This window comes from Castanea sativa, chromosome 1, assembly GCF_040712315.1.
Source record: "Castanea sativa cultivar Marrone di Chiusa Pesio chromosome 1, ASM4071231v1".
NCBI classification, from domain to species: Eukaryota; Viridiplantae; Streptophyta; class Magnoliopsida; order Fagales; family Fagaceae; genus Castanea; species Castanea sativa.
Genome location: NC_134013.1, coordinates 39,326,549 through 39,398,637, shown reverse-complemented (window position 1 = coordinate 39,398,637; position 72,089 = coordinate 39,326,549). Strand labels below are relative to the sequence as shown.

Genomic DNA, 72,089 nt, shown 5'->3' with positions numbered 1-72,089 from the left:
GCAGTTTTGCTGAAGTTCGAATAAAATTGCTGAATGGATTCTCAAAAAAAAAAGAAAAAAGAACAAGTTTCTTTTAGGGCTTGAAGAATTTGGGGTTGAGAAGAATACGAAGGTTTGGAAGCCACAATATCTATTTCCATCTCCACAACCTTATCGCTAGACGGCAACCCAATCCCTAGACTACTCAATCTGACTTTAGTATCTATTCCCCCCCCCCCCCCCCCCCCAAAGACATTTTAGATTTCAATCGAAACCAAGACAAGGATTGGTGAATCAGAGGAAAAAGCTCAATCAAGAATGGCTTGAAAGCATTATTGGAGCAACAAAAAGCCTAACCTTTGGGTGACGACCACCAGACAACTCAAGGAAAGCCCCAAGCCGAGCAAAAAAAAAAAAAAACAACAAAACAGACTTAAAGGCAAGCCTAACTTCAGAATAATCAACCATTAATGAGGGCGAGAAATAAAGAAAAAAGAAGTTGGAAGAAGACCATACTTGAAAAAGAAGCTCTAAAACTAGGAACACAGGAGAAATTTGCAGCAAAGAAACAAGTAAGAAAAAAGAAGAAGAAAGCTTCTTAGAATATCAAGAAAAATGCTTGGGAAACGAAGAGCCGCATTGACACACGAATCCACAATCTGGCAATGAATGATCAAAACGTGTCCACAATTTGTCCGATGACATCATGCTGCATTAATGATGAAAACAACGGAATATCAAAAGCCAAAGTCAGCCAAGAGACAACTTAAACTACTCATATTCCTAGGATCGTCCAATAGTTTATGAACGATCAAGAAATAAGGGGCAATTGATGAGTCAAAAGTTATCTTTGTCCATAACGTCATGGATGAATAAATTAAGAGATGGCTAAAGGGGGCGTATAGGAAGCAACAGAAACAAAGATCGTTGGAGCACGATTAAAGACCCATTTATCATCAAGAAGTAATTCTTAGGTATTTTCGGAGTACAAAAAATGATATTTTTTCTTCTTATATTTATGGTGGAGTCCGTTCATTAAATTTATGGTGAGGTTCACCATAAATGTGAGAGGAGAAAGCACCATTTCATTATACTCCGGAACTACCTAAAAATTTTCCATCATCAAGAAGCATTACAGGCATAATAAAAGCACCCTTAACGGCTAGCAAATCCAAGGGGCTATATAAAACCACTTTTAAGAGAAGGAAAGGTACACACATACTCAGATATAATTTATTCTCATATTATCATCCTCTCTCAAGTATTTGAATTTATCATCGGAAGATCTTTAGCTGGCACCACACCGGTACTATTAGAGGAGGAAACTTCTCATCGTTATTTTGCAGGTAGCAATTGGATTCCATTCCATTGGGATGACCATTTCTACTAACGATCAAGTACATCATCAAGTATGTTAATTACTACTAGTACATAGGCAGACATGCATAGAATACTGTGTACACGGTTCATTAAAAAGAAAAACACTATATACATAAAGTACAATTTTTGCTAGTTCAACTTTGTTGTTTTGATTTCACAAAAAAAAAACTTTTTTGTTTTGGAATAAAGAGGCAAGGCCTTGTCCAATAAAAAAGCCACATATGCCTACCTTTTGTTTTTTGGATAATCACATATGCCTACTTTTTATTTTTTTGGTTAAGAAGAATTTATATTAACAAAACACTAGCTCGTTGGAAGTCGAGTGTCAGTTACAAAAGGGCTGCTACTAGCAACTACACGAGCAATGTCAAAGTTTAAAGCCTCCATAATAGGTAAGGAAGGGGTTACAAAAGAAACAAAACACTCCTCCTGGGCACATCCAATTTTTGCAAGGGAATCCGCTGCTCTATTGGCTTCCCTGTAGCAGTGAAAGAGCTGGACCTGATTGAAAGCTTGGAGAGTGGCCCTGCAATCATTGACCAAAGGTTGGGTTAGCCTATTATAGTTGGATGGGGAAGAAAGAAGGTTAATAGCTTCAACAGAGTCCACATTGATAATAAGATTGTGGATATGAAGATTCTTTGCCATGTGGATGCCATCTCGGATAGCCCAAAGCTCAGCCAAGAGAACAGAGGTGGAGCCAATGTGCCTAGCAAAGCCTTGAACCCACTGCCCTTCGGAGTTGTTTCACAAAGACTTGCCATGGTAAGGAAGAAGGAGGGGAACAAGCATACCTGGAGAACGTAGTACACCGGAGAGTTGTATGCTACGTTCGGGAAGGATGAATTGCTCTCGAAAAGGAATCTATTGATTCTCTCCCAATTGGTTGGACTGTAGGTGCGATGATTTACTTCACGGGCGGGGTCTCTAGTTCAAGTCCAAGATGGCCCAGTTGCGCCAACTAAAAGAATAGAAGAAGCATCTGACTCCTTCATGCATGCTCCACTTGGCTCGAGGGGATCTAGCTTAGTTGGTAGAGCTCCACTCTTGCAATTTGGTTGTTGCGATTATGGGTTGGATGTCTAATTTTCTAGGCGATAATGATAGTATCTTGTACCTGAACCAGTGGCTCACTTATTCTAAGTAATGGGAAAGAGGACCGAAACATGCCACTAAAAGACTCTACTGGACAAAGATGGGCTATCAAGAACATAGAGGAGGTAGGATGGGCAGTTGGTCAGATCTAGTATGGATCATACATGGACAGTAGTTGAAGTCGGTGGCTCTCCTAGGGATCCCATAAGGGATCCCTGGGGAAGAGGATTAAGTTGGCCCATGCAAACAGCTTTATGCACTATCTCCCTTTAACCCTTTGAGCAAAATGCGGTAAAAGGAAGGAAAATCCATAGGTCGATCCCATCGTCTCCACCCCGTAGGAACTACGAGATCACCCCAAGGACGCCTTCGGCATCTAGGGGTCGCAGACCGACCATAGAACCCTGTTCAATAAGTGGAACGCATTAGCTGTCCGTTCTAAGGTTGGGCAGTAAGGGTCGGAGAAGGGCAATTACTCATTCTTAAAACTAGCATTCTTGAGACCAAAGAGCCGGGAGGAAAGGGGGGGGCTTTCCGTTCCTGGTTCTCATGTAGCTGGTTCCTCCGGAACCACAAGAATCCTTAGTTAGAATGGGATTCCAACTCAAAATCCTTTTTTGCGATTTTGAGAAGAGATGCTCTTTGGAGAGCACAATATGATGAAAGTTGTAAGCTGTGTTCGGGGGGGAGTTATTGTCTATCGTTGGCCTCTATGGTAGAATTAGTCGGGGGCCTGAGAGGCAACAGTTTACCCTGTGGCGAATGTCAGCGGTTCGAGTCTGCTTATCTCCAACTCGTAAACTTAGCCGATACAAAGCTATATGATAGCACCCAATCTTTCCGATTCGGCAATTCGATCTATGATTTCTCATTCATGGACGTTGATAAGATCCTTTCATTTAGTAGCACCTTAAGATGGCATAGCCTTAAAGTTAAGGGCAAGGTTCAAACGAGGAAAGGCTTACGGTGGATACCTAGGCACCCAGAGACGAGGAAGGGCGTAGTAAGCGACGAAATGCTTCGGGAGTTGAAAATAAGCGTAGATCCGGAGATTCCCAAATAGGTTAACCTTTTGAACTACTGCTGAATCCATGGGCATGCAAGAGACAACCTGGTGAATTGAAACATCTTAGTAGCTAGAGGAAAATAAAGCAAAAGCGATTCCTATAGTAGTGGCGAACGAAATGGGAGCAGCCTAAACAGTGAAAACGGGGTTGTGGGAGAGCAATACAAGCATCGTGCTGCTAGGCGAAGCGGTGGAGTGCTGCACCCTAGATGGCGAGAGTCCAGTAGCCAAAAGCATCACTAGCTTACGCTCTAACCCGAGTAGCATGAGGCACGTGGAATCCCATGTGAATTAGCAAGGACCACCTTGTAAGGCTAAATACACCTAGGTGACCGATAGTGAAGTAGTACCGTGAGGCAAAGATGAAAAGAACCCCCTTGGGGGAGTGAAATAGAACATGAAATCGTAAGCTCCCAAGTAGTGGGAGGAGCCTGGGACTTTGACCGCGTGCCTGTTGAAGAATGAGTTGGCGACTCATAGGTAGTGGCTTGGTTAAGGGAACTCTCCGGAGCCGTAGTGAAAGGGAGTCTTCATAAGGCAATTATCACTGCTTATGGACCTGAACCTAGGTGATCTATCCATGACCAGGATGAAGCTTGGGCGAAACTAAGTGGAGGTTTGAACTGACTGATGTTGAAGAATCAGCAGATGAGTTGTGGTTAGGGGTGAAATGCCACTCGAACCCAGAGCTACCTGGTTCCGAAATGCGTTGAGGTGCAGTAGTTGACTGGACATCTAGGGGTAAAGCATTGTTTCGGTGCAGGCTGCGAGAGCGGTACCAAATCGAGGCAAACTCTGAATACTAGATATGACCTCAAAATAACAGGGGTCAAGGTCGGCTAGTGAGATGATAAGGAATAAGCTTCATCATCGAGAGGGAAACAACCTGGATCACCAGTGATAAAGGAGGTAGGGGTGCAGAGACAGCCAAGAGGTTTGCTTAGAAGCAGCCACCCTTGAAAGAGTCCATAATAGCTCATTGATCAAGCGCTCTTGCGCCGAAGATGAACGGGGCTAAGCGATCTGCGGAAGTTGTGGGATGTAAAAAGGCATCGATAGGGGAGCATTTCGCCTTAGAGGAAAGCACCCACGAGAGCAGTGGTGGACGAAGCGGAAGCGAGAATGTTAACTTGAGTAATGCAAACATTATTGAAAATCCAATGCCCCGAAAACCTAAGGGTTCCTCTACAAGGTTCGTCCACAGAAGGTGAGTCAGGGCCTAAGATCAGGTCGAAAGGCGTAGTCGATGGACAATAGGTTTATATTCCTGTACTGCCCCTTGTTGGTCCCGAGGGACAGAGGAGGCTAGGTTAGCCGAAAGATGGTTATCGGTTCAAGGACGCAAGGTGCCCCTGCTTTTTCAGGGTAAGAAGGGGTAAAGAAAATGCCTCGAGCCAATGTTCAAGTACCAGGCGCTACGGCGCTGAAGTAACCCATGCCATACTCCCAGGAAAAGCTCGAACGACCTTTAACAAAAGGGTACCTAAACCCGAAACCGACATAGGTGGGTAGGTAGAGAATACCTAAGGGCGCGAGACAACTCTCTCTAAGGAACTTGGCAAAATAGCCCAGTCACTTTAGGAGAAGGGATGCCTCCTCACAAAGGGGGTCGCAGTGACCAGGCCCGGGCAACTGTTTACCAAAAACATAGGTCTCCGCAAAGTCATAAGACCATGTATGGGGGCTGACGCCTGCCCAGTGCTAGAAGGTCAAGGAAGTTAGTGACCTGATGACAAGGGAGCCGGCGACTGAAGACCCAATGAACGGTGGCCGTAACTATAACGGTCCTAAGGTAGCAAAAATCCTTGTCGAGTAAGTTCCAACCCGCACGAAAGGCATAACGATCTGGGCACTGTCTTGGAGAGAGACTCGATGAAATAGACATGTCTGTACAGATGCGGACTACCTGCACCTGGACAAAAAGACCCAATGAAGCTTCACTGTTCCCTAGGATTGGCTTTGGGTCGGGTGTCAGTTACAAAAGGGCTACTACTAGCAACTACATGAGCAATGTCAAAGTTTAAAGCCTCTATAACAGGTAAGGGAGGGGTTACAAAAGAAACAAAACACTCCTCCTGGGCACATCCAATTTTTGCAAGGGAATCCGCTGCTCTATTGGCTTCCCTGTAGTAGTGAAAGAGTTGGACCTGATTGAAAGCTTGGAGAATGGCCCTGCAATCATTGACCAAAGGTTAGGTTAGCCTATTAAAGTTGGATGGGGAAGAAAGAAGCTTAATAGCTTCAACAAAGTCCACATTGATAATAAAATTGTGGATATGAAGATTATTTGCCATGTGGATGCCATCTCGGATAGCCCAAAGCTCAGCCAAGAGAATAGAGGTAGAGCCAATGTGCCTAGCGAAGCCTTGAACCCATTGCCCCTCGGAGTCACGAATAAGGCCTCCACCACCAGCTTTGTGAGTAGTAACAGATGCATCGGTATTAAGTTTGAACCAACCCAAAGGGGGTTTGCTTCGACTATCACTGACCCGAGCTCTAGACGTATGAGCAGATGGCTTGGATGTAAGGAAATGGTACTCAAGAGCTTTGGCAATACAGTCTTTAAATAGGTGCGGGTTAGACTGTTTGAGTTGCATAGCCACCTTCTATTGAGCTAGATGGACCAAAGACCAAAAAGGAAGAGAAGGTACTGAGGGACACGGTGGTGCCGAGAAATGAGCTTGGAGGTGTAGTTGGTGTGAAGCCAATCTGTAATAGGAAGACCGAAAGATTGGATGAGGCTAGAGGGAGGGCCAAGACGATTCCAAAAACTAACAAAGTAAGGGCATTCACGAAGCAAGTGGTTGATGGATTCCAAGCCAGAATTGCAAATAGGACATCTTTGGTCAAGGTTTAACCCCCTTGAACCCAAAACTTCCCTGACAAGAATGCTATTGTATGTACATAGCCATATAAAAATAAGGAATTTCAGAGGCGCTTTTACCTTCCAAATCCAAGTGAAAAGAGAAGTAGGGGGTTCATGGCATTTAGGCCTTTTGCAACAATGTAGGATGATCGGAGAGTGAAATTTCCATCATTGGAGAAAGCCTAAGCTATTGAGTCCCCTTCCGAGGCTCCCACATCGACAGGAACAACGTGGAAGATGTTAAGGATGTGGGCAAGGAGGTCAAAGGAAGACTGAAAGTGCCAGTTGCCATTGTTATCAATCATGTGGCAGACTAGCTGATGCTCTTCACCCAAATTCAGAGGTGTGTGGAGATGGGATCTTAAGGTGCTAACCAAGGACCATTTATCAAGCCAAAAAGAAGTGTTGGAGACAGAGGTAATAACCTTTCGCAGCCCCGCATCAAGGAGAGGTTTAGCTGCTTTACACGCAACCTAAGTACGAGAGCAGGCACCTTTGGATGACCAAGGGTTGCTATTTGGGTTGTTGGTAAGGTATTTTGCTTTTAAGACTTGTGCCTAAGGGGAGGAGTCTTCAGAAAGGAGCCTCCAATTGAGTTTTGTGAGAAGGGCGAGGTTTCTAGGCTTTGATTCATGAAGACCAAGCCCACCATGGTCCTTAGGGAGAGTGACGGCATTCCAATTGGAGCCCTACAAAAAATTCCTATTAGCTCTATCAATCTCAGAGTGAACCTTGGCAGGAAGGAGAGCTTCTTGTATTACATAATCCGGTATGGGGTTAGATGAAGATTGAATAAGAACCCGTCTTCCTGCAAGAGAGAGAATGCTTGCTTGCCAACTAGAGAGCTTTTGTTGAGCTTTATGAATAATAAAATTAAAGTCGTTGGTGCCCCGGTTAGCAAACTTAAGGGGTAAGCCAAGGTATCGATCAAACTTATTAGTTTCCAGGATGCCAAGAGAGTGGCAGACTAACTCACGGTTTACCACAGGAGTGTTCTTGGAAAAGAGAATGTGAGACTTATCCTTGCTTACTTTCTGCCCAGATAGGGCATAAAAGGTGGATAAAGCTTCCTCAATGGCCTGAGCATTCTTACAAGTGGCCTGACTGAAGAGAATCAAGTCGTCTGCAAAGAATAAGTGAGAAAAGGAAGGGCCAGGCCTGAAGGCTTTGATAGGTTTCCAAGTATTGTCTGCAATCTTGTCAGGAATGAGAAGGCCAAGGTATTCAAGGCAAAGGATGAAGATATAGGGCGATAACGGATCCCCTTGGCGGATACCTCGGGTGGGGGTGAAAGGTTCAAGTTTCCCACCATTGAAAAGAATAGAGACCGTGGTAGATGATATGCAGGCCATGATGATATCAATTATGTTTTTGGGAAAATTGAAAAGATCAAGGACTTCACGAACAAAGCTCCACTCAAGTCTGTCAAAGGCTTTCTTGAGATCAATCTTAAGCGCCATGGTCCTAATCCTTCCTTTCTTTTTTTCCATGGTGTGAAGAATCACTTGGGCAATGATCATGTTGTCAAGACCCTTCCTACCCGGAAAAAAGCTGCCTAAAGTGGAGAGATGAGGTGATGCATGTGAGGCCAAATTCTATTGACAATAATTTTTGAGATGACCTTATAGACAGTGGAGCATAGACTTATGGGTCGAAAGTGACTTAGAGTTTCCAGACCCTCCCTCTTTGGAATGAGCACCACCAAAGTTTGATTGAGGTAATTGGGGATGCGTTTGGAGTGGAAAACTGCTTGGATTTCTTCAATGACAGAATGGCCCAAGACAGACCAAAAATGCTAGAAGAACCCAGCATGCAACCCGTCCATACCAGGGGCTTTGTAGGGCTTGAGAGAGAACATGGCTTTATGAATTTCTTGGTCCAAGACATTGGCTGATAGTCTTAAGGAGTCCTCAGCAGTGAAAGAAACAGCCCAGTTTAATTCAAAGTCAGAAGGAGTCACTGAAGAGGTATGTTCAGTGAGGTAGAGGTTTTTGAAGCCATTTAGGATGATATCAATAACTTGATCCTCAAAAACCACCCATTTACCAATATTGTCCTTAAGGTGTCTTATCTTGTTGTGTTTCCTATGGGTGATTGTTTCATTTTGATAAAAAGTAGTGTTTCTATCTCCAAGAATCTGCCAATCGATTCTAAACTTGAGGGCCCAAAAATCTTCTTCTTGGTTAAGGATGGCAGTATATTCAAGAGATAACTCTTTTTCTAGGGAAACCAAGAAGGCTAAAGGTCTGACTGCCAATGCTTTTTGAAGGCCGCCAATTCTTGCAAGACTTTTTCTTTTCTTTGCGAATAAGTTCCCAAATACCTCCTTACTCCAATTGGATGCCAAAGTTTTAAAGGATGAGATGGCTAGATTAAGGCTTCGAGAGCAATCCTAAGCATCCTCTACAACCCAACAGAACCCCAGATGGCTGAGCCACATTTTTTCAAAGTGAAAGGGCCTATGCAGTCTAGACTGAGAGCTGTCAGAAAGCTTAAAGAGTAGTCAAAAAGCTTAAAGAGCAGTGAGTAATGATTCAAACTGATCCTAGGAAGGTGGGTGACACTAGCCTTAGGGAAGAGAAGATTCCAGGCCGGGTTGGCCCAACAACGGTCCAATCTTTGTTGAATTAAGTCAGAAACATCTCTACAATTGGTCCAGGTGAAAATGGGGCCAGAGAATCCCAATTCAATCATATTACAGAAGTTCATACAATTACTATATGCAAAGGTACACCTTAAACTAACACAGTTGCCCCCTTTTTTTTTTTTCAAAACTGTTCAAGACGTCATTAAAATCCCTAACAATGGACCAGGGGAGATTATGGAGAATAGAGACTGAACAGAGATTTTCCCAAAGGACTTTCCTTTCCTCAAACCTAGGACTACCATAGATAGAAGAGAGAAGTCAGGGAGTGGGAGAGTTAAGTACCTTTACAATAGTGTGGATCTCCTATTCAGTGGTTGCAAGAATATCCAGGTCCACCATATCAGTGTGCCAAAGGAGCCAAATCCCCCTAGCGTAGCCAATGGGGTCAGTTGTATGAATACTGTCATAGGGTAGAGTACAGATGATATCACCAGCTCTAGAGCCGCTTATGTGGGTCTTAGTAACCACCACAATACCAGGAGAGTGGAAATTAGTTAGGTCACGAATTGTCCTACGAAAGGAAGGCTTCATTGTGCCTCAACAATTCCAAACTAGAATATTCATTTTGGGAGATAAGGAGTTGGAGAATGACTCACATTCCTAGGCAAATGCCCTCCCGGATGTCATCCAATTCCATCCGACCTGCTTCAGGTCCATCCTATGCATCGCTGGATCTCATGCTAGAGTAATGGCATGATCTAAGAGGTTCATTTGGGTCTAATACGTGACTGTCTCGAGGGTGAAGCTCTCGGTTTCCATTAGAGTTTGGATGAGCTTGAGTTGGGGAAGAATACCTTGAATAAGGAAACCTGTTGTTTCCCCCGTCAAGAACTTCCTTTGACAGATTTCCACCGGTGCCAGAACTTTTTCTAATAGGTCTAGCGATGTTTCGAAGAGGCTCGATTACAAGCGAGTCCTTGAGGTGCGAGATGTCCTTTGCTCTGGAGGAGGGAGCAACGGAGGTCGATAATCTCCACCACGGGTTTGGTGTGTTATGCCAAGTCGGGTGGGTGGAAGGCAACTGTCCCTCTTGCTTACCTTTGTCAACGGGAATATGAAACTCCATGAATTCATTAGAGCTTTTTCTGTCCATCCGTAGATCCTCAACGGATCCCATCTGATATTGTTGATCATGGAGTCGCTCAGCTCTACTACCTTGTTGTTAATCCATATTGCCCACAGCATGGTGAGATAAGGTGGAGAGGGAGGTTGGTGTCGTGAGCTCAAGGGTGTTGAGAAATGACGACCTATTTGAGAAACAAAAAGAGTAGAAGGTTATGGAGGCTTCAGTGGCGTGGATGCATTTAGGTTATCTGCGTGGTTATTTTTGGGCTTGATATTGGGCTCGTAACTAGTAGTTCCGTTGGTGGCCACGCTTTTTGAGTGAGTGGGCCGGTTTTTTCTTTGAGAAGTTAAGTTATTGGGCTTAGAAGGATGAGAGGTCTCAAAGTGAGGTGGTAGGGAGTTTACGTTTCCCTTTGCCTAAAGTTAAGTAGGGGTCAATACTAGTGATTGCATCAGATGGGACGTGAGGTGTGCCCTTGTCGTGTTTAGCAGGAGAAACCCCGGGTTGGAAGGGCGGTTGATGAGACATGCTAGGTGCATGTGGCTCTTTTTTTCCGTTCTGCTTTTTTTGAGAAACCAATAGCCACGGACCAAAAGACTCAGAAGGGTCGGAGTTCTTGGAAGGCGTATCATCACCGAGAGGTACCTGTTCTGAAGAAGAATCAACAAAAACATTTGGGTGCAAAGTGGTTTGGGCTGGTGACTGATTGGTTGGGGCTGTTGTTGGAGCTTTGATGGTATAATGGCATGACTCCTTTCTATGCCCCATTCTGCCACAAGCAAAACACAAGGACTGGATTCCTTCATACATGACTTTTTGCGTGAATTTGCCCAATGAGGACTGTTGTTATAAGAGGCTTATCAATGCGGACTTGAATGCACAGCCTAGTGTAACGACCTTTGCCATTGGCCGCCATGTGACTATCAATGTGTAAAATTGGGCCTATTACCGATCCTATCTTCTTTAGGACCTCCAGTTCATAGAACTCTATAGGCAATCCTGGAAGACGAACCCAGACTGCCACCTGAGAGAGGTTAGCTTCAAACAACGTGAACTCCGGCTCCCATGGTTTAATGGCGAGAAAGTGCTAAAAATGAACCACGGTCCTCCTTTCAGAACATTATCTAGGTCTTCTCTGATCCAGAATCAGGCAAGGAAATAATTGTGAGCCAAGTCAACTAAGTCCATGCTTCCAGAAGACTTCCAAAGTTCTCGGACACATTGAGAGAGATATTGGTAACCTACTACACGACCAAAAGTTTTTATGATGAAAGCATGGGACCATTGGGCAAGAATGCGTACCTTCTCATCTTTAGAAAGAGCAACGGAAGCAACCCCCTTGCAGAGGTCCTCTTCTTCCACATCAGAGTCAGCATCTTCTTGCATGTGGTCAAGGAGGCTAAAAGCCGTTCCATATGTACCAGGGAGCTGCCTAATTAGCTGGATGGGCTCGGGGTGTGCCCATCTTTGATCTTTTTGGTACTTCTTTGTAGGGTGTCTTCTTCTTCACGAGAGTGAGAGGCTTGAGAGCTCATTACACTCGTATGGCTATTGTAGGGTGTCTTACAAAAGTTTCAGCCAATAATTGAGTCACAAACTTATCTGGGCTGGAATCGGTGGGTACCTACCTTTACTACTGTAAAGGATGATGAAGGGTCCAAGAAAAAACAACTTTCTCCTTTCTTGCTATGGTGGAATTTATATCTAAGAGTAGTTTTAGTGTTTTACGGTTTTACCTACCTTCTTCCTTTATTTTCTCTTTTTCAATTGTAAACACATATGCTTGTGTAACTATGTTCCAAAATATAGTGAATTATTTGACTAACTTGAACCTATAGTTTTCTCCCTCTCCAAACATGGAGGGTTTCCACCCAAAAGAATTTGTATTTTTTCCCTTTCTGTTTTCACTTTCTCTGGCTCTATTTTTATAATTATCAAGCACCGACTTTCAGTTGATGTGTAAATATCATAGTAGTAATCCAACACCTTTCTCATCCAAACAATGCTAACTTTAGGCCTAGGCCTAAGATCCCCTTAGGCCTAGAAATTTTTAAAAGGGTCTAAGGCCCTTGATGGAAAAAAAAAAAAAATCCTCAAAGTCTCTCTTAATTGCTCTCGCCCCATGAAGTCTCTCAAAATTTTAGTCCAATAGAGATCCAACTTAAAAAAAAAATCTTTAAATTGTTTCACTAGTTACCATAGGAATATTGTTATGAGTTTGTTGATTAAATGGATTAACTACTATCACATGTAAATTTTTTGTTAATAGAACATAAATATAAAAAACTTAGTGTTTGTTTGGATTTGGCGTTTGCCTTTTCCAAGTCTGCGTTTTTGGCTTTTATATATTTATTTTTTAATTTTTTAATGTCTGTTGCACTGTTCATGGGACATGAATAATGTAATTAGGCATATGAACAGTAACCAAAGTTCAAATAGTAACTTTTTTATTTTTATTTTTTATTTTTTATTGTTTTCAATTTTTCAGTTTTCAGCAAAATAAACGGTATCCAAACGCACACTTAATTAGTAATTTTACATTTCAAAAAGAAGAAAGTTGATTTTTTAAATTATAATATAGAAAATTAGGAAAATATTATTTAATTGATATCTAGGTATTAAAAAAATTAAACTTAAAATTATCTGTTTATGGCTCATGTATCCAAATCTATACCATAGAATTGTGTACATATTACATTGCATATTCACAAAAACTTTCATATTTGACTTTTAATATTTTTTTTATGTTTTATATATATATAATGACAAAACTTAAGTACAGTATTATACACCTTAAATTCTCTTTTTAAAATTTAGCCATATAGCTCCAAATTTAAGGAACAACACTTAAGTACTTTACTTAAGTCTTGTTCTCTATTTAAATATATGTCATTTATAAATATATATATATATATTTTTTAAAATGCTTTTTTTATGTATACCATAGGTGAGTGCCTACTTATTATAATAATTATAATTCACATATTTTCATATCAAAACTAAATTAAGTAGGAATAAAAATAAAATAAAATAAAATATAGAGGTAGCCTAGAAGGAATCTATACCGACCTTACTACCAGTTTAAGAATCCAAGGGCAGCAGCGGAAGGAAAGGAAAAAACTCAAACCGTGCCCAGGCCCAGGCCCAAGCCCAAGCCCAAACCCCTTTCCCAAGACATTATTTTAATTTGTTATTTTTGAACTTCTTACAAATTGTGTGAGAAGGCAACAAATACTTGAAAAATTCCGTAGAAAACGAAAAACAGAAGCAAACCCTAGAGAGAGAGAGAGAGAGAAGCCATGGGTACGCCAGAAACATCAAGAGAGCCGTGTCCAGATCGCATACTAGATGACATCGGCGGCGCGTTCGCCATGGGCGCGGTGGGAGGCTCTGCTTTCCACTTCCTGAAAGGCGTCTACAACTCTCCCTCTGGTGCTCGATTAGTGGGTGGCACGCAAGCCGTGCGTCTCAACGCTCCTCGCGTCGGTGGAAGCTTCGCTGTGTGGGGTGGGCTCTTCTCTGCCTTCGACTGTACCATGGTCTATCTTCGCCAGAAGGAAGACCCTTGGAACTCGATTGTGGCTGGTGCAGCCACCGGTGGCTTCCTCTCCATGCGTCAAGGTCTCGGCGCCTCCGCTCGCTCCGCCGTGTTCGGTGGAGTCCTATTGGCTCTCATCGAAGGAGCTGGAATCATGCTTAACCGTATGCTTAGTGGTCAACAACAGATGCCTGTCATCATCGATGAGCCTCAGCCCAATATTCCTGGTTACATGGGCCAGGTACCGGGCCTGCCCCAAGCCCCAGTTTCAGCCCAAGCCCAACCAGATTCTTCTTCTTCGGACTCTGGTTCGGGTTTGCTTGGAGGCTGGTGGTCGAAGAAGAAAGAGTCGGAATCCACCAGTAGCGGAAGCGAGACGAAGATCTTGGAGAGCTTCGATGCCCCACCGGTTCCCAACTTTGACTACAAGTGAGGATTTTTAAATTTTTAAAAAAAAGGTGGGGTTTTCTTCTCTTTTTTGTTACAGCAATTAAAATTATTTATTTATTTTTGTGTGTCCAATGTTGTATTTTGGATTTTGATTGGGTAGCTAAATTTAATTATGATCATCAATAGTTAATTGTTTATTGATGGGTGTTTGCTCTTGGGCATGAACATAACCATCGGCAATTGGGTCTGGTGTGGGGGTGGGGTTAGTTGCCTGGCTGGAGCCTAGAGGTGAGTCCAAAGGGCTCTTCTTTAGAAAGATTCCCTACCTTACTGCTCTTTCCGGGTAAGAAAGGAAAGGGTATAGAAAATTCCTTTGTTGGGTTGGGGGATGTGGCTTCTAATATTTGAGGCTTTTGTTTTTGCTCAAGTGTTTAAAATAGTGGCTTTATGGAATATGGACGCTAGAAAGGGATGTATTTACAAGGCATCATTGTGACTGTAAATTTAATTTTTGTGATCCTATTTAGCTAAATAAGATTTATTTAGTTATTCTGACCATATAATGTAAAGTTTTGATTTGGGACTACAAACTTTTGAAACATTGTATTAATTAGCATATCCACACTGCTGCCTCTCAGACTCTGCAAATTTTCATCAAGTAATCAAGTTGTGAATGATTGCTTGTTCCTCACGTTGGTTTTGCTTGTTTCATCATATCTCTGTATTAGCTTTCTATTAGATTCTGTCATGCATCTAGTAAGTTTGGAACCCATGGCCTCATCCTGCACCTTGTTCTTACAATGAGAGGAGATGCCATTTGAGCTAGAGTTCATTGGACTTCTTGTTGAAGCCTATATATTTTTTTTTCCCTTCCTGACTGGTAAGGTTTAAAGTCATTTAATAGTGATAATTGAATATGTCAACTTCATGTGGTGTTATATTATCTTTATTAACATCTGTTTTGCGAAATAGCATGTTAATGGCCCTTTATCCCTTAGTTAACCACAAAAATAACACCCTATCCCTTCCAACCCTTCTTTCTTTACGTTCTTTTCTATTGACTTTAATAGGGTTTGGTAAAGTTCAAATAGCTAGTTGCATACCTATCAGGTGGAAAGTCACTACTTTAGCGGCCCTTGTCTATGTTGTAAAATGCAATTCAGTGCCTGTTTTTCTTCCTTGTGGTTTTTGCCTGTTGATAGAAATTAAAACAATCTCTATAATTATGTTATCTTTGTTACAGGATCATGCATCAATCTAATATTTTGCATTATTCAAGAGTTCATTAGCTTGATTTTAGTTTTGATATTTTTATACATTGATGGTTGCTTATTTATATGTTAATGGGTTGTTTTCCTCTGTAGGTGTTTCTTTGGTCTCAATAATTTGCAGGACCCTTGTCGCACTTTCCTTCCAATTGATGAAGTTCATTTTCATGGTTATATCTCTAAATAGATATCTTCCTTGAGAGGGTTGCTCCAGCTATTCCATACTTTTGTACACATGTACCGATTGTTTTGACCGGTAGGCAATATTTTATTTTATTTTTATAGCTTAAAAGTTTTCCAAGAGCGGGACATGTTAGACGATGTAGTTTGCTACCATTATAATGCTGAAATTAGATGCAAACAGCAATAATATCACTGTTTAATTATGAATAGTTTTGTGATGTGTATTCAAATTTATATTTTGATGTGGTATATGATATATGCCAGCTTGCTGACTGAGATGGTAGAATTTCTGACCCGTTCCTGTGATACATTGATCTTTTACATAAATCTGACCTATGAACCAGTTCCATCGTTGGGTTGTAGGTGTGTGGTATGTTAGAATTAAATCTTTAGCTGGGGATTTTTGATGAACTGGTTGGTGAATCAGTATTATCAACAATGCTGGATGCAAGGAATTTTCAGCTGTTTTGGGCTCAGATAAGATTGTCAAGTTAACTTGAGAGATGAGGGATTTAGGTGTTCTTAATTTGTTCCAAAACATGGTTGATTTCAGCAGACCTTAGAAAATCATTTCATATCATCTGATTATAGCAGCTGACTGGGCAAAAGTCCGAAAATCCTTTGCTGGTTTTTCGTTGTCATTATAGGAGCTGACATAAAATTGAGTACAACTGGAGAGTTGATTTCACAAAATAAAAATATTGACAAACTTTGAAGGGGCAAACCAGAATTTGTGTCGCCTCTATTTAGCTTTTAGACCCCAATTTGATAAAATCTAGTTTGTGCCGTATTTTCTGGGTGATGTTTGATATTTGGTTTGTCTTAGGAAAAGGTGTATTGCCATAAATTGTCAAGTATTCCAAGCATAATTTGCACATATAGCTGCTAAACTCTATACCCTGCCCCTGGGTGAAATTATTCACACCTTCTCTAAGTCTCTAACAAGTGTGGGCCCCAATAATTTCTTGCCCCCCTAAGTTCCTGTAGTTAACTTGGCTCCATCGTTCTCTAGTGTTTGTCTATGCATAGATTTTTTTTTTTTTTAATCTATCCACAGGATTGATGTTTTTGTTGGGATCACTATCAAGAGATGCCAGTTGAGCTACGGAGTTATATATACATAGATTTCAAATAACTCAACAAAAGCAGCAAGCAAGGAAAGAAAGAGAAGGCCTAGCTTCTGGCATATCACAATTTAAGAGCCATGTCTCAACAAAAGCAGCAAGCAAGGAAAGAAATGAAACTATTCAAGACAAGTTTAGGAGAGGGCCTAGCTTCTCGCATATCAAATTAAAGAGCCAACGTCGTGGAATAAAAGTGAAAGGGGGAAGGTGGCTGGGAAAGAAAACGAAAGGAAATTGAGTTTCAGTATGCGGGGAAGGTGGCTGGGACGAAAACGAAAGGAAATTGAGGTTTGGGGTGCAAAGCAGCCAGAGTAGGGGTGGCAATTTTTTCCCAAACTCAATAACCTACTCATGACCAACTTAATTTAGGTAAAATCTTGATTGAGCCCAATGGGTAAAGACTTATTGGGTAATCTAGTTAAATGAGTCTTAACTGGTAAACATAGGTGTACTCATTTATTTTATTTTTTCACGTCTAAAATAAAATCTAAATTCTAAAGAAAAGAAAAGATAAAACTCACAGCCATTCCCGTTTCTCTCTTCTTCTATTTTGCTCTGATTGGTTTGCGGCTCCTGCCTCTTTCATCGGTCTGGGTCAACACATCTGTAGACTCGCTAAATGACTGCCTTGTACTTGAAGAGATCAATCGAGCTCCACTTTTGGTTCCTTTGCACAGGATTATGCTGAAAATTTTCCTTTTTGTTTTGTAAAAGCCATGTTTGTTTGCGGAGAAAACTTATAGACTTAGGAAAAGAAAATAGAAGGAACGGTATGGAGGAAGATGTTCTTCACTTTTAGTAGTTTTTCATGATATTTTTCGTTTATTTTATTTTATTTTAATTTATATTTATGCATATTTTAGCAATTTCTAAGATGAAGATTAAAGTGATTTTTTCTCTCCAACTAATTGTCAAATGTATTATTGTATTAGACTTCGATTATTTTCATTTTAGCATGAGGATGAGAAATTTTAACTAGTTGATTTCCTTTAAGTTTTGCTTGGATGTCGAGAAACTAGCAAGATGCTACATGTTCAAGTTTTTGATTTTAAAGTTTAAACAGGTAATCAATGGATTAGGTGGGTTGAGTTCCTGCCCATATTAAATGGGTTTTGTGGGTAATGGGTAATTAATGTAAATTTTTTTTAGAAGAAATAATTGATGTAAATTTTTTTAGAATTAATAATTGATGTAAATTTAAACAGGTAATCAATGGATTAGGTGGGTTGAGTTCCTGCCCATATGACTTGACTCAAAACCTATTTAGCCTGTTCAATTGCCACCCTTAGCTAGGAGATACAAAAACATACCAAAAAGTCTTACCTCAGCTAGGAGATACACAAATACACCAAGAAGTCCTACTCCTTGTTGGATAATATTAAAAACATTAATTGTAGTGATTGTAGGGCGATGTTGGAAATCAGACACTTTCTTAGCCCAGCATGTCGAGATTGGAGCGTGTAATCTACAAATAGCAAGAGATCTTTCAAGTATCTAAAAAACCTAGGCTTTGAACTAGCGATCTTGAATTTTCCTACGTTCCTATAGGAAGGGAATGAAACATGGATTTTAGGTTTTGCATCAATCTTAATGTTTTCCTACCAACAAGGAAATGAAATTGAGATTTTAACTACTCTCTTAATGTTTTACACAGCCAATAAAAGTCAAGCTTTGTTTGGTTTGATGGATTTTATTTATTAATTTATTTTGTATTTGTTTAGTGTTAGACAATAGAAATTGTAAGTTAAAAAATGTTTATATGTAGCCGCAAACAAACAAAACAAAGATCATTTTTTTAGAATGTTATGTGACTCAAAAAACTATCATATTAAATTTCACTAAAATTTTGAATACATTCGCTAAAATTTTTATGAAGTTCATTTTTTTAGTTGCTAATATTTTTTAATCCATAAACCGTTGATAACGATGTAAAAAAAATAATGTTGTAAAAAAGTGATGGTATTTACACCGTAATCCAAATCCATTTCATTTGTTTTGATGTAAAATATATTTTGAACATGGAATATTTTCAATTGAAAATTTTTTTCTTGGGGGAAATTAATTTGTTTTTTAGTGTTTGATTGTATTTTTGAAAAAAGTTTAGAAAATATTTTCAAGCGTTTGGCTTATAAGAGTAGTGACATGACTTGTCCTAACTAAAGGTAAAGAGAAGAATCCTACAGCTTCTTTGTTTTGGTGGGGCAATTTTTATAAAATATTAGTTTTTGGGCTAATTACAATTTATTTACATGTGGTTTAACCTAAATTTAAGTTGCATCCTTGTAATTTGAAATCTGGTTTAAAAAAAAAACATATTTTAATTTGAAAATATAACATAAAATGGATCAAGAAGCTAGGGTTTTATAATTTTTTAAAAGATGGATGAACATTCATAAAAAAACTTCAAACAAATAAAAATTAAATATAAAAACTTCCAATTGTGAAAGCCTTTTGTGACAACCTATCAAAATGAAGAAAACTTCCAATCTTAGCGTAAAAGACAAACAAAAAAGAAAAGAAAAGAAAAGAAAATAGAGCATGAATCTTAGCTTGGTTTTAGAGAGAGAGAGAGAGAGAGAGAGAGAGAGAACTTAAACTACAGATAAGACACAAAAGGTATCAACCCAAATTCAAGACCCATATCAATTTTCTCAATACCATTCTCTTTCTCTTCCTTTTCTTCAAAAATAACCAAAACCCACCAAGAATCATATAAAAGTAAAAAACTAAATGCAAAATCAAGTAAAACCATTAATGTTACCACTTGATTTTTCACTCCCATACTTTGAAGTTGTGAAATCTTGCGAGAATACACATTTAGCCTTGGTGGTGACTCAAAGTGAGTTTTTGTGGGGATTCAAATATGATAACTGGGTAGTTTTTTATGGGAGAGTTGATCTAGTGTGAAAATTTGTCTTCAAACTCTAACCTTTTGATCTGTTTTGTGTAATGTTTTTGTATTAAAATGTTTTTTATTAATACAAAATGTGTTTGAGCTTTGAAAAATGTGTTTTTTAATAGAATATGGAGAGGTAGATTACAAAAGCCTAATGGAGCATAGCTTAGATGAGTTAAATGCCAAATTTCAGTTCATAGGTAAGCAACTTAAATTCAGGACAAACTACAAGTAGGTCAGTTGTAATTAGTCCTTAATTTTTAGTTTTTTTATTTCAAATAAATATTTGAATTATATTGGTTTTTAGTGAGATTATATATATATATATATATATGGTTTATAATAGGATTAACAACATTTATTAGTTGTTTTCATATTATTTGAAAGGATTTTAATAACGTATGAGCTTAGGGCATACCTTAGTAAACTATTTTCATGATTTTTAGACTTGGACGGTTCAAAGATTCGGTAAGGGGAGAGGTTTAAGGTTTTTGAGGTTGGACCGAGATCCAATTGATTCGAGGTCAAACTATGATGATGTCATAATTAATTTAGTAATAAATTAAAATAAAATAATTGTATAAAATTTATAAATATTAGCAAGATTGACTAAAATTATCTATAAAAAATTGAAAAAAAACTTTCTAATAAATTTTCATAATACTATAAGGTTAATAGAAAATAATACAATACAAATAAGCATGAAAATAAACTTGTATAATTATCCTTCAAGTATAAATCATTTTGATTAAATTAAAAAAAATCACTTTTAATTAATTTAGTTAATTCCCGTGCAAATGAGAACTATTATTAAATCACAAGTAAATTTATCAAAGAAAACAAATTTAGTAATATTTAATAAATTGAGAGAGAGGTAACATAAGAAGTAGAGAAATTATAAATCATGTAAGTATAAAATAAATATAATAATAGATTATAGTTAAACACAGGGAGGGCAAGTGATTTGATGGTTACAATGTTGGTCTTTGTTCTCAATTGAGTTTCAGATCTCATGTTCTACACTTCTACTCCCCATGTGTTCAAATACCCAGTTCTCATTCATAAAAAACCGGTTCTATGATCGGTTAACCCGGTTGGGTTTAATTGGCTATGATGACCCTTACTATCCGGTTGGGACATCTAGTTTGGTCATTGTTTGAAAACAATGACTATTTTAAGAAATTTTTTATGGGAAACTGAAAAGGTTGACAATATTTTATTTAGAATGTATTAAATAAGGTTAAGAGTTAAGCATTCACATTAATTTGAGCAAAAATTTCTGTCTATTTTAACATAAAAATTTATTTATTTTTTAAATTTTACTCAACTATTTTTCAAAAACATCCACATTAGATTAACTATTTTAAAAGCTATTTTAATAAAGGGTTAGGTTAAAGTTATACATGGTGTAACTTTAGGTTAAGCAATATTATACCATTCAATATTTTTTAATTAGATTTGAACATAAACAAATCTACTGTTAGATTACATTATCTTCGAATATCCTCTATGATTGCAACATTTCAAGGTAATAAAAAATCAATAGTCACATCATCAATCAATTATTTAAACTCAAATTTTTGTAGTTTAAAATCATGTACAAAAGATGAATTTATAGATTGAATGGTAGATAATATCTGATTGTCATGAAAATTGACACGTTAAGAATATATAAAACATGTAATCCAATGGTAGGATTTCAAAATATGATTCAATAACAAATTATTGTTTAGTGTAACATTACTTATAGTTACAGCAAGAATAACATAAACCCATAATTACTTTTTTTTAAAACCCACGTCACTCACACACACATAACCGAAAAGGTGAATTGAGAAATGAATAAAATATGCTTTTACACATAAAAGGTAGCTGTAGAAATTTACATGGATACGTGGACAAGATATGTATAAGTTTAGACAAACTGATATAGGAGATTTTTTTGGTTTGGGTGGTCAAAATTTTGCATTTATGCCATTTTATATCATATAATGCAAGTTCTCTTAAAAGCATTAGCATTAGGGTGGGGGTAAACTACCCAAATTGCCATTTTACATCCTCAAATTCTAAAATCCTTACTACATCTAGGAAGGTATTCTTAAATTTAGAAGTTACTATAGATGAGTTTAAAACTTATTTTGATTATTTTATTCAACTCTTTCTCTTTTCTTTTTAAATAAAAGCAAACTGATCTCACTTATTTTGGGGTTAGTTTTATATTATTTTAATGTGTTGTATGTTAATATAAAATATGAGATATTAGGTGAGTTGTCGGATGTTATATTAAAATAGATAAAGTAACTTTATACAGTGTAAAATGAGTATTTCTTAAATTTTTTTAGAAGTAATGCTATAATTACAAATTGTTGTTGTGACCAATTTTTATTAATTTTCATCTAGGCCCACTACTAGCATTGTTTTTTCATTTACTAATAACCATTCATCACGTCAGCATTTTGTAAAATAGTTTGTAAATCTAACATTTTCCTTTTTTGTACAATATTAGGATGCTAATGCTCTAATTTTTCCTATTTTTTCTCCCAAAAACTTCCAATTTTTTACAAAAAGGGGGGGGGGGGGGTATTTATAGAGATAGCCAAAAAGTGGGAGGCTCTATGATGGTGTACCAAAACACTATCACATTGCCTCCCATTTTTTACACCTTATCAAGCTATTATGTCTTTTTTCTGGATTCTGGTTCGATCTTCATGTAGTTATTTGGAGGCCTTTCCGAGCTCTATTTTCTTCAACCTGTATATCTTTGGAAAGCTTTGGATGTCCAATTTTCATAGGTTATGACTTTGCAAGATTTGGAGCTACGGTTGTCAAGATGTTGCGTCTGGAAGGGAGGTGACGTAGTGCAGGAAATTCAGTGACGTTTTTCCTTAAAACATTTGTTTCATCCAATTCGTGGCAGAAATCATTCCTTTTTATAAGAGGTAGTTAAGACCTTATGCTTCAAGCTGGTTTAGCCAGATTGCTCTAGTTCTCACCCAATTGATACAATATTTTGCGCGAAGTTGGTCTAAAAACTGCCTATTTTACCTTTAAAAAGTGAAGTATTTAATTAGAGTTTTGGTATTTTGTTGATATCTCATTCGTTTTAACTCTGATTTTGGCCCATGAACTATCGTTTCAAAGGGAAAAATATGTCCCATGAGACGGTCCAACATTCAACTTGATCGGACGGTCGGATCAAAAAGTCAACTTTTTGGCTGGTGGTTAGGGTTTTGGTCTTAATTGCTATCAGAGGGGTTTTGGAATGTTGCAACCCTTTGATCCACTATCCGATCATGTTGCATTTATTTGCAACCCTTTGGCCTTGAAACTTGCATGTTGCACATTTTTTAAAAATTTTTTGGATTTTGGCACTTGTTTTGATGTGCAAATCGGAGTCAGACAAAATATGGTATTGACACCCTAAAAGGGCTTTAATCACCCAAAAGCTTCAATTCTTTACAATATGCCACCGACCCATTTTAATTTTGGCCAATAGACGCCTAATACTAAAACAATCACCAACACTCATAAGTTATGAGTAATGCTAGGACTACAATTTTTATCATAACTTGCTCATGTGGCAAGTTGTGAGTGGTGGAGTTGCGAACCTGTATGGACTCAACACTTTTACTCTACTACTTACAACATACCACGGGAGAAAGTTGTGACAAAAGTTGTGGTCCTACCATTTTTATAAGTTATATCTAGATTTCCATTGACCTACCAAGATTTTCTAAGAAAAAATTTGAAATTTGGAATCAAACAAAACCCAAATTTTTTTCCCTTCTCCAAAACTGCCAAAATCTATAATCAAATTGCTTACCCACTGAAAAATTATCCCAAGAATAATAAGGGCTTTAGAAGGGAAAAAAAACCATTCAAATCAAGCTCTTAAGCAATTAGTTACATCTAAATTCTCATTTAAGCAATTAGGAGTTTCAGAGATGCTGATTCTATTTCCAAGGAGAGAGGGGAGTTTGAAAGGTGGAAGACAAACTGTGAAGGATTTTTTAGATTTATTTTTTCTTTTTCAATAACCTTGTTATCTCTTAGATGGAAAAGTTTGATGTGTCAAACGGTTTAAATTAAAAAAAAAAAAAAATTGCCACATCATTAGCCACCTATCAAACTTAGAAAAAAAAACCCAAATCAAATCTTTGATAGAAGCACGTCAGTTAAAAGAAAAAAAAAAAACTCAAATGAAATATTTTTAGTTTGATAAACAAGGGCAGAACCCATCTAAAACACTTTCTCCCTAAAATCCAAATTCACTACGTGAGGATGGCGGTGCCTTATCCTTCCGACAATACCTTCTTTCTCCTTCCAACAGTGCCTCTATCTTCTAGCAACACCGGATTAGTCTATCTCTCTCTCTCTCTCTCTCTCTCTCTCTCTCTCTCTCTCAATTAGTAAAAATGCCTATGGACTAAATTGAATGGAAACTGTTATAATATTACGACACTTCATATGTTATGACATTTGGGTCTGATTGTTGGAAGTTATTTTTTTCTTAACATGTTTTCAAATATGTTTCTAAAGCTCTTGACATAACTATGCCAAAAGTGAATGAACAGGAAGACAAAAACATAAATTTGCCTAGAACTAGCTACTCTCTCTCTCTCTCTCTCTCTTAATTAGTAAAAATGCCTATGGACTAAACTGAATGGAAACTGTTAGAATATTTTGCCATATTATGACACTTCATATGTTATGATATCTAGGTCTGATTGTTGGAAGTTATTTTTTTCTTAACATGTTTTCAAATATGTTTCTAAAGATCTTGATATAACTACGCCAAAAGTGAACGAACAGGAAACAAAAACATAAATTTGCCTAAAATTACACCCAAAGTCAATACCAGCTCAAATTGAACCCTTCACATTTTGGTCCATTCCAAACAAATAAAAGATAAAATCATGAGAGGAAGATAATACCAAAAGAGAGAGATATTACCAGCAAATTGACGACTCCGTCGGCCCTCGGCTCTAGTCTTCATTGTCAAGCGTCACCTTTGATGTAATCTCTAGCCACTGTAGTGCCTCACCTTTCTCTTTAGAGGACCAAAACGTGAAGAAATATGAAATCGTGACTTAGAGATTTTTTTTTTTTTTTGAGGAAAGGGATTTTCTTTTGTTGATAGATGTGAGTTAGGGATTTTGATCCAAAAGTTACTCTTTCACTTATTGATTGTTGTTGTTGTTTGAGAGATCCTACGTTCACAACATTTTTACAACATTTTCACAACAAATCACAATGAGTTAGTTGTTATTGGTTCAAATTTGAACTTAACACTAAGATTACTTTTTTACCCCAACGATAACAACCAGTAACAACCTGCCACTTAGGATTTGTTGTAAAAATGTTGTAAAAATATTGTCGACATATCATATCTCAATTTAAAATTACGTTGACATTTCATAAAAAAAATTATGTTGACATGTTAATCCAGTTGGCAATTGATGTTGCGATAAATATATATTTTTTATTTAAGCTGTTTGACGTGTTGTACTTTTCAATACAAGAGATAGTAGTAGAGATTATATTGACACAACATTGAAAGGTTAATAACCAAATTAATACTATTGAAAGGTTAATGACTAAATTGGAATATGATTTAAGAGATAAGGACCAAATACTAGTTTACACTAAAATAATTGAGAAATGATATGTTCAGAATATTTTTAAAACAAATCCTAAGTGGTAGATTGTTACTGGTTGTTATGTTGGAAAAAAAAATAATTTTAGTGTTAAGTTTAAATTTGAACCAATAATAACTAATCATTTATAATTTATTATAAAAATTCTATAGACGCAAAATCATTTGCGTATATAGGAGTTTGAAAATATTCTAAATTTGAGAGAATCTTGGTCCACAAATTAAACGAAAATTACGGCTAGTGCACAATCAGAAAATAACCCCACCATATGCATACATACAAAAGAAAAGAGATGCCAGTACCTCTTGTTTTACTCCGCTCACTCCCCACTACCATTCGCTCCGTTCCCTGCCTCACCTTCATCTCTCGCTCCATGGCCAACACCACAGAGCTCATTAGCCCATCCAACACCCGTGTGGGCTGGATCGGAACCGGCGTCATGGGCCGATCCATGTGCTCCCACCTCATCAAAGCCGGCTACACCCTCACCGTCTTCAATCGCACCCTCTCCAAAGCCCAGCCCCTCCTCGACATGGGGGCCCACTTAGCCCAATCCCCTCACCAGCTCGCTTCCCAATCCGACGTCGTCTTCTCAATCGTCGGCTACCCCTCCGACGTCCGCTCCGTCTTACTCGACCCTACCTCCGGTGCCCTCTCCGGCCTCCGTCACGGTGGCATACTCGTCGACATGACCACCTCCGAGCCCTCCCTCGCTGCCGAGATATCCGCCGCCGCTTCCTCCAAAGACTGCTTCTCCATCGACGCACCAGTATCCGGCGGCGATCTAGGGGCTAAAAACGGAAGGTTGGCGATATTCGCCGGAGGGGAAGAGTCGGTGGTGAAACGTTTGAGTCCACTTTTTGCCCTCCTTGGTAAAGTTAATTACATGGGTGCCACTGGAAAAGGTCAATTCGCGAAACTAGCGAATCAGATAACGATTGCTTCCACTATGGTAGGATTGGTGGAAGGAATGGTTTATGCTCACAAGGCTGGTCTTGATGTGGGTTTGTTTCTTGAAGCGATATCGAGTGGTGCGGCTGGGTCAAAGTCGCTGGATTTGTATGGGAATAGGATTTTGAAGAGGGATTTTGAGCCTGGGTTTTATGTAAATCACTTTGTAAAGGATCTGGGGATTTGTTTGAAGGAGTGTCAGAATATGGGTCTGGCTTTGCCCGGCTTGGCTTTAGCTCAGCAGCTTTATCTCTCACTTATGGCTTGTTTGGGAGTTTAGAGAGGGAGGAGAGTAGAGGGGAGTAGAGGGGAGGGGAGTAGTGGAGAGGAGAGTAGAGGAGAATGATTACCCTCCACCTTGTTTGGATGTTTTTATAATTAGTAAGGGAGAAGGGAGTAATTAGCCCTTCCCCTTGTTTTTAACATTGTAATTTTATAAATATAATAAGGGTAAATTAGGTAATTTACTTTATCAATAATTTTATGTGCTCTACTCTCCCTCCAAATCTCTCCAATTTGGGGGAATTAAAAATGAGGGGGTTGGAGGTAGTTGAAACCCCTTCAAACCCCTCCAAACTCCTCCCCCTCCTTCCTTAAAAAACTCCCAAACAAGGTAATTGAATTACTCCCCTTCCCTCTACTCTACTCCCCCTCCTTTTTTAAACATCCAAACAGGCCATTAAGGCTCATGGGGAAGGGAATTTGGGTACACAAGCGCTTATTTTGGCTCTGGAGCGGCTCAATAATGTTTCTCTTCAATCTACAACGGTTACTTCGTCTTAGAGCGGTAAATGTATTTTTGATTATTGATGTTTATGGGCGCTTTGAGTTTGTTATTGGGTGTATGCTTCAACATTTGCTACTAATGAATATAAAGATTTTACATTTTGCAATGTATGGTTGTTTTAAGCCTTGCGTTTGTGCTTGTTTACTAGGGCTAATGTGTGTGATATTTTGACAAGCAATGTATATTTTACATCTTGCAATGTATGGGTGTTTTATGCATGATCTTTTGCACTAACATACTTTTTGCCAGCAATACTTCAATTTCAATACAAATGTGTTTTGTTAAACTGTTTTAGCATGCTAAGTATGAGTTTCAACTTTCAACATTGTGTTTTGAATGATGATTTGCTACATTGTTTGTGAGGAAATTTATCTCATTTAATAACTGAGAAACTTTGCTATGCTTTCATGATGACAAGCTGTTGCTATAGTCATTTACAAGAATTGTGACTTTCTGAGATCCCAAAGTTCTTGGGATTGAATCGAAACTAAGATTAGAGAGTGTGAAAGACCATAGGAATGGATATTCATAAAAGTGACAAGAAAAATCTGGGGATTTGTGTTTGTGTTAGTTTATGGAAATTGTTGAAATTTTTTATGAAACAAGGGTTAGTGGTTCTTTAAATGGCTTGCTTGCTAAGTTGAAAGAGCCTTATTATGCAGAGCCTGATCTATGATCTTTTCATTGGGGCAAAATAAGAAGGTTACTTGTAGAAAGGGATACTTTATTATTGTGGCCTCGGCTCCCCCTACCTTATGGTCAAGTATCTAACCACCAGCAAGCTCTAGGGAAACAAGCAAAGACGTTCTTTTGCGTAATTCGTGAATCATGCATTGAGAAGAAAGTATCATAACTTCCACTATGCAGCACATACATCACATTTCTCATAGACAAAAACCATATGTTCTGATATGTCTAATTAAAAGAAAAATAGTCCAGATATGATTCTTGAAAGCTGCACATTCATGCCATTTGTTTTCCCATATTGTAAGTGTCATCCACTGGATATATACATATAACGTTCTAAAATTTGTTATAAGGAAATTTCATAAAATCTGTTAGTTGAAGGGGGGTCGTACTAGACTTGAGAGACTAAATCAGTATTTTTAAGGATGGCCATACCCATTGGGTAATGGATATCCAACCCTACCCGATCCAAATGTTCCGGGTAATACCCGGTTCTTCATGGGTAGAGCTTAACCAGGTAGGGTATGGATATTATCCGAATTATTCGGGTAGGGTATGGATATTATCCAAACCCGACCTGTAAAAAAAAAACACACCCTAAACCTCTCTCACTCACCGTCACTCACACTCAGACACTCTCCTCAGTCCTCACCGATACATTTATCATAAAGCTCTATATTTATGTTATGTACCTAAATGCATGAGCACCACATGAACCCTACTCCCATAGTGCTTGACAACGCCGCGGCCTTCCATAATCTGCAGCGGCGTGATCATATAGGCTGCAGCAGCGCCATCCATCCGGTCCTAATCGAACACGGGACAATCGGTAGGCATGGCGGAAAGCGCCTGGAGCTGACCATACGAAACATTCTCGAAGACCATCGAATTCTGGCCCTTGCCGTCTCCACTCTCATTGGCACGCTCTAAGGCCGCAATAGTCAGCACGGAGGAGTGAGGGCGATTGACGGCGTGCCTGACGACGGGAGGGAAGTTGGAGATTCGAACGCCGGTGTCGGACAAAACCTCGCTCTCGTTAAGGCTGTTGGGATCAAGCGGAACGACATCGGATTGAGGGTCCTCAGAGTCGTTTTGGGGGTCTAGGTCATCGTCGTGGTTGTCTTCTTCGTCTTCGTCTTCTTCGTCGTGCTTCTACCTCCGGTTGATTTGGGGCTCTCTCTTTCGCTTCTTCCATTTCGTGCGGGTCTATGAGGAAAAAAGAAGCAGATACAAACTAATCCATCAATTTTTTTTTAATTTTTTATTGATTAGTTTTTTCTTTTTTGAGATAAAGCTATTGGTTAGTTTTTAAGTTAAAATGATTTGGATTCAAAAAATAATAATAAATGGGTTTCGGGTAGGGTATGGATATCCATGGATAATAATTCGGGTAAGATTCGGGTATGGATACTAATGGATATTCATATTCGAGTATCCATGGGTAAACTTTTCGGGTAGGGTATGGATCGGGTATACCCATACTTACCCATGGCCATCCCTAAGTATTTTCAGTATGCACTGGCCATTTCAATTTCATGAAACGAATCAAGAGACATCTTGATATGGCTTTAAGGTGATTTTATACACGCTCAAAGTGGAACTTAAGCATATGCAATGTTCCCATCTCTCGTTATGTCAGGGACCATACAAGAATGACTTTGTTGTAAATTACCATTATAAATTTATAGGTGAATTCTTCATCACATAATTGGTTGTGTTTTGCTTTTATTGCAGCCTAGCATGTGACTAGGATATCAAAACAAAAAGAAGAAATACCTTTTATATGTAAAGAGCCCTGTAGCATAATTAACATTTCTTAACATTTCCAACAGAGATATCCATAGTTCAAATCCTTTAACTCTGATGTATCAATAAGAAATACCTTTTACACATCTCACTTGAATGTAGATCAAGCACTATAGCGTAATTTAAGATTCTATGTGGCATTAGATGGTCATTGAAAACCAAACTAGCGTCCTTTTGGTTGGGGAGAAAATGGAGGCGAAAATTGCAAAGAAAATCCAAATTTTGCGTCATTTGGTTTGTGATGGAAAATGGGGTGGTTTATGGTGGAATGGATGTTTTTCACTTGAGCCCACCAAAAATAAATCTCCCCAAATGGGAGAAGAAAAGAGGGAGGATTTTCCACATATTAATCACACTAACTCACTTCTTCTTCTTCTTCTTCCTTTTTTTTTTTTGGTTGATTAATTTGATAGTTGGGAGCGGGGTAATTTGAACCTCAAATGTCTCAATTGAAAAAATTAAGAGATGCCAACTAATTAAGTTACGAGGCTTTTAACAACTCAACTCTTTGTCCTATTCCATTTTTTCCCCTTACCTTCCATAGTCAGGTAGCAAAGAACAATCCACACATCTGTTTATTTTTTTATTTTTTTTTTTAAAATAAAATTTCAGTTTAATCAACTTAATTTATTACATTATTTTTTTTGTTATTTAAAATTAAAAGACAGAGAAAGGAGCTTGTTTGTTTTTTTTTAGTAAATATTTAATTTTAATCAACTTAATTTATCATATTATTTTTTGTTATTTAAAAAATAATAGACAGAAAGAAGCCAAAATAACGTAATAATTGTGATATCACTTTTATAATGTGTCAAATTACCTCATATATACCATATTATAGGGGCATATAGTAAATTTATGCAAATGACTTTTTCATCCTCTCAATTTTTTTTTACCAACTAAACCAAGTAAAATTTATGTTTATTTTCAAAACTCCTACTTTTTGCATTCTCTCGATTAAACATACATGCTGGAAAAATATAATTTTATTTTCACCTATTTTTTATTTATCCTTCCAACATTTTTCACCAACCACTTTCCCATCCCCCAGGCAAAAAAATCCAATCCATCTTGAAGAGACACGAGGTCAAGTCATTGTAAATATGAAGTTGGAATGTGATTTAGAACAAAAAATATAAATGTTCGAATTTCCTCTATCTTAGTATCTAATATCTCTTTAATGGGCATAAAAAGATTCAAAACTGCCGAGAAAGCCTTTGAAAAACACAATTAATTTCTAAGAAAGGGTAACAAGCCCACAATGGGAAGATTAGATAAACAATTGAAGAACAAAGATGGTGGGAGAAAAAACAACTTCCCGAGGTACAAAGTTTTAACCAATGATACAGATTCTAATTCTCTTTTTTCTTTTTCTCTCTCTTGCTTTTCTTTCTTAATTTTTTCTGGATCCCATCCCTTGTTGGTTATCTTCTCCCTTTATCCTCCCCTCCATTCTACTTTCCAGCTGTGCTTCACTTATCTGGATCAAAGGAGATGCTTCTCCCATCAAACACCTCTCCTGCCATCTTTTGATCATGAATGAAGATTTTTGGGGTGTTTCTATTGTTCAGGTTAGTCATTTATCATTTAATGAATCCGACATTAGGTAGGAACACTTAATTAATGCAGAGTTGGATGTTACTTTGGACTCTGTGTTGTCATCTTCGTGTTCCTCAGGAATGGGGATTGAAGTTGCATTCTCGGTAAATTTGTTGATATCTTCTTAGTAGGGTGTTCCTTGAATTACCTTGGTGTCTAGATCAACTATCATCTCTCGGGCTTGGGCTTTTCAATATTGAGATTTAGGCCTAGTTCTTATCACAGGAGTGTCCCTTCATCTGCCAAAAGTCCACAGGGTGGCTATGTTCCAATCCTTCATAATAGCACCCCACAATCTCTTCTTCATTTATGCTGGAGTAGGAATTGTGGCTTGAGATAAGGGACCATCATTAATTGCCATTGATGGTACATGACGCAACTTTGCATTAAATGCCCAAGACACAACCCTTCACCCCTAGCCTTGATGAGCTACACGTGTTAAAATGGGCGGTCAGATTCAATGGGGCATGGAAATCGAAGAGTCATGGCCTTTTTTCTGACTCATCCCACTCCTATATAAAGGGGGAGCCCAAGCCAGTTTCTGGATTTCCATTTCTTCTTCCCTTCTACTCATTTTTGAGAGAGCTCAACCATTTTTGAGAGAGTTCAACTTTCCTAAGGTGCCCAATTTTTCTTTATCTAGGTAAGTTTCCTCTTTGATTTTTTTTATTTTTTATTACATTTTCCAATATGTTCTTGTTTTTCCTCACTCTTTGTAGAAAAAATGGTAAATTTAGGTCCCTAGTTAACACCTCTGAGAGGTTAGCTGCATTTAGGAAGGTTTATGTGATCCTTGATAATGTCGAGGTAAACTTCTGTCATAAGGATGATGTAGATGTTAGGAGGGGGATGAAACCGTAATCATCCCCTATTTTCTTTTGTAGAAGGTGTGGTTAGGATTCCAATGAGTAAACTCCTCACCAACTTGCTTAGACATTTTAAGATATGTCTCAACTAATGTACCCCAAACATACTTAGGGTGGTCAATAGTGTTGCTGAGCTCAGTAGGAGACTCAGGCTTAACCTTACCGAACATGATATCAATTGGATAAAAAATTGTCAAGATAGCGCTACCTTGGGCTTCTATTTCAAGTGTTGCCACAGGGAAGTCAGGTTGATTTCATGCCTCCCGAATTCTGACAAGGAAATAGAGGGAGATTTCCTCGTAATCTGTTAGGATTAGTGCCTTAAAATCCTATTGTATGCTATGTATGACATTATGTTATATGTAATAAAGTTGTTTTATTATTATCTAAAGTAATAGTACCATGAATATTTGGACATTATCATATAGTCATTGAGATGCATACTATGTGTTTAGTCACAGAAGATATAAATCACAAGTTCTTTGTAAACTCAAAATTTTAGTTCGTAGTCAGTGATAAAATTGAGCATTTCATCTGCGAAGACTATAACATGTCAATTAAGATAATTTGTCTTAATCATAAAAGTGTAGACTTCTAATTGATATGTTAATATGTTTTAAGTGTATAAGACATATTGAATTGGGCCGTTGTAAGATTTATTATTCTATTAGCGACTGTCAAATGAATAATAAATCTCATAACTTTCATTTACATAAACTCTTAATTCTGAGGGAATAGTAAACCCGATCATGAAGTGTAGGTTGTTTTAATATATTAAGAGTGAGATCTAAACAAATAGTCAAAACATCAGTATGTTGGACAACCACACATAATGTTGAAAGAACGCATATTCTCAAGATGGAATTCATAGTCTCTTTGTAGAGATATAAAATATTCCCTTGAGATAAGTTTAATGGGTTTGGTTATTCAGAGTGTTAGGCCTAGCCACTTCAGTAAATAGTTACTAAAGTTTATATTTTATGAAATTGGATTTTATAAAATATATATGAATAATTTAAAAGATTAAACCGGGTACTCAAGGATCAAGACGTAATAATTTTCAAAGTGATAGTTACACATTATGACTTTGTATTACTAGTCTTTCCCCCTTTCATTTCAAAATGCATAGCATACCACTTGTATTGGGTTGAACCCGAACCTAATGCTTAAGGCCAATGCTTGACTCGCATACCTTAGATAGCTACTGGATGTCGAATTGTAGGTACTTCTGGGTCCATGGTGAGGATAAGAGTTACTGAAAAAGCCCCCTTGATCCGTTCTATCCCACAACTTTTATAAAAGGAAGGATTGGATGATCGAGGTCCCTCTAGGGATAGGACTGGGAAAACCTTTTGACCATGTCTCATATAGTTGGCTTAGAGTAGTTAGACTTTCCTAGTGAGAATTAGGTAGAGCCAAGCTGCGTGAACATCTAAGCCTAGGATATGATATCCTTGTTAGGATTGTTTTCAAAAGTGAGTTAAAGGGAAAGTGTCTAGTTTTTGTTTGCAGTTTTTGCCTTTTTGCTTGCATTGGAAAGTGGTGCTCTACTCCAAGTTTTTATGTTCTGCTTGCACAACATTTACTTCTAACCCTTAGGGAAAAGCAACCAAGTTGCTTGTGCACTAGATCAAATCCAAACCCTAAGGGTTTCCAACCCTACAAGGGCATGCATGCATACACTAATGGTTCCTCATTTAAATGTGTATAGATAAAAATTGGTGGCAAGTAGCCGGAATTCCGCATTAAGGAGGACATTGCCAAAAGTCCAAGAGCTTTTTCAAGGAAAACCAGGCCATCAAGAATGAAACCTCTACATTTTTTTGTAAAATGGAAATTCTTTGTGTAGACACCCCATTTCATTCCGACTTATATCCAAGCCCCTCTGTCCTAATGACAAGAAATCAAATCACTACCAAAATGATCAACATAGTGTGTGGAACCCAATGAGTATGACAAGCCAAAACATGACCCAACACAGCCCAAGCTTGAGCCCAAATACAAAAAATATGTAGGAAGCCCAAAGCCATTTTTGACCTAATTTGGCCCAGGCTTACAATAAGTGCGTTCGCACCATATCTGTAGCGTACATACTCTCTGGATAGAAAGCCTAAAATCACTTCATTTCCATTTTGATGAGATTCTAGGGCAACCAGCTTGATCAACAGGCTGCCCAAACTTGTCATCAAACCCTAGCTACCCATTTCACCTATAAATACCCGCATTTCCAACATCAAAAGGGTTAGAAAATTAAGCCTTATCAAAACTCTGCCAAAAATCCCAGATAAGACCTAAACCTAGAGTTTTAAAGCTAGAAGGGAAAAAGGGGTTGAGCATTAGATTAATCTTTACATCCTTTTTTATTTGAAGGTAGTCTCTTTCTCACCCATCTTCGAATTCTAGTTTGGTTTAAGCTTACAATCACACTATTTAGGGTCTCTTAGCAAACCTTAATCAAGTTACTCAACTCATCCTCCCACACACATAACCGAGATAGTCAATTTCGCCCGAGAGGCCAGTTAAAACTACATCACTGTAGGTTCTATGAGGAGGAGATGTGGATCTTTTCCATGATCCATATTTTCCTCCTTGATTCTTATTTTTATTATGTTTTTGCTGTTTTTAAGCTTTAATATGTCGTTTTGCATGTATGTTTTTCACATTGTGTCTTTAATTTTGTTCATTTCTACTGTTTGTGTTAAGAACATGTAAGAACCCTAATTTGCCTTGAGATGTGTACGCATAGGATAAGACATGTATACGTCGATATCCTAGTGTACACACTTTTCATGTGGCTAGGGTTCTTGTTCTGGTTGTTTTTTGGAAATCTACTTTGAGTCTCAAGTGTGTACATGCCCTAATTACGGCGTATGCCAATTTGAGCTCAATCAGATTTCTTAGCTTTTTGTTTCATTTTGTCTTTAATGCCATGTTTTATTATCTTTTCTTATCTATTTTTATTTGTCTTTAATGTGTATATTCTGTTTATCTTTGTTTCCTTTCTTGTTTGACGTTAATAGTAAAATACCAAAAACATTTCTTTTTTCTTTCCTTTTCCATCTCTAAACCACAATAGACTTTATTTCTTCTCTCTCATCTAATCTTCAATTCAGATTCAAACTCAATAAAACAGCTAAATTCTTAAAGATAAATAAGAAAAACATTTCAAATATAAAAGTCTTAAATACTTTCTAAACTTAAAGTCAATAGCTACATAGTATTCAATTCATTTGGGTTTAATTAGCTATTCAAATATATGGAAAGTGTTTCAAAGGATACTTTAATACGATTAAGGTAATTGATTTGAACTTAATTGGTAACATTAGAAGTGAAGTTAATCAAACCAATCAATCAAATCCTTCGTAAGCCTTAAAAGTCATAAAGCCTTTAATGTCAAATCAAGACAATTTAAGTATAATAAAGGGAAAACACATATCAAGTAATGAAGATTCCACTTCAATTAATAATCTTTCCTCGTAAGACTTAAACATCCTTTAGAGTAAGACTCGCAACTTTGTTTGGTACCCATATGCATGTACTCATGTACATGCATGATTGGGTATACACATGCAGACACTTGTTTGTCTTATCATGTTGTGCTCCATGCCATGCTTTGCTCCTTTGAGTTCATTGCCATGAATCAGTTTCTTTTCCATGACTATCCCTTCTCTTTCATGCTCACATATCTACATCTCTTTCCATATCTTGTCTCGCATGACTCATAGCCTACACCTAGATGCAAATGCACACTTTTAAACTTCTAGAATAAATCTACCTCTTTTCCAAACCAAGCAACAATATATGAAGGCCAGTTACGGCTGGGTAGGCTTGGGGTGCCTAACCTTTTCCCATCCTTTACCCTAACTCTAGACCTTGTCTAGTAGAAGGACCTTCATGGAGTCATGTTTTGGTTCCTGGACTTATAACTAGGTGGTGACTCCTTTGATTCTTTCTAAGAGGCATCGCGTACTCCCAGGCTCCCCGATATCAGGTCTATCAAGTAGAAGCTCCGTAGTATGAAGCCGCAGTTAATTGCAGGTTTCATCAAACTCGTGCAATAGACACATTGGGTGGCCAATGTGGTTCTAGATCCTAAGAAGGATGGCAAGGTAAGGATATGTGTAGATTTTTGAGATCTAAACAAGGCGTGTCCCAAAGAGATTTTCCTTTATCTCACATCAATGTTCTAGTGGATAACACCATAGGCAGTGCATTGATGTCTTTCATGGATGGATTTTCAGGTTATAACCAGATTAAAATGGCACCAGAGGATACCACCAAGACCACCTTTGTAACCCAGTGGGGCATTTATTGTTAAACCATAATTGTTAGGATGTGTGCCTTTAAATCCTATTGTATGATGCTATGTATGACATTATGTATGACTTAATGTTATTTTTAATAAAGTTGTTTTATTATTATCTAAAATAATGGTAACATGAATATTGGGATATCATCATATAGTCCATGAGATGCATAGTATGTGATTTGTGTGATTTAGTCACAGAAGATATAAGTCATAAGTTTTTTGTAAATTCAGAATTTATAGTTCGTAGTTGGTGATGAAATTAGGTATTTTATCTGTGAAGACTATAACGTATCAACTAAGATGATTTGTCTTGATAATGGAAGTGGAGACTTCTAGTTGATATGTATTAAAAGTTAAGACATATTGAACTGGGCCGCTGTAAATTTATTATTCTCCTAACGACTGTTAAATGAATAATAAATCTCACGACTTTTATTTGCATGAACTCTTAATCCTGAGAGAATAATGGACCTGATCATGACGTGTAGGTTGTTTTGATATATCAGGAGTGAGATCTAAAGTAACGGTCAAAACCTCAGTATGTTGGGCAACCACATTTAGAACTTATATTCTCAAGATGGAATTCATAGTCTCTTGATAGATATATAAAATATTCTCTTGAGATAAGTTTAATGAGTTTGGTTATTCAGAGTGTTAGACCTAACCACTTTAGTAAAGAGTTACTAAAGTATATACTTATGAAATTGAATTTCATAAATATATAATGAATAACTTAAAGGATTAAATTGAGTACTCAAGGATTAAGATGTAGTAATTTTCAAAGTGGCAGTTTATATTTATGACTTTGTATTACTACAAATATTTTATGAAGGGGTTGCATGTATAATAAAGTCTTGAGATATAATTTATTAAAAAGGCCTAGAGTGCAATTATATTTATATAGTGGTATTAAATATAATTAATGGTAACTTTGGACTTGTCAAGAGTTGACGGAAAAGCTCAAGGCCCATTGGAGCTAGTGTCTTATTGGTCCCTTTTGGTCCCACTCCAAGCCACACACTAAAGCCCAATTGGAAAGGCCCAATAGGCCAGCCCAATTAGATAATCAGTTAGTTATAAATTGAGAAACATACAGAAATTTTATTTAGTGATATAAAAAACGGTATGTATGTGAGAGTGAGACACACTTTCATTCTCCCTTTGAAAACTGATTGAGAGACCACACATCTTGGGCGTAAAATGAAATTGGAGTGAAGATTAAAAAGTGTTCCCGAGTACTTCTAATCTTTTGTTTTGAATTTCACCACACCAAGGTACGCTATCTTATTCTTAAATTCTGAAATTTACATAGTGCACGTTATCAATCATGAATGAAATAGATCCTTGTTTGTTGCTTCCGCTGTGTGTTTTGTATGAGATATAAAACTAGTTTTTCCAACAATAATGCCATTCAGACTCAAGAATGTAGGGGCAATGTATCAAAGGATGGCGACTGCCCTGCTGCATGACATGATGCACAAGGAGGTTAAGGTATATGTGGATGATTGTGAAATATGACACTAGGGAAGGACACCCATTCAACTTGCAAAATTTCTTTGAGAAAATGAAGAAGTATGAGTTGAGATTGAACCCACAAAAGTGTACCTTTCTAAGCAATCGAGGTATAGAGGTTGACCTAGGAAAGGTTAAGGCCATTCTAGAGATGCCCTCACTGAGGAACAAAAAGGAGATAAAGAGGATTCCTAGGAAGGCTCCAATAAATTAACCGCTTCATAGCCAAGTTGACCTTAACATGTGAACCCATCTTTAAATTTCTTAAGAAAGGACAACCCAAAGCATGTAATGATAAATGCCAAAAAGCCTTCGAGACCATCAAAGGATACCTAGCTAACCCACCTATTTTGGTTCCCCTATAGCCTGAAAAGCCCCTAATCTTGTATCTGCCAGTTTTGGATGACGCTCTGGGTAGTATGTGGGCACAAGAGGACGAGACCAAGAATGAACACGCAATCTACTATTTGAGCAAAAAGTTGAAAGATTATGAGGTGAGATACACCGACATTGAGAGATTTTGCTACGCCTTAGTCTAGGCTGTTCAAAAGTTGAGATACATCTTATTGGCATATCAGGCCCAAGTGGTGGCGCAAATGGACCCCTTCAAGCATTTATTTGAAAATCCCGTTCTCATTGGAAGGTTATCAAGATGGCTCATACCCTGGGCCAAATTTTATCTCACCTATGTCACCAGTAAGACAGACAAAGGACGAGTTATCGCAAAATTTTGTACTTATCACCCCATTGAAGGAAAGTACTTAAAACGATGACTTCCTAGATGAGGACTTTTTAGCAGTTGACATAGAAGAAGTTTGGAAGATGTACTTTGATGGGTCCTCTAATCAACATGGGTATAAGGTAGGCATCTTGCTTTTGGCCCTTGATGGGCCTCACATCCCTTTATCTATCAAGTTGAGATTCATCACTACCAACAATGTGGCATAGTATAAGGCTTGCATTATTGGAATGGAGGCCTTACTAACCATTGGAGTTAAGAAGGTAGAGGTATATGGAGATTTAGCTCTAGTCATATCTCAAGCACAAGGGGTGTGGAAACTACGGAGGAGCACCTCAAACCATATCAAGCTAACGTTGACCGGTTGACCAGCTAAAAAAGGGGAGTTCTTACTCAGTGCCAAGGTGCCAAATCCAAGAAACATTTTCAGATCCTTTGTAGTAGCTCAACATTATCTAGGTAAGACTGGTTTTGACACATAAAAAGTGTAATTTTTTGCACGCAATTTGGGGGTAGCAAAATGTGGAATCACTTTCTTTTTCCAACACCTCTCATTGCAATCAAGATGTTAGATATAAAAGGTTGACTCTTGGGATCACCCGAAAACCTAATTTTTATTCAACCATCAGAGTGGATTAGAATCGATGCCATTTCGAGTATCATTTGATTCCCTTTCCAATGACTATTCATGGGTCAAAATTGGAGTTAAAATGGTTGAGATATCTTGAAAACCGTACTGAGTGCATCAACTCACTTCTTGAGACCATAACTTTTGATCTAACCATTGGATTTTCAAATTGTCAAGTGTTCTAGAAACTAGACATCCATACATTTCCAAGGATACCAATATCAACTCAATTAGAATTTGGGAGGGCCTTCAAATAAGCAAATAAAAGGCAGAACTAGGAAAGGACAAGATTATTGATGTCACAAAATCATTATAAATACTCCCAGTCCCCCTAGAATTAAAAAAAAAAAAAATTGGGCATTTTGGAGCATTTTTTGGGCAGATTCTCTCTCTCTCTCTCTCTCTCTCTCTCTCTCTCTCTCTAAATTCTCTCCAAAATACACACAAAAATCTTTGATTTCTCACTTTTCCCATCAATCAAGAGGTAATGTTCTTACTCTCATCTCTCTCTTCTAGTCCATTTACCTTGGATTCGAGGTTTAGGGGTGTAGATGTAGGTTTTTAGCTACAATCTGCTCCCATTTAATTTTATGCATTTTTATTGCTTCCTTTTTTTTTTTTCTAGCATGTTTTTACTTTATCTTGCTTCCTAGCATATTTTATTGCTTTCCTAGCATGTCTACTTGCTTTGTTAACATGTTTTATTGCTCTGATGTTGTTGGCCTAGCCTTCTTGGGCTAGAATATGTCTAATTTCTTTTTTGTGCTCTTTGCCATGTTTATGTGCTTAAAGCTTTGTTTGGATGCTATGCCTGTTGTTTTTATAGTTTTATACCATCTTGTTTATGCTTTTTTCTTTTGTTTGGCTTTTGGGTAGGGTGTAGATCTAGATATAGTGGTCTAGCCTACATCCATGCACCTAAGTTTCAATAAAGGGTTTGGATTAGTTCTTTTTTGCATATTTGTGCTTTGTTTGCCTCTTTTCCATGCTTTTGTGTTTGGATCCATGCTTGTATGCTTAGATCTAGGTCTTTGCCATATTCTTGTTTGTCTTCCCTTTAAAGGTTTGTGTGTTTGCACCTTTGATGCCTCTTTGTTTGTTTGGTTGCATCCTTTCCCCTTTGTGGCTTGTTTGGATGTAACCCTATGTGAGAGTACATCTTCGTGATGTTGGCTTGGTTTCTCTCTTTTGTTTAGCTTTGCATGTTAGGGTTTCTCATGTTAGCCTTGTATGTGCCTTATAACATGTTTAGCTCTCCCCTTTGAGTGATAAATGCTTGGCTTCCTTTGTGCTTGCTATGCTTGCTTTATGCCATCTTTTTTGGCTTTCCTTGTTTTTTTTTTTTTTGCATTGTATCTTTGTTTAGGTCTTCATGCTTGTGTCTCTATGTGCTTGTTTGTGTCATCAAGCTTGGTTCCTACCCATGATTTTGGGCAAGTTCACACCCGTCCTTGTACATGAAATCCCGAGTCCCTTTTAGGAACTTTGCTTGATGGCACATGTGTCATCCGTACTCCAATCTAATGGAACTATGGACACCAAATGCAAACCTACATTTGTCCTTCTAGGACACCATTTCTTGCTTGTTGGCCCCTTTGTGTGCTTTCTTTCCTTGTTTGCATGTCTTGTGTGTTTGCCTAGTGCTTTCTTTGTTTCTTTGCTATCTCTTTTGCTTATCTGCTGGCTTTGTGTTTTCTTTGATTGTTGCATGTACACGTTTGGAGTGAGGGCACAACTTCTAAAGTGCAAGCTAAAAAGGGAAAAAATGCAAGCAAAAGGAGCAAACCCAAAATGGGAAATGATTAGTAGATTAGGAGGCTTAGCCTCTCTCTCTCTCTCTCTCTCTTAGCATTTTCTTTAGAACCACGTCTATAGCTTTCTAGAATAGGACTTTCTTTCCTTGTATGTTGCTTGGGCCACATTCTTAGGGTATGGCAATGTTAGATCTTTACATTTCTTGTACCTTACTTGGGCCATACCTTTGGGATGTTGACAATGTTTGATTTATTTTCCTGTACTGTGTGCTTGCATTGGGTATGCACTTTGTATGATGGACTCACGTGGTTAGGAGGGTACCCCCCTTGTGATCGTGGGTGCTCTTGACCTTGGAGTGTGAGTATTCATTCAAGGCGACTGCTATAGATTCGTATTTATATAAAAAAATAAATAAATATATATATATATATATATATATATATATATATATAAAAGCTTGTTTAAAGATGGTCATGCACTTTGTATGATGAACTCACGCGATTAGGAGGGTACCCCTCTCGTGATCGTGTGTGCTCTTAACATTGGAGTGTGGGTATGCATTCAAGGCAAATGTCGTAGAAGCATATTCATGCTACATTGCATGCATGATTGTCACGGTGTGATTACTACGATCCATGTCAGCTAGTGACATTGATTTCCCTGTGTATGCGACACACGTCAATATGTTTAACGCTCTTGTGAGCCTCAGCTTGCCTTAGTATGAACATATTGATGCATGTTATATACATAGGTACAAAACCCTGACGGTGCGCCATAGCGCACAACTTGAAACTTTGCCAAATTTTTGCCGTGAAAATAAGGCATCTTTCTTGCTATATTCTCACAACGAAAACTTGGTGAGAATAGTGTTTTGTGTGTTATGACGCACTTGAGGCGAAATGTTGTCGAATTTTCGCCATGAAAATAAGGCAAAATGCTACTAGATTTTCGTCATGGAAATTTGGAAACAATTCTAAATGGGCTGGCAAAGCTCAATAAAGGCCACATCCTTTTCCAAAATCAAACCTCAAAGCCCAATTACTTTAAAGACCTAAAAGCAAATGCCAATAGCCTATTTTTAATTTCCAATGTCCGAAAATTAAGATTTTACCAAAACAAAGGACTGTCTTCGGACAGACGTTGTGAGGTGCCTAACATCTTCCCTACACATAACCAAACTTTTTGAACTCAAGAATCAAGATTTTTTACCATCCGTATTAGATTAGGAAAAATGACCATTTTTCTTAGCCTAGGACTGGTAATAAAATCAAATAAAGTCAGGTAACCAATTACACCATAAAAAAAACCCAATGACTGGTAGAGACTTTACTTACTTTTGGTAAAAATAGTTTAAATTGACTCAAATCAGTCACACATCGGAGGTCTATCCTTCTTTCACAGCACTTGAGATAAGCTTTTAGTGGGAGCATCGACGTGTAGGGTGGTCAACTGCTGTGAGGCATCAACAAGGCCCATCTTTATCTTGTCTTGGGTTCTAGGCCCATCATTTTTCTTGTTTTGGGCCTTAGGGCTATCCTTGTTTTGTCTAGGGGCATTAAGCTTATCCTTGTCTCGTCTTGGGCCTTAGGCCCATCTTTTTGTCTAGGGGCATTAAGCCCACCTTTGTCTTGTCTAGGGGCCTTAGGTCCATCCTTGCCTTGTCTAGGGGCTGTAGGCCCATCTTTGGTTTTGTCTAAACTTTGAGCTTTCCTTATTTTTGTTTTAAGGCCTTAGGCCTGTGTCGTGTCATATAGGGTTGTTACCTTATCTTGTCCTTTGTCTTGGGCTCTAGGTCCATTCTAGCTTGTCTAGCATTAGACTTATGTCTTGTCAAGGTTTGTCATCTTTTAATGTTTCCATTATTATGTCTTCTAGTCTCATTATTTTGGGTCTTATATTTCTTGGGCCTAGTCTAACTTTTTGATCCCATAGGGGCATGGTTAAGTGGGAATTGATGTAAAATTAATTGTTGGTAATCTTAATGAAATGTCTCTCATAAGGATAAATCTCTTGTAGATGACCCACCACTGCTACTAAAAAGAATCTTGCACAACCCCTTTAGTCTCAAACCTCTGATAATCGCCTCATCAGAATTGAGCTTACTTCTGTTGACCAAATGACATCAAGTGACCAAGATACCTTGAAGCAAGTGAATGAAATTGTTGTAAGGATGACTACTCCTATCGTTGAGAGGTTATGTCATCTTGAGAGTATCCATACCAAGCATGAACAATTAAGGAAAATAGTTCAAGTTCTTATCTTTGACAAATATGATGAAGGGACAAGCATGAACAATTAAGGAAAATAGTTCAAGTTCTTATCTTTGACAAGTATGATGAAGGGAAAAGGAAGTTAATGTACCCAAAGGAATTTAGGACAAGTAGCCCTTGCAAAGGCAAGCCAAATGATGTTACAATTGTTCATGCTCGCAATGGACCAAGAGAGCTAACCTAACTGGGCATGCCTTTGTTGAAGGCATTCAAGGATGTAAGGTTGAATTTAATCAACCATGTGTTGGCTTTATTCCATGCTAAATTTGATTGTAATTCAAAATGTAGAAACCCTGTATTTAGGTGGGAATAATGTAAGGGTTGTGTGTGAGCAAGTGTGAAGAAACTCAAGTTGTGTGCATTCAAGAGGAGTCTCGCGACTGGATCTCGCGATTGACTCGTAATTGGTAAGTCGCCAAAGTGCCACATGTGTGAAGCATGCATGAAGCTGAAGGGTTATGATAGCTGGAGCACTATAAGACGAAAAGTACAGTCTAGCCTGACAATTAACTTGCGACTCAAAAATGACTTTTCACATTCCTCTCATATCTTGCTATAAATACCCTTATACCTACGAAGTGTAATGTGTTGAAAAAGGAGCCTATTAAGAGAAAAACCCTAAGAGAGGTTTCTACAACACACCCACCCTATTAGAGAGAGCTACTCATTCTTAGAGAGAAATCTTTGTAGTCTCTTCTCATTCCCTTTCCCATTGTTATACCCATTGAGAGGAGATTTGTACCCAACACTACCCACACCCATTTAGAGTGTTAAGAGTGTTAAGAGTGTTTTTGGAGCTTGGGAAGCATTGGAAGATGCCAAGGATGGTGGATGCAATATGAAGCTTATTGCGGGATCCAGAAAGCTAGAGAAGACACGGTTAGGCTTAACCAGTTGGCAGCAGGAGTTTGGAGGGCTCAAGTACATTGGGTAGACTAGGCTTGGAGGGTCTTTTGTTATTCATGTACTCCAACTTTATTCTCTAGTGGATCATTTCACCACTTGTAGGGCAGTGGAAAGGTTTTTCGGTTTCCTCTTCGATAACATGTGCCGATGTTATCTTTGTGTTTGCATCTCCCTTGCCTTACTCTTTACCTTTTAATTGCTATTGTGTTTGTGATTAATTATGGTTTAGAGTGTTTTACCAATTTGGGTTTATCTTATATTCATCATTTCGCACATAAATTGTTTGTGTATAAGCTTGTGTTGGTATTTTTGAAATTGGGGATCTAAACGTTCATTGGTATTTTATACGCTAATTGAACTTTCAATTAGTATCAGAGCGGGTACACTTGTTGTGGTTTAAATACCTAAGTGTGATCCTTGACCCCTTGTGTTTATTTGCCATGGATAGTGCTTTTTATGCTTCTATGCATTTTTTGGCTGATGATAAATGTAGTATGCCTCGTGTTTGTGAAAATACCTCTATGAGTGTTTATCCTCTTAATTGTGATGACATGTTACTTGAATCATTGGGTGTTGTTGATATTCCAAACCCCAAACTCTTGAAGAAAGAAGCTAAGAAGTTTCATAAGAATTTGAGCAAGTTCATTGGTGAAAAGGATGATTTGGTTGCTAAGCTCAATGAATCCAATAAATTGGTTGAAAAGCATAAGAAATTGCTGAAAATTCTCTTGAAAAACTAAAGGAGTTTGAATGTTTGAATATGGACTTGGATGCTAAACTTGTTTTGTCTAACAAACTTGTTGATGAGCTAAAATGTGAAAATGAATCTCTTAAGATGCATGCCAAGTGTTTGATTGCTGAACCTATTACTAAAAAGGATGAAAATATATGTTACAATCATGTTATGGTACCCGATTTTGTACCCATTGTGTCTTTTACCTCAAAGGACAAATCGGTGTACCTTCCTCCACACAATAGAAATCAAAAGGTGGAGAGAAATGCTCTTAAGCCAAAGCCTCCATTTGGGTCTCAACCTAAGGTTTTGGATGGATCTAAATTTGTTCCTACTTGCCACCATTGTGGTGTGATTGGTCACATAAGACCTCAATGTCCTAAGTTGAAGAGAGAACAAAAAAGATTTACATGAATCTTCGTTGTTCACATAATTTTGTGTGATTGTTTGTAGTGCATTTTGTGATCACATGTTTCTTTAATGTTAATGTGAGTCTTATGTGTACATTTGCTTTGCTCTTGTGTGATTGTGTGCTCTTTTACTTATGTGAGTTTGTGTGATTGTGTTTTGCATCCTTGCATGCATCTTTAATGTTTGCATGAGTCTTGTGAGTTTCTTCTTACGAATCTTGTGTGATTGTGTGTTTGTATGAGTCATATGTGACTGTTTTTGTTTGGAAGTTAATGCTCATATTTAAGCGGCCCTTTATGCGCAAACATAAATGCTCGGTCGAGTGGTCCCCCCAACTTTAGGTAGATTTTCTTAAAACTCAAAGGTAGAGTCCTTAAAACTCGAAAATATCTCAGATAATTTCTTTTATGTCTCTTATGGTACATTTTTTGTTTGCATGATCACTTACATGTATGTGTGTCATGATCAAGTAGAGGTCCTTAAAACTCAACAGTAGAGTCTTTAAAACTCAAAAACATCCCACATTTTCTTTTGTCTTATGGGGGTTTTTCACACTTCTTGTTGGAAGTGCACTAATCACATTTTTAAGCACACCCTATGTTTTCGTTTGCTTGCATGCTCGTTGTCTATGTGTAGCGTGTGTGTGTGGACTCAAAGTTTATTAACTTGCAAAATGTTTTGCCTCTTTTGGCTTTTAACTATACTTGCAGTGCAAGCACAATTAAAAGAGGGGCAATTGTAGACACCTCATTTTGTACCTGCTAATAACCTTTGGTCTCCGGCACCAATGATGAGCTTGACATATGTCAACCAAGGGTAATTAAAAGTTCACAATAGTTTAGAAGTAATCATAACTCAAAAGTGTTTAATTGCTTTGAAAAAAATGTTGAAAAATGACATTTTCTCAATGTTTTGACCATAACTTTTGATCCACAAGGAATTTTTGAGTGTGTTTGCTTCATTGGAAAGTATAAATCCTGGGTGTCAATTTGAATATAAATTCTGCATGATTTGGATTTAGATTGAGTGAGTTATGGTCATTTGTGATTTGTTAATATGATTATAGTTCAGTTTTATTTGGTTCTTTGTTTAGTAATTAGGGTTTCTAATATGCTTACTTGTTAACACCTTTGTTTGATTTAATACATAAAAATGTGAATTTTACTGTTTTTGTGCTGAGAATGCGTACGCATACTCGAGTATGCATATGCATGTTTTCGAACATGCGCACAAGCTATACCCAACTTAAACTTGTCTAGTAGGAAGACCTTTATGGAGTTATTTTTTTGGTTCTTGGAACTATAACTAGGTGGCGAATCCTTTGCCTCTTTTTAAGTGGCACCACATACTCCTAGGCTTGTGCTGACTTTGAGTCTAAATCGCTTTCAGGGAGATCAAGTATCATGCACCCCACCTTCTCGAGAAGGAACCAACATGCTAATATGTCATCTAAAGGGGGTATGGATCATGAAACCCACACATACTATTCTTACCATTTTTCGGTACAATGTGAAATTATTAGTAGAATTCTTCGATAGCACTTCACTTTCTTTCGAGGAAAAATGACTATTTAGCCTTAATTTTTTAATTGTGTAGCTAAACAGACCCATTTTCAAAATATGTAGCAAAATACCACTTAGCAAAGTTGAGTTTTATATGTATTTTACCACTTAATTTTTTTTGGGTAAGTTTTGTGACGAACTAGACATTAGGACTGTGTATTTTACCTCAAGCATAACTCGACATTAGCAATATCGAATATCAAAACAATGGTATTATCCTACATAGTTTAAAAATGAGCCATTTGACTACAGAGTTCAAAAATTAAGGCAAAATGCCTTAAAAAAAAAAAAAAGAAAGAAGGCAAAATAGCCAATTTACCTTTTAACTTTTAAGCAAGTATATTTTTTTCTTTGATAAGAAAATCTATAAAATTTTAGTTTGCAAATTTTGCGGTAAAAAGAAAAAGAAAAAAGAAAAGAAAAAAAGAGATTAAAACGCTTTCCAAATTCCAATACCAACACGCAATCTTATTTATTTATTTGTTAGTAATTTATTTTGATAGAGTTACGGAGCAGGAGTTCTTTTTTTTGGACGAGATAAGTAGGAGTTCTTGTTTTTTCTTTAACACAACAACCAGCGAAATGATGAAAATGTTTACGGTGGCGATCATCATCGGCGGGGACGAGGCCGTAGTTAACCGTCTGAACCCACTTTCTGGGTAAAACTTAATTACATTTACATGGGTGCTCAGCCTCTGGAAAAGCCCAATTCGTGAAGGTCAAATTAAGATCACGATGTTGGATTGGATTGGTGGTTTACGCTCACAAGGCTAAACTCGATGTGAGTTTGTTTCTGTTGAATGAATCTGCAGCGGCTACTTCGTCTCAAACCGGTACATATTTCTTTTCTTCTTTTTTTTTTTTTTTTTTTTTTTTTTTTTTTTTTGGCATTGGGTGATTTGAGACTTTGCTCGCCATCTCCTTATGTGTGTTATTTGCTTGCTCTCGAGTCTATGATATTTTTGTAAACAAAGTTTTTTGTTGCTGTAATGCATATTGTGGAAATAAAGAAATTTGAGGATCGGTAATATGGCATTATATGCTTGAGTTTTTGTATTAACATCCTATTCATCAGCCAACTAAATGTGTTCAGTTAAAGTGGTTTAGGATGCTAAATATTATTAGTTTGTGCATTGTGTTCTGCAGGATGATTTGCTACTTAGTCTTTGAGGCATTTGATCTCATGAGATTCCTAAGAAACTGTACGTTGCTTTCATGATGTAATGTTGCTGTTACCATGATCACTTTGACATTTTAGAAACTATGAGGTTCCAAAGTTCTTAGGATTGAATTGGATTAAGAGGAGTAAGCAGGAAAGACTGTAGGACATGTAGGACAACCAATAAGAAAAAAACTCTGGCGTTTTACTTATGTGGATTTGGTTCTGTCTTCTTGACGAGTGGTCTGTACACTGTAGGGCTAGTTGTTGACATTTAATATCAAGCTGGATGCAGAATTAGTTTATGGAGGCCAAAATAATTTCTGTAGGTATATGTGACTAAAAGCTAGTGAGTGTATAAATAACTTGCTAAGTTGAAAGGGCCTTGTAGCTTGATTACATGATCTTTGCATGGGGACAACATAAGAAGGTTTCTTGCTGAAAGGGATAATTATCTTGGTCTTGGCTCCCCTACCTTTTGGTTATGTTCTCTAGCCACCAGCAGGCAGAAACCTTATGTGATACAGTGAAAGTTGTACCATAGCAACCTATGGGGAAAGAAGAAGCAGATACAGCAATTTGCATAATTCTTGTACATTGTATTGAAGAAGAAATATCATCACTTGCACCATATGCCTAGTGAGTACATGTTCCCCACACCACTCATAGGTGAATTTTTAGATATGATTCATGAATGCTGCACAATCTTCCCTATATTTGTTCTGCTACGTTGTAAATGTCATGTTCAGGATGCATTGTAACTATTCCCAAATTCTGAAATTCAAGGCGTAAGGTATATCAAAAGAATATGTTGGTTGGTTAAGGTCCTACTTGCCTTGAGAAGCTAAATCAGCATACACTAACCATCCTTGTTTAATCAAACCAAGTAAGGCATATATAGATGTGGGCTTTAAAGTGATTTTCTGCAACCTTTGAGTGGTAAGCTAGGAAGTCAAGCATATGTATTGGTCCTATCTCTTGCTATGTTTGGGACAATAAACATATTACTTTGTGGTAATTGCCATCATAGGTGATTCCCTTATTAAATACTTGGTTTCATTTTGCTTTGATTGCCACCTAGCATGTAACTGGGATATCAAAACAAAAAGAAGAGTCCTTTTACACATCTCCCTTGAGGAATTTGAGAAGTTCAACAATCATAACAGATGTTTGATTTACTTCTCCCTATGATTCTCCCAACAATAATCATATGATTTCTGATTCACTATCTATGAAGCTTGTTCCTTAATTCTACTAATGAATGTTGACCAAGTGTTGCTACCTACATCCGTTAAGATATGTTCTAGTGACATAGGATATTTAGTAGTTCAATACTAAATTAGAATTTTTTATCAGATCTTGAAAGGTTCTTGAATAAGTGTTGATGCTTAAGGGTTTAGGTAGGTTCAGGTAACAAAAAGATTGGATTTTGAATATGTTTGATGGCTGTTTGGTGTTAAGAAATAAAGAAAGATAAACACAAGGCAATTACACCTTGGTTTCCCCAAGCAATACACTTGGGCAGGAGAAGACAATCACATGCAAGGCCTTTTCCCTTAATTATTACAGGGGGCATGTTTAGCCCTATATAAAGGGCCTTTTCCTTCTCCTCTCCCCTCGCCCCCCCCCCCTCCTCCCAAATCAGGTAAAACAGAACCTCTAAGGTAATACAACAGGTTTGAGTTAAATTCAAGAATTCTATGTGCATTTAATACCCTTTGTATTTTATTAAGTAAGTTGATGAATTTTATTAAAATCAATCTCGCTATAAATGTTATTGAGTTCAATTAAGCCTTTATATATATATAGGTTATTGCCAAATTCTTTCCTAGAAGGACTAGGACTCTAAATAAGTTATTTCTAGAAAAATTAAGACTACTAATAACAAAGAAAAAAGTACTTAAGAACTACTAAATCAAATAGAAAAATGACCCAAAACAAAATCTCATGGGCCTTTTGTACATCCAAGGACAGCCCATTTTAGAAAATTTTGAATTTATAAGATTGCCTTAATTCACTAAAACTTAATTAAAACTGAACTAAGAACTTTCTAACCTAAAGGAATTTAATACTAATAAGAGTCAAAAATAACTAAAGTAGCCTATGAAAGGTTCCAAGAAGGCCTCATTTTGAAATTAAACCACAATTCTTCAATCTTCTGGTATTTGATTTTGTTTTTCCTTGAACTCTTTACTGCATGAGCCATCAGGGCTTCATGTTAGTTGGAGCAGGTCCAGATCAGGAGGGGATAGGACTGGGAGATAGAATTGAATATAAGGAAGAAAATTGAACAAAAAATAAAGGATAGGTCCTTATGATTCAGCACCAAGCTAAAAACTTAGAAACAGCACCTAAGTTGTTAAGAATCAATACCCAGCAACTGGAAAAATTCCAATATGAAATTTCAATACTCAATATTCTGTCTCCTATGTTTACTAGAGCCTTTTTAAATGGGCTTTCAAGGAGTACATCAATAAGGAAAATAATTAATAAAAAAAATCCTTCATGATTCTCGACAACGGTAAAGTCAAATTTAAGAAGAAGTTTGGTTTAAAATTCAAAAATAAAACCCGGAAGAAAATAGATGATTTTACTTGGGCTCCTTGCATTAATATGCCAGAAGGAAATGACAAGGCAAAGCAGATTTTCTTCATTATTTTGTTTGCTATAGGAAAAAAGGAAATAAAATAAAAGCACAAATGCCTTTTAATGTAACCATAGTTCAGAAGATTTCCTTTATCTGTAGCAGAATATTATAAGGAGTTTATTTATTTATTATTTATTTTATATAAGTGTATAATTCTATCAAACAAGGGGAAAGAGATTGTCCTCTTATTAGAACTGGCTTCTATTATGTGTCTCTCTTTTTTCTTTTTCTTTTATAAGTTTATTATCCTTTGGTCTACTTTTGCTGGTGCCTTGCATGTTTAAACTCATAATTGCATGCAAATTTTGTCCACGAGGTTCTTCCCCCCATCTTTATTTTTATTTGTGGTCTTAATTCCTATGTGAACTTTAGGAGGTTAGATTTTTGTTTCTTCCAATATTAGTTTCTCATTCTTTTATTTTCTTTTTGGCTAAGTTTTATAATTTTTTCATTCAGAAACATTTCTAATCATTTTTCAATTCTCTACATATCCGTGTGACCCAGATGTGGAACTTGAGGTGATTTTACTAAAGTTTATAGATCCCACAACCTAACCACACCACCCCCCCCTGGCGGCACTTGAATATTGGATTTTGAGAATGGATTGAAATAGGATTCTTATGCAGTTCCTTCACTTAGCACAATAGAATGAAGGGGAATTCATATAATTTCAAATCATGTTCTTATTGAAGAGAATGGACCAAAAAAAAAAAAAAAAAATTGGTCTGCATCTTGGCTCAGGTTGGGACTTTAGTTTGATGTGAATGTGCATACTGTCATATTCAGAATTTATTCAAGACTTAACGTAGGAAATGCATTTGGAGTTTGATATGCCTCTATCTGCTTCACAATCTGTACCATTTAATGCCATCCTTAAATTTTTTTTTTTCCTTCTCTCTTGGCTGGTGAGGGTGGAGAAGGAAATGCAGTCTGCCATCTTGTGGCTGTGAGAAACATTACCCATCCTCATTGATGGTGGGGTATGAAGATATGAGACTATGCTAATAGTTGTTCTGTGAATTTGTGTACTAGATGCAAGTTGGCGCTGGACGCATCACACTTGCAGAGATGGATGCATGTCTGGTGCATTTGCCAACTGGATAAGCCAAGCCCTCTAATGTTCAACTAAAGGAGATTTTTGCTGGGTTTTTTCAGCTCACCTGAAGCATAATTTAAGATTCTACCTGGCATGAGACGGGTTATCGAGGATGAAGGTAACAAAAAGATCCAATCGAACTTTACACTAGATCTAGTCAAGTTAGTGACACAAGGTCAGGTCAAGTCGAGTCAAGTCAAAGTCATCATAATTTCATGTTCGAACATCATTATCAAATGTCTGCCTCCATTTTTAGGTATGCATATTTCTCTGAATTTTTTTAATGCTGTTTTTGTGTATTGCTTCTGTTTGGTTAAGAACAACCTGATGCTTTTTAGATTAGGTGCTTATAACTTAGATTGAGTTGATTCTTTGGTCCTCTAATGATCTGAGACATATTATCACAATTTACTTGGGCAGTTCTTTCACTGAGTCCAATGGAATGAATGTGAGTTTGTATGATTTCATATCCCACTATCTTCTTGAAAGTAGGAACAAAAATACAATGCTCTGGGTAGGGATTTCAGTTTGAAGTGAATGTAACTCCTGTAATCAGCTTCTTGTCATATTCATAATCAATTCAGGACTTGATACAATAACCATGAAACCTTAGTCCTAAAAATGTTGGGTTAGCTATGGATCCTCTATAGACTAATCAGAGTTAGTATTCTTTTATGTCATTCTATCATATTCAAAGTCATACTCCCTGTTACTTGCTAAATTGACATGTCATTTTATTTTTACAGCTTTTACTAATGTTATTTTAGGCATTTATCTATATTTTTTCGTTCCTTTGACTTGAATCAACTAACTCTTCCTCACTAGTGCATTAATCACTCTCATCTACATTTTGCACTTGAAAAAACCATCTTGAGTGACTCCTCCATTTTTTCATCAATATGGACCATCCTTTTTTTAAGTGAACATTCTCTTTTCGAAGGCTATCTTTCCTTGTATTTCCACTTATCCATATTAGTATTCTCAATTCAGTTACACTCATTTGATGAACATGGTGCCTCTTTAACAGCTTAACATTCAGTACCATAATGTATAATTGTCTCATAGCAGGCTTATAAAATTTTTTGTTTAACTTAATATGTAGTCTACTATGCACTTCTCCATTTCATCAACCCCACTCTTATCCTATGATTCACGTCTTCTTCAATCTCTCAATCTTTGTGAATTATTGATCCAAGATATTAAAAGCTCTTGCTTTTTGGTACATCTTAACAATAAAGTCTTACAAACCCTTCATCTTTGTTTTAGTCCTTAGATTCTAAAGTATATTTGTTTAGGTCCTATTTAACCTAGAGTGTTTAGATTCTAAAGCATCTTTTCAAATTTCTAACTTGATATTAACTACTCGTCTAGTTTCATTCACTAAAACTATATCATTTGCAAAAGGCATACAGAAGGGACTTGATCTTGAATAGTTCTGGTCAACTTGTCCATCACTAGTATAAAGATATGTTGTCTTAATACTAATACTTGATATAAATCTATAGTGATATTTGATAAGAAACTCACCTTTGATGCCTCTATTTGTTTTCACACTAGTTACAACTTAAATTCAGTTGTTGAAATGTATGGATGAAATGATTGAATTTGTAATGATGTTTGATAAAAGGCGGGTGGATTAATGGTTATTCTTTTGTATTATTCACTGCATAAATTTTGATATTCACTGCATAAATTTTGATATCAAATATATGATAAAACAAGTTCATACTCAATTTTTGATCTGGAATAGGTGGTTAGTAGTAGGCAGTTCTATTCTTAATTTTGGAGAGGTTGGAAAGCAAATGTCATCACACCAAGTTATAATCTTTATACAGAAGATATGGTATTACTATAGAATGATCTAAACTAAACTCAAAACACATGCGAATGTTATAATCAACTTTAAATTGTTTTGACTTTACATTGTTTTCAAATATTTTATCATGCATCACACGGGTGAGTACATCCCCGTTGATCACACGGATTAGTGTCACATTATATGTGGGGTGTAGAGACCGGAGATATTGACAAAGACGAAGACTGGAGATATTGACGAAGACGAAGACGAGGAGTTGCTCTCCTTAGTCTTTTGATACAGCCAATTTCACTAAACCTGAGCTGGTTGAATAATAAGTGCAGTGATAGAGAAGTGCGTGTAACTCACGTTTGACAGAAGTACACAGCTTTGTATTATTCATTTGATTGGCTCGTCTCCTAAGTCTTGAAAGCATAATTTAAAGTTTCTACATGCCATGACATATGTTATCGAGAATAAATCTAACAAACATATAGAAGATCCGATCTAACATAGTCTGTCTGGCAAATCAAGTCAAAGTCAAGCTTCATAATTTCTCTTTGGAATATTTTCCAAGCAAGCTGGATTGTTCAGTTTGAACTGTTTTCTCTCATTGCTTTATTTTGATTTGATACATTTTTTCTTATCTTTCCAACTTTTTGAAATGGAGCTTTACAAATATTGTCTTAAAGGAAAAGTATGAAGGTTTAAAAGTATGGGTACTTTTAAAAAGTGTGGTTTAAAAATATTTTCTTAAATAGACACTATGAAGGTGGTTAGAGCACTCAAAGTAAGTGCTCTAAAACCAACTGAATGCTAAAATAGAGAATGCTTTAAAACCCATTAAAAGCTAAAATCATAATTATTAAACTTGGACTAACGTAGTTGGAAACCCGGTGCCCAACTCTTAAACTGGCCCAAATGTTTAAATGGACCGTTTCTGCATAAGACCTGATTAAATCTAGTCAAACCCGATAGGTTTGTGACGACCGGAGTAACTTGAATAAGTTTGTATAACTCGGTTCAGTTTTTAAAATTTGTAAAATTACATCTATAAATCTAATTTATTGACTTATTTACTATTTAATATGTTATAATATAGTAATTTAAAGAGGAGAAAACCTAAAGAACTAAAACAAAAAATGCACTTATATGTCTGTTTACCTACTTCCAAGACTCCTACCCTATCAAAGATTACTCTATTATTGTGAAATATTGATTTTGAATTATAATTGCCAGTTTAATTTTGACATATGCCCCCCTTTTTTTTTAATTTACATATTTATGTTATGATTTCTCAAACTTATTTTTATATATTTTTATTTTTAAATTTTTTTTATTTAATTTTTCGGTTTGACTTGTAACTGGGCTGAACTAATGACCTAGTGACACGATGGTAGATACCACAAACGCCTGGTGACCATCCCACGTGTAAAAACTCTACTTATTGTTAATTTACCCACAATTATTACAATTTTTTTAAATAAAATATGTTTCATTAATAAAAATATATTAAAATTACAAATAAATTTATCTCATTAAATCAAACTAGCTCAATAAAATTGTTGTTTGAAAACACAAACTAAACACCCCCTTTAAACAACTATTTTCAGTTTTTAAATAACATTTCACGTATTTTCACACTTTTTCACCCACACGTATTTCTACAAATGTTTTTAAACAATAATTTTCAGTTTTTAAATACATGTACCAAACGGACCTTAAAAATTTTGATAATGTTTGGTAGAAGATCTTAAACGCACATTTTTAATTTTTAAATAATATTATATACTTTTTTACATACTTTTTTACACACATATTTAAAAAATATATATATAAATAGTATTACTCAAGCTCCTCGATTAAACGGGATCTTTATCTCTAAAACAAGCCCTTCCGGCCCTGCGTGGGACCTATGAATAGGACGATCAACCGTGTGGAACAGGGAAGACCCTAACAATTTTAGTCTAGTCTAGTGGGGACTATTGCGTTAGCTGGCAGTCACTAGATCAATTTTGCATAATTAAGATGTGACCTGATATTCCAGTCACACACTGCGCATTTGACGAGAAAATGTACTAAACGATAGCATACCAATCGTTTCTGCGTCAATGTCTTCCACTACACGTTTTAATATATTCACGCCGTGTTGGAAGGGCCCTTTTACCGCACTTCCCGTCTCTTTCATTGGTAGGGGAGGAAGAAAAAGATGGGAGAAAATAACATATAGTAAAAAAAAGAGACTAGGAAGAATAGAAAAACGAGGCAAAAGAAGATATGGCTTTTTGGGTTTTTCTTTTTCTTTTTATTGTGGGTATATTTGGTAGAGATTCTAGAGAACATAAAGTGGAAAAATATAAAATGAATACAAGGTTAGTTACATTAAAATAAAAAAAATAAAAAACCCTAAACTATGGGTTATTTTCACTTTGCACCTTAAGTCCTGAAAACTTGTAATCACCACTATAGTTTTAACTAGGGGTAGTAAAATCAACTTAAACCCATTTGTCCACCTAAATTTACCCACTTAAATGAGACCCAAATCCATCCAATTAAATGAGTATTAACCCAATTAGGCCCAATTAACATTAAAGTTTATTGGGTTTTAACTGGGTACCCAATTAGACTCAATTATGATCAAAGTATCATTTTTACAAATCACTCAGCTCTAAAATATCTCAAAACCACTAAAAATTACCAAAATACCCCCAAAATTTAAAAATTCACCAAAATACCCCTAAACCAAAAATTACCAAAATACCCTGGAACCTAAAAAATTACCAAAATACCCCTAAAACCTAATAATTTACCAAAATACCCCCTAAACCTAAAAATTACCAAAAATACCCCATAAACCTAAAAATTACAAAACTACCCCTAAACCAAAAAAATTACAAAAAAACCCCCTAAACTTAAAAATTACTAAAATGCCCCCAAAACCTAAAAAATGACAAAATACCCTAAACCTAAAAATTACCAAAATACCCCCAAAACCTAGAAAATGACCAAAATACCCTCAAAACCTAAAAAATTGACCAAAATACCTCCTAAACCTAAAAATTGACCAAAATACCCCCTAAACCAAAAAAATGACCAAAATACCTCCGAAAACTAAAAATTTCCAAAATACCCTCTAAACCTAAAAAGTAACTGAAATACCCCCAAAACCGAAATAGCACGTAAACCTAAAAAATGAATGAAACTCCCTCGAAACCTAAAAATGACCAAAATAACCCCGAAACTTAAAAATTAACCAAAATACCCCCTCAACCAAAAAAATACGAAAATGCCCCCTAAACCTAAAAAATGACCAAAATACCCCTAAAAAAACCAAAGTACCCCTTAAACCAAAAATTACCAAAATAACCCTGAAACCTAAAAAATTACCAAAATACCTCTGAAATCTAAAAAATTACCAAAATACTCCTTGATAATGCGAAGAAAATCAGTAGGTTGGATGCTTCGGACTTGAACGGACTACTTGCTTTCTTGATGGTCTGAAAAGGAAAGAAAAGGAATCAAAGGTGACCGGGGTCGCCGGCCAAAAACCCTTCGATGGCAAAATTAGTTTTCTCTCTATATTTTTTGAGTTTCAACTTTTTGGGAAAAGTAAAACATACCTTTTTCTGGTCTGAATGGGTGTTTATATAGTGTCATAGGAACAGTTATTGGGCTTGTAACCTCCCTTGGATTTGAGGAGGTGCGAGGGTTCAAGGATAACTTCCACAACCGTTTAGGAGTTATATTTTCTCATATAACGGTCACTGGAAGTTATGCGTATGTTACGGAGTGGTGACATGTACTCAGGAATTTTCTGAAGTGTAAAGGGCTAGTCCAGGGGTCCTTTTGTTGTATATACATTGCTTCTAAAGTAGGTTGTTCCTCTTATGGACGAACCCCTTTAGGACGAGGTTGATAGCTTCCCTAGGACGAGTAGATGCGGTTGTGCCAAATTTGACTGCGGGTGTGTTTTCGTCTATGGACGACCATGGACGTTAGCCTCGTTCTGGTGCTTTCTTTTGGACAACTGCTGGTGTGGATGACCATGGACGGTCTCGAGTACTTTATTTTTCTTCATTCCTCATCACTCCTAAAACCTAAAAATTGACCAAAATACCCCCAGAATCTAAAAAATAACAAAAATACCCCTGAAATCTAAAAAATAACCAAAATACCCCCTCAACCTAAAAATGACCAAAATACCCATTGATGATGACAAGAAAATTAGTAGGCCGGATACTTCGGATTTGAAAGCCTTCTTGCTGTCTTGAAAAAGAAAGAATAATGATCAAAGGTGACCGGGGTTGCTGGCCAAGAACCCTCCGATGACAAAGTTAGTTTTCTCTCTATAATTTTGGAGTTCCAACTTTTCAGGAAATGTAAAAACATACTTTTGTTTGGTCTGAATGAGCGTTTATATAGTGTCCTAGAAACAATTATTAAACTTGTAACCTCCCCTGGATTTGAGGAGGTGTGAGGGTTCAGGGATAACTTCCATAACTGTTTACGAGTTATATTTTTCTCACATAACGGTCACTGGAAGTTATGCGTGTGATAAGGAGTTGTAATACACACTTGGGAATTTTCCTAAGTGTCAAGGGCTTGTCCGGGGGTCCTCCTGTCAAGCGTATCTCGCTTGCAAGGAAGGTCGTTCCTCTATGGACGACCTTCTTCAGGACGAGCTTGACGGCTCCCTTGGACGAGACGGTGCAGTTTTGTCAAACTTGACCATGCGAGGCTCGTCCAAGCATCTTCCTGCATGGATGAGCTTTTTATGGACGAGGTTCTTACAACCTTTGCTTTCTTGGTCTTGTCCTGGACGACCTCCATGGACGATGTTGGAGTTATATTTTATCATACCCCATCAGTTGCCCCCTTGTCTATGGGTCATCTAGGAAGTACATAAACTGACGTCATCTTTTGGACGTGTGTCTTTATGTTAGCTGTTATGTGTGCCACGTGTCGCAATTTCATTGGCAATTTGTCAAGTTGATTTAATTTTTTAAGGGAAATGCCACATGGCGTGTCCTGGTTAGTCACATAATTTGAAACACCATTTTTCAACGCCTATAAATAGTGGAATTCCTCTCGTACCCTCTTCATTTTCTCAAATTTTCTTCTTTGACATCCCTCGTCTTAGCGCCTCGTCTAGAAGTTTCCTGCATCCATAGTCTCCCTTCGTCTAGACCCAGGTATTTTCTCCATCCTCGTCCTCAGGTTTTAAGCTTTCTTAAAGAATGTTTGAGGTAGTCCTTTCTTCGTCTAGCAATAGTGTTGACAAAGCCATAGATGAGTATCATGACCCTAATAGTAGTGATTGCAATAGCAGCAGTGAGGGAAACACTACAGACGAGTATACGCCTGGTGTCCTTCGAGTTCCCTTAGAGGTACTTCAGGAAAGCCTTAGGACGAGAGCTGAGTCCGGGTCTAGGGCTAGTACAAGTGCTCCCTCGTCTTCCGCTCAAGACGAGGAAGAGGTAGTTTATAGTTGTGCTGTTGGGATTGCCTCTAAGACAGACGAGAGAAAATTAGGAATCCTTAAGACTTGGTACCAAATTCTTGAAGACTTGAATCCTAGGGTACCTGTGCATGATGAGTGGTGTTGTCAACCTCGTTTTGGCGTTGGCACTTATAAGGCTTACCTCTTAGGGGGTTTGAGGTTGCCCCTTAATGCCTTTGCTAGGGAGTTGCTTTCTAGGTTAGGTTTAGGTACATGTTAGTTCAACCTCAATGCATGGAGGCTAATTGTCGCTATGCAAGTTTTATGGAAGGAGATGTTTGAGGGGGATTGTCCTCTTACTGCAGACGAGTTCCTCTTCTGCTATAAGCCCTCCGAGATTAACCAATCCCTTGGCTTTTATCAGTTCACAACTAGAGGGAGAGATTATAGGCTAATAAAGTCCTTAGTCATCTCAGATAAGAAATGGAAGACAGAGTTCTTCTTCGTCTCTGGCTTTTGGGCTAGACGCCCTATTGAGGTTGATAAGATCCATTCCCTCCTTACACAGGAGAGTTAGGGAACCTTTGTCCTAAAGGTACGTTTGTGGCTGTCACTTTACTTTTTGTTATTCACTTTTGATTGTAGTCGTCTAATCACCCTTTTTCTTTTAGGTGCTAGACGGCCTCATTTGAGAAGGTTTTATCTTGAACGAGTTCAGAAGGCGCGTCTATATACTGACAAGACTTTCCATTCCTTGGTAAGCCTTCAACGTCTTGCCACTTGGGGGTTAGGTCTAGAGTCGTCACCTGAAGCTATTGCCCACGAACTCACTGTTCATAGACGTAAGTTCTTTTCTATCCTTTTCTTCTTCTTCTTCTTTTTTTTTTTTGGTGGCTAACGTCTTTCTTTTCAGGAATGGCGACGATGAAGGAGAACAAGGGCAAGGAAGTGGTAGACGAGGCAGCTGGGCAGGGGGTGGAATCCCAGCCTCATCTATCCACTGGTGATAAAAGGAAGAGTCTGTCACTTGGAGTTGATTTGGGGAATCTTCCAAGCAGGTGCAAGGACAAAAAGGCTAAGCATAGGTCGTCCAAGCCTCGGGACGCCCAAACTCAGGACGACCAACCCAATCCTTTCCTCCTCCCCCAAGGGCACTCCATTCAGATTTTGGATGTTGATTCAAAGCCCAAGGATCCTTTGTCTATGAAAATCTCGTCCAAAATCACTAAGCCTGCCTTGTCTTAACCTTTCCAACAGGTGCCTCAAAACCTTCTTGGAAGTGAGGACCTTGCTTGGGAAAGGTTTGAGAAAGTCGTGACAGACAAGGACGTGACGGCATGCTATGACATGTCTTTAAAGGATTTTGAGCGCTCTAGCGTTCATGACCTTTTTAAGGTATGCCTTTTTCATATATGTATGCCTTGTCTTATCAGTTATACTCATGTATATATGTATTGTAATGAAATTTTAATTTACGCAGGCAATGTCTAAGTTTATCGCAGCGTCCAGGCAGGCAACTCAATTAGACAAGACGATGATTCTATTGGAGAAGACGGTCCAAAAGGGGAAGGACGAGTCTAAGAGGTGGGCTAAGGTGGCTGCTAAGGCCAAGGAAGATGCAAAGAAGCTAAAAAATAACGCCGAGGAGTTAAAGATTGATGTCAAAGAGAAGGATGCTCTTTTTGATCTCCTCTAAAAAAAGAACGACGAGTTAAGCGCCTTTCTTGAAAAGGCTAAGGGAGACGCAGTTGCAGAGTTTAAGGCGTCCAAACAATTCACTGATCTACTAGACACCAACTTTGCAGTTGGGTTTGAAGATTTCAGGGTGGACGCATTGGAGAAATTCCCTGAGATTGACTTTAATCTTATTAAACTTAACCTTGGTGGGGCTGCTTCAAGCTCCCTCCTCTAGACGAGTTCAGAGGACGTTAACGTTGAGGACGATGCCACCACGCAGCCTGCCCGGGATGAGCCTAAGGCTTGAGACGACCCTCAGTAAATTTGTATCAGAAAAAGTTTATCTTAATTCCTTTCTCCTTTTTTTTTTGTAAGGTCCATAGTCTGGGATCGTTTGAAATTTATTCAAGTACAATTTGCTCGTCCAAGAAATTGGGACGAGTTTATAAACAATTGCCTTTTAGGCTTTTACTTTATAAGGGTTTTTGGACGGTGGTCGTCTACCCTTTAAAGCTTTGACTTATGAATGTTTATTTACATTATTTGTCTAATTATTGAACATATTGTTGCATGGACGAGTTTGTTTTTTTTATATATACATATATATACCACTTATGCTACTGGCTTTTACAGGTATTAGAGGGTTGTCCGTACACTTTTCCTATGGACGATGTTAGAGGTTCGTCTACGCACTTTCTCTATGGACGATGTGTTTGCATATGGACGACTCATTTGTCATTCAACAATTTTTGCAAGTATAATTCGTCCTCAGAGTGGCAGTGATGGTTTCGCCAGTTATTTTCCTCGTCCATAGGCTAGGCAATTGGTATTCGTTCTTCGTCAAGACGTTTCTAATGCTTGACTCGTCCTAGAACACTAGAGCGTCTTGGCTAGACGCTCGTCCATGGACTCTAATGCTTCGTTGTATGCCCTTTTCTCATCCGTCTGTTTTTTAGACGAGTATGCCTTAGCTTATTTTTATTTGTTTTATCCTCATTTTGTGGAAAGCTTATGAATGTTACATCCCTGCATCTAGAGATTTTCATTCGTCTTAGGCTTTTGCCCCCCATGTGGGTACTATTACGAAAATTAGACTTATGCATGAAATACATTGGAAATCCAAACCATATTATTATATAAACATTGTTCACAAATATGACACCTACTTAGAAGTTAGTGCATTAGGAAAATGCTTTTACATACATAACCTCGTCTTTCACTAACGTGTCTGTAGACGGTGCAAAAGTTTAAAAACTAGTGCATTTTTTATTCTTAAAACACACCATAGTAGTAGTAAGAACACAACTGTAAATATGAGTAAACATATAGACCATAGCTGTAACTTTGTCCATAGCTACAACCTCGTCCTTGGAGAATTTCTTCCAAGCTTATTACTGATAATACTTCCTCAAGTGCTCCACGTTCCAGGGATGCTCTAACTTTCGTCCGTCCAGAGCTTCCAAGTAGTATAACCCCTGTCTCTTGCAGTTGATTACCCTATAGGGTCCTTCCCAATTGGGTCCCAATTTTCCATGAGCTAGATTCCTGGTTGCCAAGGAGACTCTTTTAAGAACGAGGTCCCCAATGTTGAAGCACCTGGGCTTTACCATGGCATCGTGCTGCCTAGCCATAAGATTTTTATATCTCGCTGTCCTTTGCTCTGTGTCCACCCTTACCTCGTCAATGAGATCGAGGTTAAAACAGATTTTCTCTTCATTATCTTTCTCCTGGTATTTCATCACTCGATGATTAGCCATATGCATTTCCGCAGGTATGACTGCTTCACTTCCATAGACTATCTTGAAAGGGGTTTCTCCTGTTGGTGTCCTCACAGTCGTCTTGTAGGCCCAAAGAACACCTGGCAACTCATTTAGCCATATCCCCTTTGCCCCCTCGAGCTGAGTTTTGATAATTTTCAGCAGGGATCGGTTTCTACTTCATCTTGTCCGTTTGCCTGTGGGTGGGAGGGCGAGGAATAATTATTCTTGATTCCAAACTATTCACAAAAGTTCCTGAAAGGTGCGTTGTCAAATTGTCGTCCGTTATAAGATACTAGTACCCTAGGTACTCCAAATCTACATAGGATATTTTTCCAAACGAAATTCTTAACATTTTGTTGAGTGATTTTTGCAAGAGGTTCGGCCTCCACCCACTTGGCAAAGTAGTCAATCCCTACTACCAAAAACTTCATTTGTCTGGTTCCTAGGGGGAAAGGACCTAGGATATCCAGTCCCCACTGTGCAAAGGGCCATGGGGCCATCATTGGGGTCTGGTACTCCGATGGCTGTCTAGGGATGTTGCTATGACGCTGACACTGGTCACACACCTTGATATAAGCCTTAGCATCTGCTTGAATTGTAGGCCAATAGTAACCTGCACGGACGACCTTATGAACTAGCGATCTTGCTCCTGAGTGATTCCCACATGCTGCTTCATAGACCTCCCTCAACACATAGTTTGATTCGTCCGGAGCCAAGTACCTTAGGTAGGGCTGAGAAAAGCCTCGCTTGTATAGCACTTCATTTATGAGGATGTACTTGGCAACCCTGACCCTCAGCTTCCTAGCCTCATCCTTGTCTTCTAGAAGCCTTCCATCTTTAAGATAGATTACTATTGGACTCATCCAATTTTCTCCTCCTCCTATTTGTTGTATATCTAGAAGGTCTATGCTTGGCATGTATTGGATTCTGTCATATTTATCCATAACCCCTCTTGCCGAAGTTGCTCTTGCCAAGGCATCTGCTTCCATGTTTTCCTCCCTCGGGAGTTGAACAAAACTCACTTCTTTAAACTTTTGGACAAGCCGCTTCACTTTGTTGAGGTATTTCTTCATCCGATCTTCTTTAGCATCACACATTCCATTCACTTGATTGATGACTAGCTGAGAATCTCCTTTGACTATTATTGATTCCGCCCCTAGGGATTTAGCCAATTCTAGCCCTTTGAGTAGAGTTGCGTACTCCGCTTCGTTGTTGGTGGTTTGATATTGTAAACAGGCTGCGTACTTCAACTTGTCACCCTCCGGGGATATTAGTATGACTCCAATCCCTCCCGCGTATAGTGTGGATGACCTGTCTACATTGATAACCCACCTTTCGACTCCTACGTCTTTGTCCAGCTCGTCCTGGCTAGGGGTGAACTCCGCAATGAAATCCGTCAATGCCTGTGCCTTTATCGCGCTCCTTGGCTGGTATCTGACATCAAACTCACTAAGTTCCACTGCCCATTGGATTAGTTGTCCTGCAGCTTCCAACTTGTTCATTGCCTTCTTTAGGGGATGATCCGTTAGGACATTGATAACATGAGCTTGAAAATAATGTCTCATCTTTCTAGAAGCTGTGATTAAAGCAAAGCCTAGCTTCTCCATCATCAGATATTGTCCTTCCGCTCCTCTTAGTGCTCGGCTCGTATAGTAAACCATTTTCTAAACCCGTCCTTCTTCTCTAACCAATGCCGAGCTCACAGTGTGCAGGGACACTGCCAAATACAAGTACAATTCCTCTCCAGGTACAGATAATCTTAACAACAGTGCTGTCGTGAGGTAAGTCTTCAGGTCTTGGAAGGCTTTCTGACACTCGTCTGTCCACTCAAATGCCTTTCTAAGGACTTTAAAGAATGACAAACACTTGTTAGTAGCTTTTGAAACAAACCTATTAAAAGCGGCAACTCGTCCGGTAAGAGACTGGACTTCTTTGATGTTCTTCGGTGGTTCCATATTTAGTATCGCTTGGATTTTGTCTGGATTCGCCTCAATTCCTCTATGCGAAACCATGAACCCCAAAAACTTTCCTGACGAGACTCCAAAAGCACACTTGCTTGGATTTAATTTCATGTTATATCGTCGAAGCGTATCAAAAGTTTCTTGAAGGTCGTCCAGATGCTTCTCCTCGTCCAAACTCTTTACTAGCATATCATCTACATAAACCTCCACATTTCGCCCAATTTAAGGATGGAACATGTGGCTAACCAATCTTTGGTAAGTCGCCCCCGCGTTCTTCAAACCAAAAGGCATTACCTTGTAGCAAAATAACCTATGGCTAGTAATGAATGAAGTCTTCTCTTGATCTGCCTCGTCCATCTTTATTTGGTTGTAGCCTGAGAAGGCGTCCATGAAGCTCAGCAGTCTGCGACTTGCCGTCGAGTCCACCAGCTAGTCAATGCGTGGCAATGGATGACTGTCCTTGGGGCAAGCCTTGTTTAAGTCAGTGAAGTCCACACACATCCACCATTTGCAGTTGGCCTTCTTTATCATGACTACATTCGCCAACCAGTCTGGATAATAAACTTCTCGGATGAACTCATCGGTAATCAACTTCTGGACTTCTTCTTTAATGGCATTGTTTCGTTCAGGAGCAAAAACCCTCTTCTTCTGACGGACTGGTTTGGAGTAGGGGCATACGTTCAGACGATGAGTACACTTGGATCAATACCCGGCATGTCCTCATGACTCTATGCAAAGACATCAAGGCGTTTCTTCAAAAACTGGACCAGAGTATGCTTTGCCTCTTCTTCCATGCTCGCTCCAATTCTAGTGAACTTCTCAGTTTTTCTCTCGTCCAAAGGGACATCTTCTAACACCTTAGTGGGTTCCGCTGCAATCCTTCTCTCATCTATGCTCATTGTCTGTACGTGCTCGTTTATCGCCAACATGTCTAAGTAGCACTCTCTGGCGGCTAACTAATCTCCTTGTACCTGGCCTACTCTGTGCTTGGTCGAGAATTTAACAGACAAATGGTAGGTAGAGGTTATCGCCTTCCAACTATTCAAATTTGGCCTTCCAATAATAGCATTATATGATGATGAACAATCAACAACAAGGAAGTTTACCTCTTTGGCTATTTGCTGCGGATACGCTCCAACCACCACCGGTAATGTAATGGTGCCCACAGGCTGCACCTTCATTCCTCCAAATCCCACCAATGGTGAACTCACTGGTCGAAGTTGATCTCGTTCTAGCTTCATTTGTTGGAAGGCAGGGTGATACAGAATGTCCGCCGAGTTGCCATTGTCTACCAACACCCTGCTGGTCATATAATCGGCAATGAGCAGGGTAATGACAATCGCGTCGTCGTGGGGGTGGTGAACTCTTTCAACATCCTCATCTGTGAATGTGATGGCTTGCTCGTCAGCTTCCCTCATCCTAGGAGATCGTCCAGACAGCTGGACGTTTTGCACCACCTTCAAGTATGTCTTCCTTGATTTGGATGACTGAGCTACCGAGGTTCCTCATATAATAACTCTTATTTCTTCGAGTGGGGGTCGTGATAACTCTTCCACCTTGGCTTTCAGCTTCTCGGCTTTATGGTTTCGTCCAAGGAAATTCCTCAACCTCCCTTGTCTTATAAGATTCTCTATTTGCTATTTTAAATCAAAACACTCGTCCATGTCATGCCCATGGTCTCTGTGAAAGCAGCAATACTTGTTCCTATTGTACTTGTTAGGATCTCCTTTCATTTTCTCTGGCCACTTCAAGGACGGATCATCCTTGATTTGCATAAGCACTTGCTCTAGTGGCGTATTCAAGGGAGTGTATTGTTGGTTTCTCGCTGAAGAACTCACTTTCTTACTATCTCTATCCCTTTTCTCTTTTGTCCGAGCCTTCTTAGGATGAGGACCTTGATCGGGATGACGCAGGTGTCCTGCTTCTGAACGCTTTGCCCTTTTCCTCTTCTTGGCTATGATCGCATCCTCAGCATTCATGAAATTCTGGGCCAAATGGACGAGCTCGGCCATAGTCTGTGGTTCTTGCTTGTAGAGCTTAAAGATGAACAAGTCAGAGTTGACCCCATTATGGAAGTCGGCCAATAACAACTTGTCGTCCATTTCGTCCACCGTCAAGGCTTCTCTATTAAACCGAGTAATGAAGGACTGCAAACTCTCATTTTCCCCTTGCTCTATAGTTAGCAAACTAGAAGAGGAACGCTTGTGGTGTTGCCCTCCAATAAAATTATTGACTAACAACTTACTCAACTCCTCAAATGAGCCCACAGAGTTTTGAGAGTATTTTGCTGAACCACACCTGTGCTGGTCCCTTAAGTGTGGTAGGGAATGCTCTGCACATAATCTCGTCTGGAACCCCTTGAAGGTGCATGGTGGTCTTGAAGGTAGCGATGTGATTAGACGGGTCTTGATTTCCATTATATGAATCCAAGGAAGACATTTTGAATTTTAGGGGTAGGGGATGACTATTGATGGAAGTCGTGAAAGGGAAGTCTGTTTAATGAACTAAGTCATCCAGGGGGTTCGCCCGTCTCATATTCTCCTTCATTTCATCCATAGCTTTTCTCATCTGGTCCATCTCCCTCTCCAAGTGTGGCACTCTTCTTGAAATAGTACCCCTTGACTGATTCTCGAACTCAACGTTTTCTCCTCTACCCTCCTGACTCTAGGCTCGTCCTTTCGCATGCACTTCATGGTGCTGCCTCTTGAAATTGATCTCCCTATTCAACTCTTGATTCTCACGAGTTAATTCTGCCATAGTGACAGTCATTGACTGTATATGTTGAACGGAAGGCGGTTGCATGACAGGCGCTGACTGACGGTCACGGTGGGGATTACTAGAAGCATCCCTACTCTTCTGGTGGTCTAGGCTGGTAGCCCTCGATCTTATCCGAACCATTCAACCTTTTGTCTTGGAAAGGCAAATCGCTGAAAACAAATGATCGAGCGAAAAGAACACTCTTTCCCACAGACAGCGCCAACTAATGATGCGAAGAACATCAGTAGACTGGATGCTTCGGATTTGAAAGGCCTACTTGCTGTCTTGATGGTCTGAAAAAGAAAGAACAATAATCAAAGGTGACCGGGGTTATTGGCCAAGAACCCTCCGATGGCAAAGTTAGTTTTCTCTCTATAATTTTGGAGTTCCAACTTTTCAGGAAATGTAAAAATGTACATTTGTTTAGTATGAATGAGCGTTTATATAGTGTCCTAGAAACAATTATTAAACTTGTAATCTCCCCTGGATTTGAGGAGATGTAAGGATTCAGGGATAACATCCATAATTGTTCAGGAGTTACATTTTTCTCACATAACGGTCACTAGAAGTTATGCGTGTGATAAGGAGTTGTAGTACACACTTAGGAATTTTCTTAAGTGTCAAGGGCTCGTCTAGGAGTCCTCTTGTTGAGCGCACCTGGCTTCCAAGGAAGGTCGTTCCTCTATGGACGACCTTCTTCAGGACGAGGTTGACGGCTCCCTTGGACGAGACAGTGCGGTTTCGTCAAACTTGACCATGTGAGGCTCGTCCAAGCATCTTCCTACATGGACGAGCTTTTTATGGATGAGGTTCTTACAACCTTTACTTTCCTGGTCTTGTCCTGGACGACCTTCATGGACGATGTTGGAGTTATATTTTATCATACCCCATCACCCATAAAACCTATTTAAAAAAAAGGACCAAAATACCACCTAAACCTATAGATTTGAATTATTTTTAGATACACAAAAAAATGGCTCATAAATATAAAATCATCAAACTTTCTTTTCCTCTAATTTTATATATAGAGTTAGATATATGGTTATGTTTTTTATGGTTTATTTATATTGGATTCATCGTTTTCTACATTTTATTAACTTGTCATAAAAATTAAAAAACTTAAATTAGATAGGACAAGTGGCGTAAAATTAAACTCTAATTGAAATCCAATTTTTACATTGAATTAACTCACATGACACAAAATTTTAAAAGTTTAGATTAGATGGGACACGTGGCTCAAAATTAGATTCTAATTGAATTTGAATTTGAAATTTAATTGAATTTTCTCTCAACTTTGGCTATTAATATATATACTGGCTTGTAACCCTATGCATATGCATGGATACACTTAATAATATACAATAAGATGCATAATATAATTTATATATATATATATATATATATATATAATTTAAATACTATTGATAGTCATTTTTATATTTTGTTAACTCTTTAAAAATTTTTGTAAAGATATTATTAGGTATAAAATGTAAATTGTCCACGTTTTTTTTTAAATTATTGTGAAGCACTTTAATTTTTTTTACGATTTATTTATTCTAGATTTTTTGATTTTTGAACTTAATAATTTAGTTGGATGATTATTTATGATGTGGTCCTACATTTGATAAAATTAAAAAATAAAATTTTTTAAGGATAAATAATTTAGGACGCATGATGCAAAATTAGAACTCTAATTTAGAATTCTAATTTGACTTTCTCTCAGTTTCACTTATTATTATATATATAGATAAATTGTTATTTTAGAACCAAATACGTCAAAACCCTTCATTATCCTGGGTGTATACTTAAAAGAATTATGTAATGTTAGAATCACAATTTTCGTCATAACTTAGTCACATGACAAGTCATGAGTGGTGGAGTCGTGGTCTTAACATTTTCCTAAAAATATTTACATGTGCATTCTTATTTAGAGCATTCATATTAGCTTTTAATAACTCAAAAAACTATTTTGTCTATTTAAAAGCATACTTTATAATAATATAGGCAACATCAATGATTTTTTTTTTTACCATTTCATTTAACTTTTTTTATTACCTTATACTTTCTTTATTTTTAATCTCTCCTCTTTCTCTATTTTCTTCTCAATCTCTCTCTTCTCTGCTACCCACACCATCTGCCAATCACCACCGCCACCGATAAAAACAAATTCTGATCGGTTTTTGAACGGAGCATAAAACATCACACAACCAGGGAGAGAGAGAGAGAGAAAGTAGATCTGAAAACAAATTTTGATCTAAAAAATCCATTAAATCTGAGATCTCAAAGAGAGAAAACCAAGCTTGATCTCAAAAACCCAAACCACATCAGTGACTGAAGCTTGAGGAAGACAAAAATGAGGTTGGAGATTGGAGCTAATTGAAACAAATCCAATAGCTATACAGGTTTATAGTGGGTTGGGTACATCGGTGGTGCGGTGTTCTTGATGGAACTCTAAAATGGTTACTGCCCACCATACCGGCCGATGATCGAAATGATGTAAGGGTGCCAACCACTGAACCTTGCGTTCTCCAACGGTGTGGTTAGATCTGTGGAGGCCACTTTTTCGGTTGCAATCGGAGCTTGAACAACCCTAGCCAAAAGAAAAAATATTGAAGAGAAAGGGGGAGAGTGCAGAGACAGGTTTGGTCAAAGAAGAGAGAGAGAGAATGTAAAATAATGAAAGAAGAGAGAGAAATCGTATAAAAAATGTTTTTTTTTTTTTATAACTTTGTTTGTAAACTGTTAGAGATGACAGTTTATGGTAGAAAGTTGCCAAATTTTTTTTAGCATTACAACCATTGATAAAGCATGCACTTCGGTTGTGGAGAGATAAAAATAGCTTTTGGAGCATTTACCATCTCTACTGTGAATGTTTTTATTGAGTTTTTGTAGCATGGTTGAAAACTTAGTTTAATACTAGACCATTCCAAATAAAACCGGCCATTTCGGTTAATTTCAGGAGTTCCAGCTGAAAAATATGTTTCAGTCCGAAATAACTTTGGTAAAATCAGGAAAAATAAGAGGAAAAAAAACCTTTATTTTTATTTTAATTAATTCTGATATCATCACAATTCGACCTCAATTAAACCTTTAAAACTTTAAACTTTTTCTTGGTTCTTTGAACAGTAAGTCTAAAAACTATGATGTTGTTATAGGTTTTAACATTTTTAAGAAACTCAAAAAACTATTTTATCAATTTTAACATCTTATTTTACAATACACCCAACATTAATGGTTATATATTTTTTAAAACTTCATTTAAATATTCATTCTTCATTCTTTATTCTTTTTTTATTTTTTTTTCTTTACTTTAGTCTTCCTCTTTCTTCCTCTATCCCTCTCTCTTCTCTGGAAGAACCAACAAATCCACTCAATGTCTCTTCCTCTATCTCTTTCTCTTCTCTAGAAGAACCAACAACCCCATACCCACTGCCAGCCGCCACCACCACCACTGCCACCCACAACCCCACAAATCAAATCTCAGCCAAAACCAAATCACAAACCCACAACCCCTACAAATCACCTTTCACACATTACAACCACTGACCAACCTAGCCATAGCCCCGCCAAACCAGCCACAACCCTGCCGAACCACTGCACAGCCCAAAAAACCCACAACTCCGCGAACTCAACCCAGCAAAACCCACTGCTCCTTCAAACCCAACCTAGCCACCAAAGCACAAACACCAACGACGATGGCGAAACCCACCAACGGCGCGACAACCGCCACAAACAAAATCCACAAATTTGGAGAAAGGTGGAACCAAGGATAGAGAGAGAGACAATTGGGTGAAAGTAGAAAAGAGAAAAAGAGATGTTCATGGAATAAAGAACATTATTTTTTATAACTGTTGTGCTACAGTAGACTGCCAGAGATGGCAGTTTACTGTAGCTCAATTGCTAAGAAATTTAAAAATAATACCACTAATGTAACTCTATTTTTGTGGTGATGTTGTTAAAAATACCAATATAACAATATGAGAGGATCGTTATGAATGTTCTTAGGTATGATTAAAAAGAAAACAATAAGAAAGAGAGAAGAATTATTTAATATAGTAATAAAAATAAGCATTAATCTAGAAAATAAAAATCAAACAAATAAAACTAGAAACATTACTTTATATATAGGGCTAATCGTAACTTACTAATATGAGGTTTGACCCAAATTTAAGTTATCTACTTGTAGTTTAAAAATTGATACTTTATCTACCTAAGGTCAGTTCTGTTAGATTATTGTAACCCACCTCTATTAAAAAAACAAAATACATAACAAAATTAAAGGAAACAAGATCAAAAGATGGTTTTTGTAAAAAGTATTTGGAAGCTTCACAAGCTTCAACAAGATCAAAATTTGTTTTTTTTAGTGGTTGGCTCAAAAAGTCTTTTGTATCTGATTAATTCTCTATTTCCTATGATTGGCTTCGAGGTCCTGTCGACACTCCGCAAGGAGCATCGACTAGGAACAAATCAACTAGAGGGATGAGTGCCTTCAAGGCAGGTATGCAACATAGGGACCTGAATTGCGTTCGAGGCGTCGAGCGATGCTCGAAACAACGCTAGTTTATGGGTTGCTGGGTTTTCTTGAATGTTCTTGAACCATTGATTCAAACTCTAGCTCAAATATTATAGCTTCCAACACTATACAGTTTGCACACCATCTCAAGAACCATGCTATTTCTATTGCTAATAATTGCTCTTCCCAACCATTTTTGTCACTGTATTGGCAAGCTTTCACTGATGGTAAATGGGGAATCCAGGGAATGGAGTCGTGAAGGACCAATAAAATGGTTGACTATGACTAATTGATATTTTTTGCCCACTTTTTTTAAATGGATCTAGTAATATTTTTTTGTCACATATCACAATCTGCACAACTACTTTGAATTTGAATTTCGGATCACATTATCACAATTACTTAAACTTTGTAGTTCGGAAGGATGAGATGGAGCTTGATCTTAATACCTTATCGGCTTATCCTTATCACTTTTTATTGACGGAAAATATTGTGAGCATTTTTGGATTTTGGTATGTGTTTTCGTTGAATATGTGTTTGAAATTTTGAATGGTGTTCTCTGGGTTTGGATCTAAGGTGTTCAAGTCTCTTTTCCTTCTCTCTCTAGA

At 37.7% G+C, this 72,089-nt stretch overlaps 2 protein-coding genes and 1 long non-coding RNA gene across 3 annotated transcripts; all 3 read left to right on the top strand.

Annotated features, from left to right (window-relative positions):
* The first annotated feature begins 13,307 nt into the window (after nt 1-13,307).
* LOC142615088 (mitochondrial import inner membrane translocase subunit TIM17-1-like) lies at nt 13,308-15,687 on the top strand. The gene has a single exon (XM_075787782.1). It carries the CDS (start codon nt 13,399-13,401, stop codon nt 14,068-14,070), a length of 672 nt encoding a protein of 223 aa, XP_075643897.1. The 5' UTR covers nt 13,308-13,398; the 3' UTR covers nt 14,071-15,687.
* Nucleotides 15,688-25,392: 9,705 nt separating this feature from the next.
* Nucleotides 25,393-26,991, top strand: LOC142641626 (putative 3-hydroxyisobutyrate dehydrogenase-like 1, mitochondrial). The gene is made up of 2 exons (XM_075816097.1): nt 25,393-26,368; nt 26,791-26,991. Exons 1-2 carry the CDS (start codon nt 25,424-25,426, stop codon nt 26,887-26,889), a joined length of 1,044 nt encoding a protein of 347 aa, XP_075672212.1. The 5' UTR covers nt 25,393-25,423; the 3' UTR covers nt 26,890-26,991.
* A 20,203-nt stretch (nt 26,992-47,194) lies between these two features.
* Nucleotides 47,195-53,126, top strand: LOC142609416 (uncharacterized). The gene is made up of 3 exons (XR_012839596.1): nt 47,195-47,509; nt 47,823-48,474; nt 51,515-53,126. It is a non-coding gene; the product is annotated as an uncharacterized LOC142609416 (long non-coding RNA).
* The last annotated feature ends 18,963 nt before the right edge of the window (nt 53,127-72,089 follow it).

Coding starts and splice junctions, on each gene's coding strand:
- LOC142641626 (XM_075816097.1), top strand. CDS start 25,424: ATGCATACATACAAAAGAAAAGAGATGCCAGTACCTCTTGTTTTACTC. Junction 26,369..26,790: donor AGCTTTATCTCTCACTTATG/GCTTGTTTGGGA, acceptor CAGGCCATTAAG/GCTCATGGGGAAGGGAATTT.
- LOC142615088 (XM_075787782.1), top strand. CDS start 13,399: ATGGGTACGCCAGAAACATCAAGAGAGCCGTGTCCAGATCGCATACTA.